Genomic DNA, 53,166 nt, shown 5'->3' with positions numbered 1-53,166 from the left:
CCCCCCCCCCCCCCCCCCCAGAAAAAAAAGGTTAAGACGCGAATCAAACAGTGGTACCCACGTTTTAAGTCCACAAAAAAGGAGAGAAAATCGGGTAATAACAGATAGGAAGACCTAAAACGGGACTAGGCTACATTTTCAGAATTCATTAACAAATAACATGTGAAAAGCAAGGTCTCAAGACGGGTGTAAAGTTACAGCGGTCGTGAGCCCGTAAAAGCAAGGTCTCAAAACAGGTGTTTGGCCCAAAAATTATGTTCATTTGGAAATGCGTTGAGGTTAAAGTGAATTGTAAATATAATAATTATGATTATCAAAATTACCGTAAAGGAAGTTTTTTTGGGCGTGTTTGAAAATTCACAAATTTCAAGGCAATAATAAGTTATGTGAATTATTTGATAGTGATAGCCAAAATGTGTGTTGGTATTTATAGATATGGTCCCCCTCTGGATATTGTATGCATTTTTGAGAGGGAACTGCTACAGAGAAAAGTTGTTTAAAATACATTTAGAAATAGTATTGTTAATGATATAGGTATATTTAAAGTAGAAACATTAATATAAAAAGCAGGAAAAAAGAAAAACAAATCAATGAAGAAGGATGCTCCCCGCCAAAAAAAAAGAAAAGAAAAAAAGAGGCAAAAAAGAAAGGGTTGAAGCTGCCTGCATGCAACCAAGATTAAAAAAATAAAATAAAATAAAATTAAAAAAAGTTCAACATAATCATTTATTCTTCTCCCAAACATTCAGGCCAACAAAGTCATTGTCATAGGCAGTCATTCGATTCCAAGACAATCATCACAGGTTTAAACCGACCCTTTCGTTTAACCATTCAAAAAACAACAGCAATAACGCTGTTAGTACTACAGCACGCTCAACGTTCGCCTTTTTGAACTCGCGATGAGATTTGTTTCTTCTGGTCGCCAAGCTTACCGTTAACAAACGCATGCGTACTGGTTGCGATTCCCCCAATTTTCGCGACCTTGACCGAATACTTTCGAAGTCACCACTCCGGCGTTCATGCATAGTGAACAGTTGGAAAGTTAACGTCGAGAGTTCCCACTTCCAAAAGAGGCCTCTACTTCCAGTGTTTCTGACTTCCTCCTCATGCATACTGACCCTGATCTTGTCTTGATGAAAAAAGAATTCTTTTATGATTTAAGAATGTTTGTGTAACAAGCTGTCAATTTATTATTTAGATTTTAAAAGTTAGGTCTAGCTCCAAAACGCACCACGGTCCGATTGTCTCTGACACAATCCGCAAAATTAATTCTTTGAAAATTGCTCGGTCTTTACGTATGGCACCTAGGATGTTCCCGTTTGGTGAGCGTTCAAATGGAAAGGTGTTTGTATTGTGTGTAAAAGCCTGACAGTATCTGTGATGGTTTACGGGAGGCGCACTGTGCCTTTAACAGGGGGAGTGGGCTTTTAATGTGATGGCCTCTCTTTTCGTTACAGACTGCCAAGAGGTCGTGTATCACGTGCAACCTCCGCAGGACACTGTCACCACCGAAACACCTGCCATCGTCTACTGCTACGAGACATTTGACCACAATGGTCGCTTGTACGTCGCTCGGCGCTACTCGCCCGATCTGCTCTTCAATCGAACTTAGCAGGAAGGGATTTTTGTCACTTTCAATTTCATTACTCTATTTATTCCATTGCCAAGGGTGCATCTGCTTCCGTCTTTAGGTGATCGGCAGAAACGAAAATACCATGTTTTAAACATTTCGAGGAAAGGAAAAAAAAAAACCACTTAATTTCCAGCAAGTGTAAATACATTCCATTTCTACCATATTTCACCTTGAACCAGTTTCCAATAACAGTAGGAAGTGGGTGTTTCAAACTTGCAGTATATATTTAAAATTTGTCATGTGAGTAGCATATCTTGCCATTTATGATTTCATTTTAATGGTTGATTCCCAAACTGTAGGCTTTTACAGAAAGCATTCCATTGCTTCCATTTAATTTCAATTTCAATCCATGAATTGTCGTCGGCATCTGGGGGAAAGGGGGTGGGGGGGGGGGGGGGGGGCGTTGCCCCTTAGAACCCCGAACAGACCGTTGCCCCTGTACCCCAATTTTCAGTTGTTGGAAATTTTCTCAGATGCACTTATGCATTGCTAGAATTATTCCCGGGTGGCTTCCTCCCAGTGGAAAGCTAGGAGCAACGAGAGTCGCGCTAAAAAAAAATGTTTGCGTGTTAAAACAGACCCCCAGATACATAGACAGACAAAGATAGACACAGACACAGACACAGAGACACAGACACACACACACACAAAGACACACACACAGACACACATACAAATACACACACACACACACTTACACACAAACACACTCACACTCACACACGCAGACACACAGACACACACGTACATACACACTCGCACACATACGCACGCGCGCACACACACACACACACACACACACACACACACACACACACCCACGTACGCAGGTACGCAGGTACGCACGCACGTTTGCACGCACTTAAACACACGCACACAAACACGCACGCACCCCCCCACACACACACACCACACACGCACCCCCCCCACACACACACACACACACACTCACACATACACGCGAGAGTTGTCGGCACGAGCAGCTTTCGTTTCAACCAATTATCTTATCTTATATTATTCACAACACAACACGAAATGGAAACACCAGTTTTTGAAAGTACAGCCTTTTTGAAAACACCAGTCAAAATGAACCTTTTCTTGTCATGGCAGGAACAAGTCAGCTAGGCCAGCCTCAATCTTCAGAAAACATGAGTTTGTCGAAATGAAACATTTCTGTCGGTGGTTTGTCGGAAAGGTTAAACCTGCTCTCAATATCACACTCGTAACCGAACAACTTGCAGTCATCAGCCACGTAAGCCTCAAGCTTTTTGAGAAGAGGTCGCGGCAAACTGTAATAGGCTTCCAGGAAGGCTTGACGACGCTGTTTCTTGGTTGCTGCATGGTCTGGTGTGTCCCTGTACGCTTTGGTTGCTATGGCTTTGAAGGCGGCCACGGATGTGCTCCTTGCTTCGACCATGGACAAGGGGAAGGTCAAGTTCAAGGACACGTAGCCTCGTACCTTGTAGAAGAAAAACGAGTCCAAAAAAGGTTCTAGCATCTGTATTACCAAATACTACAACTACAAAGATCTGTAGCAAAAATGTATAACAACAACAACAACAACAACAACAACAACGGCAACGACAATGATTCAAATTCTTATCTGTCAGTTCACACCCCACGCACCAATGAGCTCAAGTCTTTTCTTAATGTTGTTTCATTGGTTTGTTTATGTCATTTCCCTACAACAAGACATGAAGGTCGACTTAGGAATCAATTTCTAATTTTTAGTCTTTGATTAAATATTCCAATCACTAACCTTTCTTGTTCTGTATTTTTTCTTGACTTTCAAGCTACAACTCCTCCAAAGCCTTCCTCCAAGGCGGGTGTGTGTGTGTTCGTGTGTGTGTGTGTGTGTGTCGGTGTGTGTGTGTGTGCGTGTGTACCTGGGTGTGTGAGTGTGTGTGTGTGAGTGTGTGTGAGTATCTGTGTGTGTGTGTGAGTGTGTGTGAGTGTGTGTGTGAGTGTGTGTGTGAGTGTGTGTGAGTATATGTGTGTGAGTATCTGTGTGTGTGTGTGTGTGTGGTGTGTGTGTATGTGTGTGTGTGTGTGTGTATCTGGTGTGTGTGTATCTGGTGTGTGTGTGTGTGTGTGTGTGTGTGTGTGTGTGTGTGTGTGTGTGTGTGTGTGTGTGTGTGTGTGTGTGTGTGTGTGTGTGTGTGTGTGTGTGTGTGTGTGTGTGTGTGTGTGTGTGATCCATTGCGTATGCTAGTACTCACCTTGAAAGCAACCCAGATTCTCCGCATCATGTTGTATAGCGTTGTGGAACAGTTGGCGTGCCATCGCCCGAACGCTCGCTCCACAACACCATTCATGAAGTTCAGCGCGTTTTTCTCCTCAAAGGCTCCATCACCAGATACGTTGTACACGTTATCTACGGAAAGCCGAACGAAGCAAACGTGATTGTTAGAAATATCAAAACATTGACACACACACACACACACACACACACACGCACACACACACACACACACACACACCCACACACACACACACACACACACACACACACACATACACACACCGCGCGCGCGAAAGCACACCCGCATGGAAACAAAAATATCATCAAAGAAAAAAACGATTTTGGTACCAGAGCTTCATGTCTTGTATCCTTGCAACAGGCAACCCTTGGATTTTCTCCTCCACACAAACCTTTGGAATGCGTGAGTCTGTGTTTTTTGTTAACTCTTCGTGCTTCAAAAAACAAAAACAAAACAAAGAAGAACCGTCTAGAGATGAAGACTATCCATGTGAAGGCATAGAGCTGTTCCCGTTCAAAGGATTCTGCTCGCCATCTCAGATCTGTCCAATCGTTGACATGGGACATCCGTCCACTTGAGCACATACACAAAATCACCAGCCTGGCTGCTTCTTGCGCGTCCATTAGTTATAACCTAAGAGTACGTTAAACCCTAATAGTCAGTCAGTCAGTCAGCTTCTTGCGCGGCACAGGAGGAATGTTATTCTGAATTCTATTCGAAAGTACACATATGTGACCCTCCACAACGGAATGAGTCGCATGTCACCTTTGCATGATTTTCAAATTTTTAACTTTTCCTAAAGAGTTGTTTATGCTCTATCCAGTGGTGAAAACCGTTTTAGAAAAGAGCGAAAACTGTTTGAGTTATAAGCCTGTGACTAAGGGGACCTTCACACTGTTACCAGACACTCCCCGGACTTATATTAAGCCTAGCGCAGAACCGCGCGAGGTGACATGCGACTCATTTCGTGGTGGAGGGTCACATATGTGCCAATTTGCGTAATTAATTCAGCACAAAATTTACACTCTGCGCAGAAAGCAGACAGACTGTTGATTTTCAGTATGTGTCCAAGTATAAGGATGCTATTACTCCCAGTGAAAGCCTCCGCAAATCTGTGGCGGTGAAAATGTTCGTGCAAGTTGAACGGAGGGCCCCTATACTGGCGTCTGTAGGATAGTTACTCTTTGCCTTGATTGATAATCATTTTACGTTGTGCTTGCCTTTTGCAATCTTTGACAAATTAAAACATCGTGTTAAGGTATTAGAACACACCTGAAAGTACGCTGGAGTAGCCTCCCTTCCCGGATTTAGAACGCGTTTCGTGTCGTAACAGATTATCCACTTATTAGCCATATCCGTATGCAAAATAATGAAATAAACATTAGGAAATGTCAGAAGTTTACAACTATCGACATTCTCTATCAGTGCAGTAACAAACAATCGTTAGAACTTGCATTTACGACATGTCGTGCGTGAGAACGTGTCACCGACTGTAAACAAGCACTTCTTGCCTGGCTGAAGAACCATACGAGTCAATCTAAAACGGACAAGTAATGGAAAGCAGTCTGCGGATAAACATAACAAACTGCTGATGAAAAAGTGTGTTCGTCCCTGCTCTGGATAAAAGACATTGGACTGATGACAACTTGGCAGCGTTCACGCGAAAAGAATTTTTTCAGATTATCGCTTCTACATTTTATTGCACGTACTTGGGACAGATCAGAATTTCACACTGGAAGATGACAAATTGGTCTTGTGAGTTGAGAACCACATGTTCTTTGCCGACAGAAATCACGATGGGACAAGATGCAGATTGTGTTGAAGAGATGTTTGCAGATTATCGCATCTACATTTTATTGCTCAGATCAATGCACGAAGTTGGGGTAGATCAGGAATCAGGAATCAGGAATCAGGAATTTTACGCCGCTTGGAACCTTTTTAGGTTATTTGCGCGACGGGGGTGAGAGCGCACCGCCTATACGTTAAAAACAAACTAAGGACCTATCAATTTCTGTGTGTCCTCATAAAAACATCTAACATGTTACTTCAAGTAACCCCTAGTTTAGGACACCCCATAACCTATACAATTTCCTATCATTGTTTGGGTGTTTGAGGAGCTGGGGGGTAACGAGGGACGTAAAGCACCCAACATACACGCCGACCCCAGTCCTCTTATTTTAGCTTCCCTAATTTAAAATGTTTAAAAGCTGGTTTAAAAGTGATTCTCTAGATTTTAGAGCAGAGGGCCGCTTGTGGCACCTCTGCTTATTGCTGTTGAGAAAGCAGCAACAGATTTTGCCTGGACCACCTGCTCGTCTAGTGCATTCCACTCAGCAACCGTCTGCACGAAAAAGGAGCGTCGATACTGCTCTGTGCTGGCGTCTGGAATGATGTAGCCACGGGTGTTGTTGTAAGAGTACTTGGTGACGATGTTACTTGCTACGCAATCGGGAAAGGTGTTGGCCCGTATTTTCCTCTTCTCTTTATCTATTGGTTTCAGGAAGTTTTCTGGAGGTATTGCTGGGGTATGTCCCTCAATGATTTTGAAGAGAGTGGTGAGTCGCTGTTGTTTTCTGCGCTCTTGTAGAGATGGTAGATTTAGGTCCCGTAGCATCTTTGTTACACATCCTGGGTCTTGGGAATGGTAGTCGCGCTTTATGAATCTTGCCGCTTGTTTCTGAATCCGCTCAAGTTTTGTTTTGTCATCGACTAGGTGTGGATCCCACACTGTTGCTCCATAGTCGAGGGTGGACCTTATGAGGGAGATGTATGCCATTCGTCGCAGTTCTGGGGGGCAACTTCCCAAGTTTCTTCGCAGAAATCCCAGCTTGGATCCCGCCTTCTTGCATATGGTTGCGATGTGCTTAGACCATTTGAGGTCTGCTGAGATCTCGATCCCTAGATATGGGCTTTGGTCGACGTGCCGTAGGATTTCCTTGTTGAGTTCGTAGATGTACGTTGTGTTTTTCTTAGTGGGGAGGACAAAGCACTTTTTGGCGTTGAATCGCATGCCCCATTGATTGGCCCATACTTCTAGTTTTTCAAGGTCCTCTTGAAGGGTGATGTGGTCCTGGAACGAGTGGATTTCTCGGTATAACAGGCAGTCGTCAGCGAATAATCGTACTGTTGAATTCACTTGCTCAGGAAGGTCATTCACATGGCACAGAAAAAGCAATGGGCCTAGGACAGTGCCCTGTGGTACTCCTGAGTCGACGGTTGCTCCCTCTGAGTGTTCTCCCTCCAGGATGACTTTCATGGTTCTATTGCACAGGAATCTTGTGATCCAATCGTGTATGGGTCCCTTGATGCCGTAGTGTTCCAATTTGTGGAGGAGCTTGGAGTGGGGGACCGTGTCAAACGCCTTGCTGAAGTCGAGGATAATAATGTCGCTCTGCACTCCAGCATTGTTTGTTTTCTGCAAGTCGTTCATGGTCGTCAATAGCTGCGTTTCACAGGAGAAGCCTGATCTAAACCCATGGTTTCTGTCCGTAAGGATTTTGTATTTCTCCAGGTGAAGATGGATGTGGTGGCTGATAATGTGTTCAAGCAGCTTGCATGCAACGGATGTTAGGGACACCGGTCGGTAGTTTTCAGCTCTGTTTTTATCTCCCTTTTTGAAAACGCAGGCTACGTTGGCAGTTAGCCAGTCTGCGGGCAGGTGTCCTGTTTCCATAGAGTGTCTATATATGCAGGTTAGAGGTGCCGCGAGGATGTCGGCACAGTTTTTCAGGACCTTACTGGAAATTTCATCTGGGCCGCAAGCTTTTGAAGGGTTTAGGTTTCTTAATAATTTGGCAACCCCTTCTTCCGTGATGACAAGGTCGGAGATGTGAGGCTGTTGGGGACTATGCATTTGTGGGGGAGGCGATCCGTCTTCTCTTGTGAATACCGAGCGGAACTGTTGTAGGAGGATTTTTGCTTTTGACAGACTGTCGGTGACTAGTCTCGTTCCCTCTTTTAGAGGTGCTACGCCAATATTGTCTTGTTTTCTGGCGCGGACATACCTCCAGAAGGGCTTGCTGTTGTTGTTGTCTCTCATTCCTGTCTCAATGATGTTGTTCACATATTTTTGTTCCGCTTTCCTAATTGTACGTCTGCATTCTTTTTGGCAATATCTGTAGTTTGACCAATTTTTACTTTTCTTTGCCTTCTTGTGGAGTCTTTTTTTCCTTTTGAGGAGTTTCCAGATGTTCTTGTCTATCCAAGGTAGGTCATTTTTCATGCGGTGCTGGACTGACGGTACAAACATCTCAACTGCTGTTTTGATCGTAGACTTAAAGACTTCCCACATTTCATTTACGTGCGAGCCTTGTTCTTTCATGGCGGTCATTTTATCCTTCAGTGGTTTTAAGGCTGTATTTATGTCTTCCCAATTTGCCTTCGAGAACAGCTGACATTTTCTTGGTTTTTCTCTAGTCCTCTGCGGTCGTGTGTCTAGATCAGCTACGGCTGCTTCATGGTCTGAGATTCCAGGAATCGAAGTGCAGAATTTTAGCAGCGACGGGTTTGACAAGAATATGAGGTCTAGGATGTTATCTTGCCTCGTTGGTTTGTCATGGACTTGAGTGATGTGGGCTTCTGTTGCTATATCTATGAGCTTCTGTTGAGTTTCTTTATCTGGTGCACCCGGCTTCACCATACCGTGTTCCCAATTTATGTCAGGACAGTTGAAATCACCTGACAGTACTATCTGCTTCTGCTGCTCTTTTCCATTTATCTTTGTAAGAATCTTCGCAATGCCGGAAGACGACAAATCGGTCTTTTGAGTTGAGAACCACATATTCTTTGGCGGCAGAAATCACTATGGGACAAGATGAGGATTGTGTTGAGGAGGTTAATACTGACTGACTTTAGATGAAGAGTTCCTAGATCTGGTTTTTGTAGACTGAGAGGCATCATGATGATATCCTGTGTTTTTTTAACGTTCTTGGTGACAACGCGCCAGAATCGCACGAAGATCGAACTCTCGAAGAAAACAAGTTTATCGCTGAACATCGGAAATGTGAAAGTATTACTCTTCCTGTCTGATCAGTCTCCACGTTAAATCTACAGGCTACATTATTTATCAGGTAACTTACCAAACCGGAGTGTGTGTGTGTGTGTGTGTGTGTGTGTGTCAGTGTGTGTGTGTGTGTGCCCGGTGTGTGTGTGCCGGATTACCACCATTAACGCACCCTTTTGGACTTTTCTACGTAACCTTACTATGCCTGCTGTGACATTCACGAGGATTATTGTGATTCTTGGACAATCGTGTGCCTGTGCTGGACTTGCAGGAAGACAAACGGCGTCGGAACGTATACGTGCTGCCAAGTGTGCATGCCCAGAGCGCAGTGTGAACCGAGAGTGAATGTGTCATTGTGTGGAAGTTTTGCTTGATTGATTTATTCATGATTTAATTTGCCTTTTGGTTCAATAGAAAAATCTGTGTACGTTATACTTTGTATTTTGTGGTGTGATTCGCCCGAGTGCGAGACCCCCATCCCCGAACGCCTCTGTGGGTAGAATTGTATAATTGTGTGAGTAACGTGAGTGTGTAGATGAGAATGTGTAGATCTATGAGAATGTGAAAGTTGCTTTGGACCCAGACACACACAGCAGACTTCAACGCAACAGCTAAGTTTCAGCCTGACAAAGAAATTCGAGTGACACAGCTAAGGGCTGTACTTGTTATTTCTCTATTAAAACAAATGTTTCAAGATCTTTAGGCCAATAAAAAATAAATTGTCTGTTTCTAATAACATGGGTAAACAAAAGAGGGTAGGTAGGTGTAATGAATGGCGGTTATGGTGTTTATAGTTGAAGGGATATAACTAGTGCTTTTTAATTTTTTTTGCCAGGATAGAATTCTTCAAAATAACTAAATGACATAAAGAGACAAGACTCGCTATAGATAAATTTATATAAAAAAAAGTAAAAAATGTGACAAAGAATATAAAATGATTGTTTTACCTGGTCTGGAATCTTCAGTAGTAATTGCATAAAAAAAAGTCTGATATATATCAATTATCATGTTAACTTTTTCTTAAAATGGGTGCGCTAAATCCTAGTCTGTTTGTTTTTAATGGACTAAGCAATCCTTGGACTGACAGAAAATGGGTAGGGGGCGGGGGTAGTAAAAGGATCACAGTTCAAGATTGTGCGCGACAAGAGGTGTGTTTCTTTTAACTGTGATAAAGAGCGACAACTCAACTTGGTATCTAACACTATTTCTGAACACTGTAACCACTGTAACCACTTTAGCACTTTTAATTTATTTTTTCTGTCTTCCAAACTTCTTCTTCTTCTCCTCCTCTTCTTCTTCGTTCATGGGCTTAGACTCCCACGTTCACTCATGTTTTTAGCACGAGTGGATTTTTACGTGTATGATCGTTTTTATCCTGCCATTTAGGCAGCCATACGCCGCCTTCGGAGGAATTCCAAACTTCTAATTCAGCTTCAAAAAATGAGAAAAAAAAGGTGTTTTTTTAATTCACCGGGCTTCGTGTTTGATACCCCGATTATGGCATCCTGGGTCCCACAGGACCCATATTTTTCAAAGAAGGATAAAACTGTTTATACTGATTCGGATGATGTGGGTACCACAGGACCCATACTTTTTAAAGAAGGTTGCACAGAGTTATTTGTCTTGGCGATGTAATTCGTTTGTTTCCGTGAGTACTGATCATCGTGACACATTGACAAAATGGCATCAGCAAGCAAGGCAAACCTCGAGGAAGCTTTCAGAAATGTTGGGTAAGCCATTTTAAATCCTTTGTTGTCTAAACTTCGTTGGTACTAGAAAATGAACGGCACTGTAATAAAGTACTTTCAACAAGTCAGAACATGATCTCTTTGTGTACTTGGAACTATTTATTCATTTGGGTGTGATAATGAGATTCCCATGTGCTTCAGTTATTTAGCTGAGCTCGAAAAAAAAAATATCAACGTGCTGCGCGTACTGTCTTGTGTTTTATAGACTACTTTGTAGATGTACAGTGATGATCAGTGATGCATGGTGAATACAACGTCCTAGTGAGTTAACACCATTTTCACCCTAATGTTAGTTCTGATTTCACCAATATTTTACATCCTTTGTGTCTGTAGCGCGGACGTGCCAAAGGGGATGGTGCATATCCTGCACCACGTGGGTTCCACCAGGCAGGATGTGTACAGGTCAATGTGGAGCAGCCTCATAGTAAGTTAGTTTTACTGTTTTCATTTATACAAAGTGTACTGTTTGTTGATGGCACAGAAGTGTTTATTTATTCGATATCTGGCCTTCTAATTGGAGACAAAGAATGTGTGCAAAAACGTAGATTATCATGTGGTCATTTTGATATTCACACTGTATACCAAATAAGTTCTCATTGCAATGATACTTGATATGTTGCACACACACACACACACACACACACACACACACACACACACACACACACACACACACACACACACACACCAGAGAGAGAGAGAAAGAGAGAGAGAGAGTGAGTTTTCTGACTCGTAACTGAAATTACTGTGATTTTTTTTATACAGTACGTTGGGAAACTGTCGACGTCTGGAAAGAGGACACTGGTGTATCCCACCCGCGTCGCTGGGGCCGATTCGCCCGGCCCCTCGTCCATGGGTTCTACTGCTTCGTCAAAGGGATTTCCGGCCACAGGATTTCTTTCGAGGGATCGTGGCACTTTCAAATCGTTACCATCGACTTCCGGTTCGCATCCTACGGGAGTTCCGGTCGTAGGTGGTAACGGCAATCCGTTTCCTGCCTACGCTTCCGCTCAGGCGGTTGCGGACGGTGGGGGACAGGATGGGTTAGCTTTCAGAGCTTGCCCTTAAGCAGGGTCAGAAGAAAGGCGGTTCCACGCAGTCTTCGTCTTTTCGTGGCTCTGGGCAAAAGACGCGGTCGCATAGGGGTGGCAGCCGTTCTCGCCCCTATAATAAGAAGCCTTCCTTCGGGAAGAAGGGGTCAGGTGGTAAACCTAACCCCCAATGAAGGCTCCCCGATCCAACCACTCCTCTAGCCCCTACCCCTTTGGTAGCGGGCGGCCTCTCAAGGGCCGTTCCAGCTTGGTTGTCTCTCGCGAGCAGCCCTTGGGTTATGGGAGTGGTTCGATCGGGGTTCCGGTTGCTCTGGTTAGAGGACAAGGCTCCTTTAACCAGAACAACACCCAGTTTCAGGTTTCCCGCCGATCAGGCGGAGGTGCTGCTGCTTTTGCAGAAGCATGCGATAGAGGAGGTCATCGATCGTCGATCCCCGGGGTTTTACGGGAGACTGTTTGTCGTCCCGAAAGCGTCAGGGGGTTGGCGACCGGTGTTGGATCTGTCTCCCTTGAACGGCTTTCTCCGGAAGGTTCCGTTCATGATGGAGACTCCAGCGTCTGTCAGGGAGGCCCTTCGTCCGTTGGACTGGGTCACTTCCATCGACCTGACAGACGCATACTTCCATATTCTGATGCACAGGTCAGATCGAAAGTGGCTGCGGTTCCTGTGGGGCGACAGGGTGTTCCAGTTCAGGGCGCTGCCGTTCGGGCTCTCGTTAGCGCCTTGGATCTTCACCATGATAGTGCGCCAGCTTTGCGCTTTAGTGCGGCAGCAAGGGATTCGTCTCAGAGTTTATCTGGACGACTGGTTGGTCCTGAATCAGCTAGAGTCCCTGTGCGATCAGCACACCCGGATAGTCTTGCAGACTGCGAGAGACTTAGGTTTCTCCGTGAACCAAGGGAAGTCCGACTTGGTTCCCTCTCAGCAGTTTACGTATCTGGGCATGGTGTTCGACACCCGAGCTTGGACTGTTTGTCCCGCCCAGCGGAGGATAGACAAGCTACAGGATCTGGTCAGGTCCCTGTCGAGCCTCCGCCACGCGCCAGTCAGGGTATTGGCTTCACTCCAGGGCCAGATGGAGTCGATGTCTACCCTGATTCCGCTGGGCAGAGTTCACAAACGCCCGTTTCAGGCGTTTCTGAACTCTGCCTGGGATCCAGCCTCTCAAGGTTGGAATTTGTCTCTTCCCCTTCAGGGATGGTTCCTGGAGTCAACGAGGCAGTGGTTGGATTCGGCCTGGCTGACTCAGGGCGTTCCGATTTCACTGCCCCTTCCGGAGTTGCATCTCTTTACCGATGCTTCTCTTCAGGGTTGGGGAGCTCATCTGGAGGAGAACACAGCTTCCGGTCTTTGGGACCAGGCTCAGAAGTTGTTGCACATCAACATTCTGGAATTGGAAGCAGTGCGCCTCGGGCTTCTGGAGTTTGTCGCCTCTCTGCGAGGCAAGCAGGTGTTGATCCACACGGACAACACCACTGTGGCCGTGTACCTGAACAAGCAGGGGGCACGCGCTCGCTAGTTCTGTCCAACAGAGCATGCGAGATTCTCACTTGGGCGTTCCATCAGGGGATAGTGATCTCAGCGAAGTACCTTCCGGGGTGCCTGAACATCTTGGCAGATTCGCTCAGTCGCTCATCGCAGGTACTGCACTCGGAGTGGACTATCGCGCACCAGGCACTGCGGCGTCTTTGGACGCAGGTGGACAAACCCCTCTTGGATCTGTTCGCCACCCGGTTCTCTCGGCGTCTCCCAGTCTTCGTGTCTCCGGTACCGGACCCGGAGGCTTGGGCGGTCAACGTCATGGGAATATCCCTTTATCACTGCTGCGCTTAAAAAGTGTGGGTCCTGTGTTACCCACATCATCCGAATCGGTATAAACACCTCCATCCCTCTTTGAAACGTATGGGTCCTGTAGGACCCAGGAAACCAGAATCGGGTATATCAAACGACGTCATTGCTGATTGTTTTCTAATTTGACCGATTGACTTAAAATTTGGGTCATAGGAAGCCATGCAGGTGGCCGAAGAATACACCAAATTTCATTAACAAATTCGTATTAGCACTGGAGTTATGGTCATTTTTATGTGCCTCTGGGTCCTGTAGTACCCAGGAAGCCCGGTGAAGGTTAAATCACTATGTTGGATATTCTATTTTGCTTCCCTATTATTTTATCTTAAGTTTTTGATCATCTGATTACCTTGCTTTCCTATTTGTAAGATAATATGCTTTCTTTTCTGAAAAATAGGTAGGGGGTGGGGGTAGTAAAAGCATCAAAGTTCAAGATTTTGCGCGACAAGAGGTGTGTTTCTTTTAACTGTGATGAAGAGGGATAACTGAACTTGGTATCTAACACTATTTCTGAACACTGTAACCACTTTAGCACTTTTAATTTATTTTTTTCTGTCATCCAAGTTTTGAATTCAGCTTACAAAATGAGTAAACAAGTGTGTTTTTTCTGAATTCAACAGTTAAATAACTCTGTTGGGTGTTCTTTTTTGCTTCCCTATTTCTGTTCTGAAGTTTTTGATCATCTGATTACCTTGCCTTTCTATTTGGAAGATAATATGCACTCTTTTCTAAAGAATGGGTAGGGGGTGGGGGTAGTAAAAGCATCACAGTTCAAGATTTTGCGCGACAAGAGGTGCGTTTCTTTTAACTGTGATGAAGAGGGATAACTCAACTTGGTATCTAACACTATTTCTGAACACTGTAACCACTTTAGCACTTTTAATTTATTTGTTTCTGTCTTCCAAGCTTTAAATTCAGCTTAAAAAATGAGTACAAAAGGTTTTTTTTTTAATTCACCAGTTAAAACACTCTGTTGGGTGTTCTTTTTTGCTTCCCTATTTCTGTTCTGAAGTTTTTGATCATCTGATTGCCAAACTTCAGTCGTTATCTCAAAATTTTGCGCGACAAGCTCTATTCATTTTGTTTTTTCCTGATAAACACTGAACTAACATAAAAACAAACCTTTAAAACTGCCTAACCACTTTGAAATAATGGCCTCAGGTGTATACTCCAGCCTTAACGTTGATGTTCTCGGGCAATCCGTAATGTCTGCTGTTCATTGTTTTCCTGTCCATCTTTGCTTCTGGCTTTTTTGGGGTGAGTTCGGTGTATTAATAAGTATACACGGTATTTGACTGTGTTTGTCTTTTTCTGCGACACTGTTCGCATCCTATATCCTATTTCATGCAGATTGGAAGTAATTGTGTGTGTACAACTTGATTTTTGTTGACGAATGTTAGAAGTAAAAATTTTATTTTTAATCTACAATTTGATCTACACCAAAGAGAGCCTTAAAACACGAAATTTTGGCCAATAGCCAAAAGGTAATGAGGCAAATGTTTCCAACAAAAAGCAAACTAAGTAGAACACTCGATTTTCACGCGGAGACGAGCAATGTGATTTACTCTTGTTAACAAATACATGCTAAGTGCAATTGTGTGTGCGGTGGGTGTGTTTAAAATCCACCAACATAGGTGGATTTTAAACACACGCACAGCAAACACCATTGCTTTTAGCTAATAGCAAAACTGTTTTGCGCTCCTTCTACGACAAATGCACGATGGAGCATGTTTGTGTGTGTGTGTGTGTGTGTGTGTGTGTGTGTGTGTGTGTGTGTGTGTGTGTGTGTGTGTGTGTGTGTGTGTGTGTGTGTGTGTGTGTGAATGTGGGATTCCTTTTTATATGTGTACGTACGTAATGTATCTGTACATTTGCATCAATGCAAACACACGTGCATGTGCGTACGCGTATGTGTACGCGTGTGTGTACGCTCACTTGGATCAACGTTGACGGAACGCAGGATGAAGGCGACGTCCTGGTCGAAGGTCTCCATCTTGCCGATAAAGTCGTAATGCACGTGACACGGGAAGCACTGGTGGGAGTACGACCTGAAGTGCTCGTTGATGGCGTTAGGATGACTGTCCACCAGAAACCGCACAAGGTCCGTGAAAGAGACGCCTTTGGCCAAGCCGCACCTTTTGACGTAGCGGGCATCCTTTGGAGCTGCTGCGTTCTTCCCGCCTAGTTTCTTGACCACCGCGTCGAGGAACGGAGGAAGGCCGAAAGGCACAAAGAACTTGTCCGCCCAGCCGGAGAAGAGCCTCTCGTAAGGGTCGCGAACGAACATGAAGCGCTTGGACATCAGCAGCCAGTGAGCTCTCCGGATGAAAGGCTGCCCTTGGAACACGGCGAACTTGTTGGTGACGCCCGCGTGGATGTCCTCGCTGGAAAGATTGAAGAAGCCAGGGTGACGCGCGTGGTTCAGCACGTAGAAGATTCGCATCCAGAAGCTACTGGCGATCTTGTTGATCAGGCACACCAGCAGGTTACGACTCTCGTCTACCATGTAGTTGTACTCAACCTGCAATTAGAGAGGGAATGGTTGTCCTATATGCTGTTAGTTGAGAGGGTATAGTTGTACTTAACTTACAATAAGAGAGGGAATGGTTGTCCTATATGCTGTTAGTTGAGAGGGTATAGTTGTACTTAACTTACAATTAGAGAGGGAATGGTTGTCCTATATGCTGTTAGTTGAGAGGGTATAGTTGTACTCAACCTGCAATTAGAGGGGGAACGGTTTTACTGTTAGCTGAGAGGGTATAGTTGTACTCAACCTGCAATTAGAGAGAGAATGGTTGTACTATATGCTGTTAGCTGAGAGGGTATAGTTGTACGCAAACTGCAATTAGAGATATCCAAAAAACAAAGAGACTGACAACGTTCCAAAATTCAACGTTCCTGCACTTAGAGGGGGAACGGTTTTACTTTTAGCTGAGAGGGTATAGTTGTACTCAACCGGCTGCAATTAGAGAGAGAATGGTTGTACTATATGCTGTTAGTTGAGAGGGTACAGTTATACTCAACCTGCAATTAGAGAGAGAATGGTTGTACTTTATGCTGTTAGCTGAGAGGGTATAGTTGTACTCAACCTGCAATTAGAAAGGGGATGGTTGTACTATATGCTGTTAGCTGAGAGGGTATAGTTGTACTCAAACTGCAATTAGAGATATCCAAAAAAACAAAGAGACTGACATCGTTCCAAAATTCAGAAATCAAAACCAAACAAACAAGAAAATAATGTTATTGCAAAGTTTAATTTGTGACAAAACAAAACGTTACATTCACTTAAAGGCACAGTAAGCCTCCCGTAAACCATCACAGAGCTCCCCGAGCGTCTACATACAGTACAAGCATACTTCCATTTGAACGCTCACCGAACGGGAACATCCTGGCTGCTTTCTGTCGAGCGTGAGAAATTTTCAAAGAATTTATTTTCGTGGACTTGGGCTGCTACAACAATGGCGCCTCGTTTTGGTGCTGGACGGCTGTTATGATACCGGAAATCACGCCCGGACAGTATGCCTCCCGTAAACCATCACATATACTGTCAGGCTTTTACACACAGTACAAACACGCTTCCATTTGAACACTCACCGAACGGGAACATCCTAGGTGCCCTACGTAAAGAGCGAGCAATTTTCAAAGAAATAATTTTTCGGATTGTCTCCATCTCAATCGGACCCATCCTGAACTCAGGTCAAAAATGAGTTACTTCCCTTCAACTGGCGATAGCCGTGGAGCGATGATTATCAGAATGATTCGGACCGTGGTGCGTTTTGGCGCTAGACCTAACTTTTAAAATCTAAATAATAAATTCTCAGCTTGTTACACAAACATTCTTAAATCATAAAAGAATTCTTTTTTCATCAAGACAAGATCAGTACAATTCGAAGTTTTGAAAGTTTGAAAAGCCCGAAAGCAGGGTCACGCAAGGTCGTGATTTTCGTAGCAGACGACGGTTTATAGGCAGTCAAAAGCCATCGCTAGAGTTCTTATGAATCACATTCGTTTTTTTCGTGAAAAGTCAGAGGTACATAACGTGCTATTGCAGATAAGCTCACAGCGAGCCCCATTCAAATTACAAACTGACGACTGCATTGTGAAAAAGGGAAACTGGATCACACGGGTTCACGATGGCTCAGGGGTAAGATAAACCACGCAAAAATAAATTCTTTGAAAATTGCTCGCTCTTTACGTAGGGCACCTAGGATGTTCCCGTTTGGTGAGCGTTCAAATGGAAGGGTGTTTGTACTGTGTGTAAAAGCCTGACAGTATCTGTGATGGTTTACGGGAGGCTTACTGTGCCTTTAATCTTCGGCCCAGCGGTCTTTTAAACGGACAGGCAGACAAACACTTATAATACAGAAAATAAACTGATCTGACAAATTGTCCAAATTGACACAAGCGAGGCAATGATTGAATCGTTGTACTATCCTGTTAGCAGAGAGGGAATATTTGTATTCAACCTACTGATTTTTTATTAGATAGAACAGAGTTGTATTAAATCTGCGATTTTAGCGACTCAACCTTTGATCAGAACAAAATCAAGAACAAGAAAATCAATAACAGAAGAACAAGAATTCACTTTGCATTAGAGCATAAAAACGTCAGTAAGTGTCCTGGTGTTGGTAACTTGCTATGGAAAGGGTATGTCACTAGATTAGCCCATCTCATGTTTTGTATGTTTCCACCGTTGGATTATGAAAGTTGAAAACATAAGAACTCAGTGTTATGTTGAACTTTAACGTTGTAAAGTCAGGAACAGTTTTCTACTGCTATCTAAGCCTCTAAATCTGCAGAACCTGCTCTTGTAAGCATAACAAGTCATTTAAGATTCCATTAAAGTTACAGAATTACCTGTAAAGAGCCGTTTAAATTCTAACGTTATTTGACAATGATATGTTTCCAGCTTCGACATACTTATGTTTCTGTCTGACTTGTGTTGACAATCCTGCGTTTTGTATTAAATACAGTACACACACAAAAACACTCACGATATTGACGTCTTTTGCAGTTTTGAAGAAATGGTCCTGATGTTGTGTACACGTGTTTGTAACAAGGTCTCTTCGTGCCTCCATCAAGGTCGCATAGTTAGGCTGGAAAAAACCCTCAGTGTGCAAGTTAAAGGATTCTTCTTCATGTTTACGCAATTCAAAGAACTGTAAGATGTTGAAAGAGTGCGCGTGAAAATATCCCTCCCTGTCCCTGTGAGCCTGCCTGTCTATGCGTCTATATGTCTATGTGGCTGTATGTGTGTGTGTCTGCCGTGTGTGTGTGTCTGTGCGTGTGTGTCTGTCTGCGTATTTGTGTGTGTATATGTCTTTTTGTCTTTCTCTCTCTTACTCTCTCTTTCTTTCTTTCTTACACACTCGCGTGCGCGCACACACACACACACACACACACACACACACACACACACACACACACACACACACACACACACACACACGCACACACATTTACATAGAGAGACAAAAAGAGATAATTAAGGCATGAATGGATACCAAAATACAAAATATTCTTTTTTCTTCTTCTTTTTACCGTCAGTGAACAGAATTCCGAGTTACCTGTTGCAGTTCACGTTGGCTGTTTGAAATAAAAGCCTGCAAACCCTTCACAACTTGGCTTTTTCCTGTCATTAAAGCAACGTTAAGGTACAATCAGTCACACATTCACGCTCTCATGTTTAATGGTGTATGATACCGATACATGCACAACTTGCTGGTGGTCTTACTGACATGACGAAGTAAACGAGACATACTTTGTTTTCAAAGTTATTCATCAGTTCCTCGCCAGACATTTATGCAGAAAAAGTGACGTCTTGTCGAACTCTGTTTCGCTTTTGGCATCAGAGAGATTTCCTTTTGGAAGAGAGGGCTAAGAAGTTGCGTTTTGTTTAGTCGGTGTCCAGGTAAGTTCCAGCTAATAACACGCCACTTTATATAGAACATAAAAAAACAAATCAAGCTAATAGATAAAAGGGAAAACACACATAATCTTACACACATGTTCTTCAAAAAGGGAATAACCTCACAGAATAGTTAGGCACAACATAATTAGAATTCCTCCCTAATGTCTTCGTCTAAATGTACAATTTACTAAATTCAATATTTAATTGTTCTCTTTTGTTATGTTTCAAAGAAACATTACGAATTTACAGCATTCGGGTACATTCAAAAACATGCAGGTACTAACTTCTGGGCAAGCAAGAAACAGTATAATAGTTTAACTAGGACATGTGACAGGCCTGTTTACTCAATTCAAGAGCTCTTGTACTCACCATAGTAACGGCTGGTTGTGTGAAATGATAACAGAAGCAGCAGAGTTGTCGCCAAGAGAAGAACAAATATTATGCCAAAGGTCCTCCTTCCAAAAGCCATGTTTCTAACGTCGGTAATTTCCTTTAGAGCTCGTCCCTTGACGGGTGTCTGCAAATCACAACAATTTTTTTACGGATAAAGACATGCGCTAGACACACGGAGGCAGTGAGGTTTGCGTTTACATGTATATGGTCCAATACGCACACACACAAGCACGCTGGAACACTAGCACTCACAGGCATGCTGGTACTCTTCCTCGCACGCTCTCATGCGCGCTCGCGCGCACACACACACACACACACACACACACACACACACACACTTACGCGTGCGTTCACACACACACACACACACACACACACACACACACACACACACTTACGCGTGCGTACATACACACACTTACGCGTGCGTTCACACACACACACACACACACACACACACACACACACACACACACACACACACACACACACACAGCGCTGTCTCGGTAACATGTGAACAATGAACCTAATTTGCATAAAAGGATATTTTTAGCACAAGATCAATACTTTTTTTAATTCAAAAATCAATAATAAAGTTTTAAATGGAACCACTTTTGTGTACATTTCCAGGAAGGAAAATCTATACTTCAAATCCAGCTAACTGAAAATATTTGCGATCGTTTCAAAGCGGAACACATCGTCTCTGTTTGCTGTTTCTGATTGCTGTTTACCATTTCACCCAGGGCAATATATATTCCTTAAGGAATTATCTTGCAAACAGCAAACTAGTGCAATCTTCGTATTCGAGCTAAATACAAAAATAGGTTCAACAAAAAAAACCGTCTCTTAACAGGCCCAAATATTCAACTTTGTTCAACCTTTTAAGTGCGGTGACATAGCATACGTATACCGTGCCTATGAAGGCCAAAGCAGTGCCGCCCAGTCAGTATTGGAAGATGCATATTTAAATATACCTTCCTTTGCGTGTAAAACATCTTATGAATCATTATAGAACTATTCAGGCTTTTACGTGAAATAGCAGCATCCTTCCACAATGACACATACCTATAGCCTGCAAAGTTGGAATTTATTGCACAGTTAATTTCTTCAAGACTCAAGACTCAAAATGTTTCTGTTCTTATAAAAACAAGGAACATTGCCATGCATGCAGTGTCGGGCGGTTACAGACTTTGAATACATCACCGACACTACCGGTCGCACACTGAGTTGCGTTGACTGAAACTTATGTACAAATCTGCAATAGCAAATCAGCCACAGAAAAGTAATCCAATTTGCCTTTAATTGTATCTCTGTGAGATATTGGCGAACGACACATCCTAAAAAAAAAGGGGGTCAGAGTGTCTCCTCTCCTCCTCCCCGCGTTCGAAGACCTTACAGAGCATTGTCCAACTTAACACTGCCGTGGCCAAACCAACTTCAGGAATACAATTAAGGTCCGATGTACGCGAAAAAGACGGGCGAGCCAAACTTTCCACCGGTGTAAATTTCAGAACAGAAGTGAGTAAAATAGATAAGTGAATAGGCAATCATAATAAAGTAAGACTAATAAATACCATGTGCATAAGGTACAGAATTTAAAATAAATAAATGAATAAATAAATAAACATAGCATAAGCCTATAAAAGTAATTAAACGATACAGTAATAGGGCCTTTTACAGCTGACCGCGCGCTGAGTCATTTCGAGTTACTCCCCTTGGATACGGGCAAACTCGCTGTCGATACTGTTACTGGATACAGACGAGATGGTCTGCTGCAACTTGTGAAAACTGCACAGCAGTTGGAACTACCGATCGATCCGGATTTTACAAGACAGGACGTGCAAGAAAAACTTTCCGAAAAACTTCGACAGATCGGATTTCCACCACGCGATCCTTTTACATCCGAAGAAAAAAGTGACCCATCAAACGCACCCAGGATCGGTGTTGTTGACATCCTGAACTATCTGATTGAGAAAAAGAACGATTTCGACCAGAAGAAGGCGAAAGCTTACAAATCCTTTGAAGATATATCGCCTTTTTTATGGCCATGTGCTCAACTTGAGATACATACATGTGCAGAAGTGGAAAAGTTTTTCGTCTACACCGCGGAGGTAAAACCGACACAGAGGCAGACAACCTACCTGCACACTTCCTCATATAAACTGTGCATAATCGTCAGCGAAGATGGGGACATTCTGCTGGGATTTTGCCAGTGTCCGGGGGGGGGGGGGGGGTGGCAAGTACTTACATTTCACAACATAGGCATGTTATTATTCATATTGTTATTGTTAGTATTGTTACTCCTCACTGAAACCAAGTAAAGCAGGCTGTTCACCCTCAATAATGCTTTTACTGTATTAGTACTGTCACAGTATGTTTGCATGCATACATGCAAATATTAGTTAGCTTCCATGAAATATTGAATAAATCCCCATTTCACAGCACTAGGATGGGATGTATGGCACTTTGAATCACTAACAGTAGCACTGCCTCTTCAATACCCATCTCCTTTTTGAAACTGAAGAGTATACGTATGGACCAGTGGCAGTGAATGGTTAATGATCATATGGGTTGCTCTGATTTCATTCATGATCAGGTACATTTGGTTTTTTTTAACCACACAAACACTTAGACAACAATTATTAGAGTATGAGTTTTTCCGCGTTTTGATTTTCATTTAAATCCAAGTCACAGCTTCTGTTTTATGATGAGTGATGTAGTTTGAAACACTTGGACAACAATTATCAGAGTATGAGTTTTTCCGCGTTTTGATTTTCATTTAAATCCAAGTCACAGCTTCTGTTTTATGATGAGTGATGTAGTTTGAAACACTTGGACAACAATTATCAGAGTATGAGTTTTTCCGCGTTTTGATTTTCATTTAAATCCAAGTCACAGCTTCTGTTCAAGTTATGATGAGTGATGTAGTTTGAAACACTTGGACAACAATTATCAGAGTATGAGTTTTTCCACTTTTTGATTTTCATTTAAATCCACTCTGGAGTCACAGTTTCTGTTTTATGATGAGTGATGTAGTTTGAAGTGTTGGTATTAAATTTTCACTGACAATCATTCTGTGCTGGTATTCCCATTTTCACCTGCAGGGTTATGAAATATATGGGGAGAAACTTGGTCAGTAAAATCATCTTCACGCGTGAACTGAAAATTGTCTCTGTTTAAAATTACAATGTATTTCGTGAACAGAACACACCTGGAGAATGCCCTTGCATGATTTAAAACTGCCTGCTGTGAATACTGTTGTCATACTATGAATTTTCTTTTGAGAAAAACAAAAGAATGAAAAGCTTTTAACTAGCTTGTGAATGAGCCTCTTACTTCTATGTGGGGCTAGGTGCTTTGAACTATTTTTAATGCCTGAAAAGGATAGTGATGGAAATCACTAGTTTAATGTCAGGTGTGACATATACTATTGATTGAACTATTTTTTTTATTAATCTGCAATTTTGTTACAACCTACTTTGTTTATTTGGTGACAAGCTAGTGGGAGGCACTTTTTAGTGCTTGAATAGTACTGTGATGCACATTATTTATCATTTCAGTCTAGTCATACTCATGATTACAACCAATAGTTCTTGTGAGCTTGTACAGTTATGTGATGTCTCTCAAGTCTTTTTCCTTGAGGCAAACCATTTTTCCTTTGAACGACACATAGTTCAGTTTGACCATTTTTTTTCATTTTTGTGTTCTTGTTGTATGCAACTGCAAGCACCGAGCTGTCATGCTTTTTGTCTGATTTCAGACCATATTCTTTGGGCCATTTGTATGCTGAAGTAGTTTTGTTTTTCTGCCACTTCTGTCAGATTGTGTTTTTGCAGTGAGATTCATGTTCAAAATTTTAGACAAGATTAAAAGAATGATCCTGTTTCTTAAATGCCTTCGTGTTCATTGGTTTGTAGACTATGTGTCACTTGCTGTCTAGTTTTTCAATGAAATTGTTTTGCTAACTAGCTGCAGTATCACACTTTGGTTTATGGGGATATGAAAAAGCTACATTAAAACCATTTCTTCCTCTCTCAGCACATAAAGTCAAAGCATGGTACAATCTTTTTTGTTCCATTTATACTTATGAAGAAAAGCAGCATGTCATTTTCAAGTGCCCCCCGACGAAGTGTTTTGTGCAAATGTAGGTGTCTTTGTTGACTTTTTCGATGTTGAACCTCTCGATCGTTCTTCCACATAGTTTAATCCATTTTCGGCACTTTTCTAAATCTCTAGAGGGTTTGGAAAACGGTACCCATCCAACACCGACCATGTGTGATCTCTCACGGTGTCTTAAATCACTTCCACACACGCCATAACAGCAATGTTTGTGCACCATCGTACAGCTCCACAATTCAAACCACGCGCAAAAGTGGCTGACTTTGCCCGAGGCACAGCGGGCCAAGGTCAAGGTCGCCTAGAATAGCCTTGGTGTAAAAGGCCCTATTCAGCCAACAAACACCGGGGTCAGGCTATCTCCAATTAGGTGGCGGGGCGACCATCCCCAACCCGGCGGGTCCCCAGGTGGCGGATAGGGGGTGTCCCTTAGATATAAGGGATTGCAGCGATATAAGTCGGGCTTGCCCGGACGAATAAGCTGTCCTGGACCAACTGGCGGTGTTCCTATCAGAGCGGGGTGGTTAACAGGTGGCACTGTTGACTAGTAAATACCCTATGTGCTCATACGGGTTCATCACGCGGGTAAGAGGCGCGTTAAAACCCCTGCTACCTGTGCTCCCAGGTAAGGTCCCTGACCAGGAGCTAAGGGTGGGGTAACCCCGACAGAAACCTCTAGTGCTGAAGTCGGCGGTACTGAGCGAGACAGCGCACTTTAACGGATCACAGTACCACGCACACCATCGCCATGAATACACGCAGAGAAAAAAGAAAAAAAAAAAGCCAACAAACAAAAAAATGCGCAAGTGACGAGTAAGTAATTCAGCAAGGACACACGTAAATGCACAAGCAAATAAGTAAAATAAGTAAAAGATAGGTTAGTAAGTGAGATCCAATCAACAGCTGCACTCTTCACAACAAAGAATCACACTGGAGCTTCGTGTTACGTGCTCAAGAGTGTTTGTCACGCATGTACATTCGACACTGACACAGACAGATCAATTCACAAACAAACATTAACACAAACACAGAAAAACACAGGCACTGCAAAAGGCAAAGCACATAGGCACAGACAGAAAAACAGACAATAACACACACGCACGCACGCACGCACGCACGCACGCACACACAAACACACACACACACACACACACACACACACACACACACACACACACACACACACACACACACACACACACACTGAGGGCGGTGAAAGCTAACGAAAACGCCGCGCACGTATCAACTGGAGACCAAATCTTTGAACAGTAACATCAATAAATGGCAGGCCACTTAGTAAATAGGTAATATCTCTGGTCAAAAGGTATTGGGGAGTGACGTAGAACTTATTTGTACTCGTCAAAACGTAGTACAAAGGGGGAGCCAGACTAAAATATCCACATTACATGCAGAAAAAAACCTGTATATGCTCGTGAATTCGTTCACCGCACAATTTTGTAGCCGCGCATTCTCCTGGAGTAATGGCATGTTTTGTCATTTATTCGTGAAACCTGATACCATTGATAGGAGATGCAACGTGAAGGGTCCGAAACACACAGATCAGAGATCAAACATGCCAAAGGCAATTATGAAGCCGAGGGCAGGCAATTGACATTTGAATGCACAATGTAAACATTGAAGATTAAAAACAAATATTTGTACTGTGCCGGCACATGTTTTCTGCGAGTAATTTGTATTTCAATGGATACATTTGTTCTGAAATCGTATAAAAAAACCAAGTCGCGTAAGGCGAAATTACTACATTTAGTCAAGCTGTGGAACTCACAGAATGAAACTGAACGCACTGCATTTTTTCACAATGACCGTAGTCCGCCGCTTGTGCATAACGGAGTGAAACTGACGAGCCTGTTCAGCGCGGTAGTGGTTTCGCTGTGCTGCATAGCACGCTTTTCTGTACCTCTCTTCGTTTTAACTTTCTGAGCGTGTTTTTAATCCAAACATATCATATCTATATGTTTTTGGAATCAGAAACCGACAAGGAATAAGATGAAATTGTTTTTAAATCGATTTCGGAAATTTAATTTTGATCATAATTTTTATATTTTTAATTTTCAGAGCTTGTTTTTAATCAAAATATAACATATGTATATGTTTTTGGAATCAGGAAATGATGTAAAATAAGATGAACGTAAATTTGGATCGTTTTATATAAAAAAAATTTATTACAATTTTCAGATTTTTAATGACCAAAGTCATTAATTAATTTTTAAGCCACCAAGCTGAAATGCAATACCGAAGTCCGACCTTTGTCGAAAATTGCTTTACACAAATTTCAATCAATTTGATTGAAAAATGAGGGTGTGACAGTGCCGCCTCAACTTTTACAAAAAGCCGGATATGACGTCATCAAAAGTATTCATCGAAAAAAAAAGAAAAAAACGTATGGGGATATCATTCCCAGGGACTCTCATGTCAAATTTCATAAAGATCGGTCCAGTAGTTTGGTCTCAGTGAATCGCTCTACACACACACACGCACAGACACACACACACACACACACACACACACACACACACACACACACACACACACACACACACACACACACACACACACACACACATACACCACGACCCTCGTCTCGATTCCCCCTCTATGTTAAAACATTTAGTCAAAACTTGACTAAATGTAAAAACTACAAACTACGGGTTTTTGAGCCGTGCATATCACACACAAAATGACGTGAAAACAAGCCTTTTACGGCTTCTGACGAGGCTGACACCAGTCTTCTTCAAAATGGCAAAACATCACTGCTATGCACAACAGCTGAACCACATCAACTTGTGTGGGTAGAAAATGAGTTGTTCTTCCATTTGCGATCAAAAACGGGGTCACTCTTTCTTATTTTGATTTTTTGTGTATTTTAGTGTCTGCAGATTTACTTTTGCGAATTTGATTTTGGGGGGTGTCTCCAGTACACTGCATAAAAACTAATTGATGAAAAATAAAACTCTTTGTTTCAAACGGTAGGGGAATACATTACGTTTCTGGCAATATACTTGGTTTTACTATATCTGGCCGCATCACAAAGTTCTACAGCTAAATGTATGTGTTTAGTTTTTTATATGGCGATTAGTGTAGATTCAGACCAACGGGCCTCGTAAGGGAGCCATTTTCCAAGGGCAGCTAAATTCGCGTATGGAAACAGTACTGTCGTCTGGGATGCCGTTTTAAGTATTTTAAGCGTTGAAGAATGCGTAAAGAGAAGAAACGAAAACAGCAGGAGAAATGACAGTCGTGTTTGCATTTTGGGGCTTCTGGAGGTTCAGAACATGTTGTTTTATGCACCTTACTTCTCTAGTCCTTATGTAGCCTTTTGTCAAAGGCGGTAGGTGTCAACAGTTTCAGAGGCCAAAAAAGGCACGTTTTGCGGCCATTTTTGAGGGGGTCTTTCACTCAAAGAGCCATATATGCTCAAGTTCTCAATGATTTGCTTTGGAAATTTCAGAAGTTATGACCAATAGGCTGACCAAAATCTGTGTTGCTTTTTGCGAATGTATACATACTAAGCGTGTCGTATTACGTAACCTTTCCGAAAGAACTAAACAAATATTCATATGAATTCAGGGTTTTAGGTTAAAACATCGTGACTTTGCATGCTAAGCAAAATATGGTTGAGGCAACAGGTGCCTAAATTTGAGGCAGATTCAAGTGCAGGTTTACATTTGCTGGAGACGGGGACGCGCAAGAAAAATTATCGATTATTTCCCCGAACCCCCCTAGTATCCGGCTTTTGTCTTCTAAATGACGGTTTTGGAATGTGGTTAGGTAATTTATTGGATCAGGTTGCACTAGATCGGCCAATTTCCTTGTTTTGATCCAAATTAGTCTACTTAACTTAACTTTTGGAAGGTGTAAAAGGGGAAGTTTCATGGCTCAGATTGCACCAGATTTCTCCATGTTCCTTGTTTTTATCAACATTTTCTGGGAGGCATATGCCCCCTGACCCCCCAAGGAAGTTCGGGCGCTTTGCAACAATCTGCATCTAAAAGAAATTGTGACCCCCCCCCCCCCCCCCCCCATGTGATCCGCCCCTGACTAAGAAAGGAAAGTTTTCAATAATGGTTTCGTGATAAAGACGAAATATATTTGACAGGTGCTGCAAACTGTCATTGCGAAACACTTGTACAATGCTGAAACATGCATCGGTACGACTTGAAAATGAAGCTGAGCTTTGAAATATAAAATCCATTCGAATGTGTGCCCAAAAACACATGGGCAAATCGAACACTAGAGCAAGTTCTATAGACTGGCAACAATTTGTTATGTATAGATCTTAAAATTTGTTGAACAGTTAAAAGCTGAGTGGTTTCTCAAAAATGCTTCAAAAAGGGATGTGAATCTCCTTCTTTATTCAACAACGTGTAAGAGACGATGCCTTTGTGATACTAGTCCGTGTGGGGCTTTCATTCTTCAATTTATCGAGCTCGGCAATCGTAACAGAAAAAAACACCGAATAATTGATCTTACCCGTTATGTTAGCTAGGGCTGGAAGAGATTACAGTGTCAATTTAGGAGCAATGGCTTGCTATGTGGGCAAGACGAATAAGGAAAGATAAAATGCATTTTCCTGTTTACTCAACTCAACTCAACTCAACTCAAATTTATTAATCCATATGGAAACTACATTGTAACAATACTCTTTTCCAATCAAAAGAATAAGAATGCATAATAAAAAACAAAAACATCATAAGAAAATAAGTGAATATGATTATTATGAGTATGATCACAGTCTCACTAACGCAAACAGTCATCCGTCAAGTCAAGTCTGCCAACACACAACTCACTTACACAACAACAACAGCAACAGCAATACAATTTAACAAAAACCATAATTCCAATAACAAAAAGACGTCCGAGAGTCCACCTCCACATCCACGCACACACAAGGTATACAAAGCACCACATGTCGACTAGAACACCGCACATTTGAACTACGATAATACAGTTACTAAAAATACATACATTACAGATAACCCAGCAACAGAGTACAGTAATAATTATGACAGAGAAACATGATAGAGGCCTCTAACATGTGATTGGTTGAAAGCATGGATAGCTCTGGGAACAAAAGAATTGCGGAAACGTGACGTTCTAGCAACCATAGCCCTCAGTCTACCACTCCTGTCAATGCGTCGAGAGTCAAATTCAGGTTTCAGTGGGTGTGTCTCGTCAGCCAAAATTGAGGTCAGTCGGTCAGTCAGTCGTCTCTGGCAAACTGATTCAATGGTCTCTTGTTTCCTGCCTACAACAGATCCAGCCTTCTTGACTAGCTTTTCTAGCCTGTCACTATCCTGTTTACTAAGGTTACCCCCCCAGCACACACATGCATATGTCAACACGCTACCAACAGTGGACAGATAGAACATCTGCAGGATGTCATTACGAACAGAGAACGATCTAAGCTTCCTTAGACAGTACATGCGCGTGTGCGCTTTCTTCAAGATTTGGTCAGTGTTGGCATGCCAAGACAGCTTGTTGTCGATCACTACACCTAGGTAGCGATAGCTTTCAACCTGTTCGACTTCAACACCAGCTATCACGATAGGCTTGTGTGCTACCTTTTTTCTTCTAGTGTCAAAGATCATTTCTTTAGTTTTTCCTGTGTTCAAGTCCAGGTAATTCTCGTCGCACCAGTCCACAAAGCTGCTAACTTCTTGTCTGTAGTGTGTGTTTAAGGGTAATGGCGTATAGGCATACCACCAACACAAATATCTTCATCGAGCTCTTGCCCGATGAGAGACTACTTCACGACACAATTTTAAATTCCTACACAGGTAAAATCACAAAAGCACGAAAACAGTGATAAACGAGAAAAACAACAACAAAATGCAAAAAGAAAACACGTACACCATAAGATTAACTTATTGACGCTTGAAAATCAACGCAATGTGAAAGAATCTCGCAAACAAATGAGCACAAAGATTGACACGTAAACTCACCTGGGTGAGAAAAGACAACACCAATGGTGACCCTCAAGCAGTGTTCTCTCCGGCAGTGTGTATTTGCCGTGCTGATTTCACGACCTTGTTAAAATACATGCACCACTGGTTTAGTGTTTTATCATCACAGCGACTTCAGTTTTCTATCGTTTGTGTTCCGCATAGATCTCTCTCGTGCATCATCCATCATCAATTATTGACACAACAAGCAGTGAACGAAAGATAATAGCGCGGTCACACTTTTGCACATCAGGTACGTAAATACTTCATGAAACGCTCACTAGAGAGACACGGCTTTGTGCGGTGGCAGCGTCAAAGCTCACTGTCGTCTCGTGGTATCCACAGCACACACTAAACTCGTTTTGAGGGTAGTGTTTTCACTTCGTAATTTGCCAGAGCATTTAAAGGTACTGGCCTTCCCGCGTTTACAATTTGGAGGGCCCCAAAGGGGGGGTATCATCACGATCACGGGAAGGGAAATTTTAGCTTTCACGATCACAGTTACCTTGATTTTTGTTTTCACGATCACGAACACCAGTTGCAAATCACGGTCACGGTAAAAGTTGCAGGTACAGAAAACACGTGTCAAAGTAAACACAACCACACAGTTATTCGCTCCTCTGGATCTATTGTTTATTCAACACAAAGTGACAACTGTTGCACTTTTTTTTTTTAATTCTCTTTCATTCACACATAGAAATACATATCATGATTTGTAATCAGTAACAAGAATGTTGTTTTCATTGTTTTTTCTCTCGCTCTCTCTCTCTCTCATACAGACACTCACAGGAATATACACTCCAGGGGCGGAGCAGTTAAGCCAGAGGGGGGGGGGGGGGATTACAACCTGGGGTCCAGGGGTAGACCGTCCCTTGTGGGGTACATGGGCAAGGCCCCGTTGGGGGGTCTGGGGGGCTTGGCCCCCCCCCCCCCCCCCGAAGCTGAAGAGTTTTAGCTATTTTATGAACAATTTATGGCTTATCCTTGATTTTAAACATGATCAACTGGTGTCAGCAGCCACTCATTATTTCTTTTAAAGTTAGTATTAATTTTTTATTTGTTGACAGCCGGGGGGTGGGGGGGGGGTCCGGAACCCCTGTAACCCCCCCTAATCCACCCCTGCACTCATACACATTCAACTCCCACACCCTCACTCACACACATGAATATATATACTTGCACAATTTCACATTTCCAGAGCTAAATCTTTTAAACTCATTTTCTCAAAAACTATTGGGTGGATTGAAATTAAAGTACATGTATGTGTGATGGTAGAGTCTATAATAACAAAATCCCCAACGAACATGACTTTGATCGATTTTGACATGAGGATCAAGTGACTTAAACTGGCACGTCTCCCCGCCATAGTTCCTTAATTTAACCCATTGTTGATAAGTTTACAGGCGCTAAAATAAATCCAAGATTAATGCAAAGAAGCGACAATTAACGTGTCCACGTTGCTGGGATGAAAAACAAATTTCTAGTTTCGGTTTTGGCTACACGCAGACTCGATCAGACTCGAGCCAGTCGAGGTCACACTGAGCGAGTGACAGCCGGACGTGGCAATGTCGACAATGTCAATGATCTCAATCAGACTCAAAGATCTTGAACAAATTTCAAGATCTTTGCCTACATTCAGAACAGTCATAGGGCAACATAGACAGGGCCGGACTAGGGAGGAGGGTTACAGGGGTTGCACAACCCCCCCCTGGCTTAAGCATGTACCTCCCAAACGCTTTTTTTTGTGGGGGAGGGACGGGGGGTTGCATCTGGATCATCATGAAATCCGAGGAGAAATCGCACCTCTCACCCCCTTTCGAAAGACATTTGTCTTCAACGATTTTTGTGATGAAAAGTATGAGTCCTTACAATCTCAATTCTTCTTCATTGCCTATACAGCTTGCTGTCGAATTTACCTTTTTCGTTCAAGGAGAGGCTTCCTTTCCCTCTAGAAACATCAAAAAACGTTCAGCTTCAAGGGGGCGAAGCCCCTTTGCAACCCTCACCAAGGGGGCTTCGCCCCCTGGACCCCCACCAAGGGGCTTTGCCCCCTGAACCCCCATCTGTAACCCCCCCCCCCCTAGTACTTACCTAGTCCGGCCCTGAATAGATCAACATACCTTGACATTTCGTCTTCGGAAAGACGGACCCGTAGCCGGACCTTTCCATCAAGGAACGCATTCTCGCCGCATGCTTTGGTCTGGCTTGAATCCACAAAATACAGAAGTTCGATGACAGTACCGCTGCACGCCATTTTTGATCTTCGAATTCGAATTTGACTGAATGCACTCAAAACTTTAGCACGAAGCCCTTCCATTGGATGAAGTTTGGCAGACTTTTGCAATTCGCCTTCTGATTGGATCTCTTTTTTTGTGCGATTGGTTCTCTTAAAGGGAAGCAATCGCTGTCAAAATCATATTTCTGAATGTGTTGTTGCTTCCCTTCAATCGGGATTGGCTCCTTGACGAATAGAGGATCATAGAGTGATACAGCTGTGAAAAATGTACGTTGAAAATAAAATGCTTTGCAATAATGCCCATCACGATCACGAAAACAAATGACGATCACGATCACGAGACTTGATTTTTTTGTCATCACGGATCACGAGCAAAATCCCATCACGATCACAGAAATGGAAATTTCGGCAATCACGGTCACAGAAAGGTCAAAAAACGCCAATCACGATCACGATTTTAAACCCTTTGGGGCCCTCAATTTGGGACAAACACCACCACACATCTTTCTAGGTTTTCTGCATATGCATAGGAAGTCGTTTTCATGTTGGATTCGTTTTGTTTTTTTCTCTACATATATAATTATATGCTTTACATGAATGTTCCTGAGTAACGCTGGCAGTCTCTTTGTTTTTGGATGTTCTCTATATATGCGTTATGAGCATCTTTCTATTTGCTCATTATTATACAGTCGAACCTGCCCTGGCAACCACCTCTCGATAACGACCACCTGCCCACTGTGACAACCCCAAAGAATCTCTGATGAGGTTTTTTTTCTTCTATAATTCACATTTCCACAGCGACTAACTGTCCGTAACGACTACATTTGGTCGGTCCGTTTGGTGGTCGTTACAAATAGGTTGGACAGCACATTGAAAAAAACCAAAAAAACATCCAAGCTACCGCAGGTGCTGAGCGGGATTTTGTTGTTGTTGTTGTTGACTTAATTTCGTAACTGGCAGTTGTGTTAACCTGTGAAACGTATTTTGAAAACGAAATTCCTACTATGTGCAGGAAGTGGCCACCCTGTTGATTGCTGGTATGTCTCCAAGGGGAAGAATGCTCTTATACAAAGTAAAAGCACTGACAGAACTGTAGCGTCAGGGCCGGACTAGGCGAGGGAGGGGAAGGGGGGGGGGGGGTTGCCAGTGGTGGTCCAGGGGGATGTTCCCCCTGGCGGGGTCAAGGGGCAGAGCCCCTTGTGGGGGTGATGGGTAGGTCATATTCTGAAATAGGAAAATGGTCGTTCCTTGCATGAAACGGCATAAAATAAACAATAATAAAAAATGTTTTAAATAAGTGAGGTACACGTTTAGGCTGGGGGGGGGGGGGGTGGGTGGGTTGCGCAACCCCCATAACCCCCCCGGTAGTCCGGCCCTGAGCGTCTTACGAGAAAGTTTACAAGGGAAGGAAGACATCTTTGAAGTGATTCCCGTACGCCGCGAGTCTTGCAGAGATTTCTTCGAAGCAATACACGAATTCCGATAATAGCTCTGTTGGGTTTGTATCGGCTTTGAAAGAGTGAATACTCTTACTTTTAGTGAGTCAAAGTGTCCCATGTTACATCATGGGCCAGTCATTAGCGAAGGGCGTGTCTGTCTGAAGCACGTGCACAATGAGCATGTGTCAAAAGCATAACCCACTAAAATCAAGATTATTCAATGTTACTCAACCGAAAAAAAACCAAGTCGCGTAAGGCGAAAATACAACATTTAGTCAAGCTGTCGAACTCACAGAATGAAACTGAACGCAATGCAATTTTTCAGCAAGACCGTATACTCGTAGCATCGTCAGTCCACCGCTCGTGGCAAAGGTAGTGACATTGTCATTGACAAGAAGAGCGGGGTAGTAGTTGCGCTGAGAAGGATAGCACGCTTTTCTGTACCTCTCTTCGTTTTAACTTTCTGAGCGTGTTTTTAATCCAAACATATCATATCTATATGTTTTTGGAATCAGGAACCGACAAGGAATAAGATGAAAGTGTTTTTAAATTGATTTTGAAAATTTAATTTTGATCATAATTTTTATATTTTTAATTTTCAGAGCTTGTTTTTAATCCAAATATAACATATTTATATGTTTTTGGAATCAGAAAATGATGAAGAATAAGATGAACGTAAATTTGTTTTTTTTTTACAATTTTCAGATTTTTCATGACCAAAGTCATTAATTAATTTTTAAGCCACCAAGCTGAAATGCAATACCGAAGTCCGGCCTTTGTCGAAGATCGCTTGGCCAAAATTTCAATCAATTTGATTGAAAAATGAGGGCGTGACAGTTCCGCCTCAACTTTTACAAAAAGCCGGATATGACGTCATCAAAAGTATTTATCTAAAAAAAAGAAAAAAATGTCCGGGGATATCATTCCCAGGAACTCTCATGTAAAATTTCATAAAGATCGGTTCAGTAGTTTGGTCTGAATCGCTCTACACACACACACGCACAGACACACACACACACACACACACACACACAGACACACACACACACACACACACACACACACACACACACACACACACACACACATACACCACGACCCTCGTCTCGATTCCCTCTCTATGTTAAAACATTTAGTCAAAACTTGACTAAATGTAAAAACCAGACGAGTTCTTTCCGTTGGTTGTTTGCTCGACAAATATAAAAGGGCGTTCAAAGCCACCGTCCATTCAGAGCAAGTTTAAATAATGAAATAAAGTATTAAACAATGGCGACTGCCCTTGAGAGGGAACAATAAAGAGACCAAAAAGCAATGTACTCACGTTAAAATGACCGTGCGAACACGGAACGAATAACAGCGACGTTTCGACCTAAGGATCTTCTTCAGGCACAAAAACACAAAAATACACACACAAAAAAGAAGAAGAAAGATGATAGAACAGATAAAGAGGAGAATAACTGACAAAACAACTGCACTGCACAAACCAACAAATAACAAAGACAGAGAAGCAAGGGAAGCTACTCGAGGGGAAGCCAACAATAAGATGCAAATATCAGATTCACTATGTCTGACTCCATGTTAAATTCTATGCTTCTGAATGCAGAAGGACCCGTATCCAGGTGGCGCGCGTTCGGTGAACGACTCTCTCGATCTGTGTAAAATGTTACTTACATTTTGGTCAAAAGTATCTAAATAATCAAGCTTTATGTATCGATCCTTTTTAAATAGAATTCCTTTTATTTTGTACGATTGAACGCACGAAAACATGTAACTAATGCACTCGTTTGTAGTTTTGGCCAGCCGCCTAAATTATCTGTATCTGACGTCAAATGACTCAACGAAGTGAATCCAAAGTTCAATCGATACGTACATTTATCCTAGATTATTTCTGACGCTCTTCTACAAATCCAGCTGGAAAGTGGTACACTACACAGGTGGGTTTTTTTCAGAAAAGGCAAAGGCAGTGATGAAAAAGATATCCAAATGGGACCCTCCCAAACCTAGTTGGCATTATTTACATTGGAGATGTTCCACATTGTACTCTGAACCATAGGCCAATGGGGGCAGTGAAAACACACACCCAGCAAACATTGCACCCTCGGATCGCATGCGTAAAACACTCGGCACGGTCTCGAATCGAGCGCGTCACGCATGCACAAAATCGAACACGGATTTCTGCACTCGAGTCGACTGCGTATCGCATACGTGAATACGCATACGATTTTGCAAATTCGTCTCGCATGCGATACGCATGCTTTTTATGACACGTGACGCGTTCCTTACGAGCTCTATTTGCATTTGACGTCATTCCTGTTGGCGACGATGCCCTGTGCAATATTTTAGCTCACAGTCCCTCTGAATCTTTTTAAATTAAAGAAAACCCAAATTCTCAGTTAAAAAAATGAAAGAAAATCGATGATGATCCCACAGAAAACTCAAACTCATGTTTATATTTTATCAGCGCTAATTTCTTTTCGAAACATTTTGCTCCGACATCTTCACTTCCGGTTTTTCGAAATCTTATCTCACGACTGGTTTTGCCTGAAGATGACTATCTCTAGAATTCACAAGATATAGCTCTGCATTTAAAAGGTAGCATACCTCAGGCAGCTATCCGTAAGAAGAACTACCAAGTTTCATTGACTTGCACCCAAAGAGTCAAGAACTGCGATTTTTTTACGAATTAATTTCGTACTCGGACCCGGCTGGTCTTGACCTATTTTTGGATCTAAATTTAGATCAGGTAGATCACCACATCATGCACAAAAAGACACGTCACTAGCAAACTATGTCAGACGTCATCATGAGTTTGTGTAAAACAAAATGGAGGACGGAATCACTTAGTTGAATCGAACTCCGACCAAACACCACGTAATAACTAGGTTAATGTATGCACTCGCGTGAACAAGAAACTGTCGAGCTTCACAGATGTCGTCGTTGGGTAGTTTTGGGTTTGTTTTACTACCATAGGAGGATTTTTGAACTGTAAATGCACTCAGCTGCAACAAAAACGCAAAACGAAGGCTGTGAGCTGCACTGTGCCTTTAAATCAAATGTGTTTGTGTTGCACAGTGCGTACTGATGTATGCAGAGGCTCCAAGTTTCAGATCTTCCCAACACTTTCAATGGAAGAAGGCTGTCCATGTACTGTACATGTCTCATACTCAAAACTGATGTCATGACTGCTTCCTGCGCAGGAATTTGTTTGTTTTGTTTGTTTGTTTGATTGTCTGTCTGTTCAGTGTTGTCTGTCTGTCTGTCTGTCTGTCTGTCTGTCTGTCTGCCTGCCTGCCTGTCTGTCTGTCTGTCTGTCTGTCCGTCCGTCTGTCTGTCTGTTTAATTATCTGTTTGATTGTTTGTTTGTTTGTTTATTGTCGAATGAGTGTATAGCCTAAGTAGAGGGATGATCGTGTCCCGTGTAAAAGTCGGGCCAGATCGGAGGTGATGAACCGAATCGTGTACACGTGAAGGACTGAACCTTTAATGGGTGTGCCCTGCTTATTCGTCGCGATATAACCTTCGTGGTTGAAAACGACGTTAAACACCAAATAAAGAAAGAAAGAAAGCCCTGCTTATCCTGTTCAATTAGTTCTGCTTTGAAAGCAAAGAAACTGCTTTGCAAATACAGTCTCATGGATTGTTCTTCTTTAACAGCAGGTGAAGAATTGTTGATTAAGACAATACAAACAAATAATTTACCCTCAATCCCCGAAGGTACCTGCACTTTAGTCAACCACCTGGAGTCGACATACTTGAGTGGTTGGTTTGGTCGCGTTCACAGTGCAGTCCGACGAAGGTTGTATATATATCTATATACGGCTTGTGTGTGTGTGTGTGTGTGTCTGTCTGTCACTTCGCGATGCACGGCCAAAGTTCTCGATGGATCTGCTTCAAATTTGGTGGGCATATTCAGGTACACCCCGGACACAATCTGGGCCCGTATGCATGAACTAGAAGTAAGAAACACTGGAAGTAGAGGCCTCTTTTCGAAGTGGGAACTCCCGAAGTCAACTTTCTAACTGTTCACAATGCATGAACTGACTTGAACGCCAAAGTAGTGACAGCGAGAGTATTAAGGTCAAGGTCGGGGAAATTGGGGGAATCCCTACTAATACGCATGCGCACGTTTCTATCAACATAGCAGTCAACGAAAATGGCAAGGCACGTGTGCCGCTCAAAAAGAAAGTAGACACGGAGGGGCGTTCTGCGCCTTTTTCAGATGGTGAAATTGCTGTCCTCTTGACAGAAGTGTTTTACGAAAGAACGGTTATTCTGTCCAAATTTCAGAACAGTCTAACTGTTAAACATAAAGACGTTGTCTGGTCCAAAATTGCCAAAGAAGTGTCGGTCTCTCTCTCTCTCTCTCTCTCTCTCTCTCTCTCTCTCTCTCTCTCTCTCTCTTTTTTTGTTCGTTTAACAATAGTGGAAAAAGTCGACCATCACAAACTGCTGGGTGTTAATATCGATAACAACTTGTCTTGGTCAACCCACATAGAGCAACTTAGTAAAGTGGTGTCTAAGAAAGTGTATCTCTTATCTAGAATTAAACACTTCCTGAACTGCCAAACCAGAAAGTTATTCTTCATTGCTCATATTCAATCTGTTATTGATTACGCATCCACTCTATGGGACTCCGCAAGTGAAAATTCCTTAAAACCACTCAGCAGATTACATAAAAGAGCGCTAAAAGTAGTATTACTAAAGCACACTACCCTCACAGAGTTAGACTACATACATTTAGGGATCTTACCTCTAAAGTCAAGACTGCTTTTTAACAAAGGAATCTTTATGCATAAAATCATATCCGAAACTCTACCCCAAACCATTTGTTCAAAGTTCTCTTTGAAGAATTCACACCACCTTATGAAATTTAACACTCCTCTTCCTAGGATAGACTTATTTAAGTCTAGTCTAGTTTATTCAGGTGGCCGTCTCTGGAACGCTCTTCCGAATGCCTTACGGGAAGCTACCAGCACAGATTCTTTCAAAAACAAATATATATCCCATTTAATGAAAATAGTATATTCTTGATTGTTATGTCCTTTGGGACACAGTCACTCACTTTTGATTTATTGTTTTGTTCACGAAATTATGATGTTCTGCATAATATCCATTGTCTTACAGAGTTGATGTACTATTGCATATAGTATTCTGACTCTAATTGACTTGCAAATTTTTACTTTGCACCTTGTCATGAACATTTATAAACTACAATGTTTCATATAATGCACTTATGTACATAAACTTATACTGTTTTACTAATTATGTAAGTATGTAGTAGTAGTTATTATAGTAGATTTAGTCCCTCTTTAGGGCGAGGGCCAGATGCAAAAAAGTATACCAATGCTTATTCTGTTACCCTCGTAAAATAAAGAATTGTCATTGTCATTGTCATTGTCATTGTCATTGTCATTGTCTCTCTCTCTCTCTTACGACACACGCACACACAGACAAACGTACACTCATGCACATACTGACACTATGACACAAGTGACACTGACGGCACACATAAACACACACACACACACACACACACACACACTGCACACACACACACACGCGCGCGCTCGCGCGCACACATATACACACACACACGCACCAATACACGCACGCACACAGTCACAAACAAATAACAACACACTCACTCTCTCTCACTTTCTCTCATTCTCTCTCAATCTACACTCATACACACACTGAAACTATGATGACACAAGTGACACGTCACACACACACACACACACACACACACACACACCCACACACACACATACACACACACATATACTCACCGTAGTGACACACATATACACACGCGCGTACAGTTGAAAGTCAAGACATGATATGATTTTTTCAAAGCATAGGAAGGTTTCTTTTGCAAATGAATAAAATTAACACAGAGGCAAAACCCGGTTTTTGCAGCCGGAATGCAATTGCGGAGGCTTAAAAAGGAAAAGATTAATAAAAAAAATATATAGCTCCCGGCGGAACTTGAACCCGGAGCGAATGAACGAGAGTCCGGAACCGTTACCACTGCACTATGTTACTCGTGTAGAATAGAGGCATGATGACAAAAGGCATTCTGAGTAGTTCAGTCGTGCTGGTTTGAAAGCTCGCCACCTTCGCCGAATGACTCGAGCACATTTTTTTCGGTCAGTAACTGATCGAACTGTCGCTTTTGAGTCACTCTGTTTTAAGCATTTCACCTAAATTAAACAAGAATGTCACAGTCCGTGTCTATGGTGCAAGGTGGGAGACCGTCTCATTGTAGCCAAGTTACGACAGTTGCTCGATTGACGCATTTCACGTCTTCGATATTGTGTCTGAGATCATTTCCCAATGAGCTGCCTTTAAAAACGGAATGTCCTGCAATTGTAGTATGCGCTGGAGGTTTCTTTTGGATGGGTAAGGACCCTTGAGATGCGATATCGTCGTATGATTATGTGAAGCGAGAGGCCCTTGACATTGGAAGTGGGAACTTCGAAAGCAAAGTTGCCAGCTACTCGGTATGCACGAGCTAAATTGAACGCCGAAGTAGTGGCTTCGAGAGTTCTGAGGTCAAGGTCGAGAAAATTGGGGGAATCCCAATTAGTGCGCATGCGTTTGTAAGCGGTAGGCTTGGTGACCAGAAAAAACGAATCTCATCGCGAGTTCGTAAATGGGCAAACGTTGATCGCGCTGTAGCTTTTACTATAATTGTTGTTTTTAACTGGTTGAACGAAAGCTGTGATAATTGTCCTTAAATAGAATGACTGTCTATAATAATGATTTCGTTGACCAGAATGTTGGGGACAATAAAAAAAAGGTTGTTTATGTGGTAGCGAAGTCGGTTAACTTAAAACTCTTTTTGTAGTGTTTTTTTTTAATGATTGTGTATCGGTAAAACTGCTGGACAAAAATAGTTTGGTCAGAGCGAATGTTTGTGTTACTGGTAAATTTAAAAAGGCAGAACTCCATTTTTTGGAATCAAGATATAAGGTGTAGTGAAAAGAAGATAAGTTCAGCAAATTTCATATTATTTGAGAAAATGTGTGTCCGAATTTTTAAAACAGAAAAATTGTTGTACTTAGGTGTTTGTAAATTACGTTTGTCCTCGTTAATTGTGAAGAGGATGTATGTTTATATAAAGTTCAAAGTCAAGATTGGATTTTTGTAGCCTACGTGCGTGTGTGCATGTGTATTAGACATAATACATAGACATAGAACACTTTATTATCTCAATTACGATAAACTCGGGTGTGGTGAATCACAATAAACAGCATAAAACGTAAGAACATGAATAAAATATCAAGGCGCAAATATAGTCAGCTCATCATAGTGTGGGGAGTGGGTACACACACACACACACACACACACACACACACACACACACACACACACACACACATACACACACACACACACACACCGTCGAACACACACATAACGTCGAACACACACATAACGTCGAACACACACACACACACACACACACACACACACACACACACACACACACACACACACACACACACACACACACCGTCGAACACACACACACCGTCGAACACACACACACCGTCGAACACACACATAACATCGAAAACACACACACACACACACACACACACACACAAACACACACACAAACACACACACACAAACACACACACACAAACACACACACACACACAAACACACACACGGCACGTGCGAACACGCAAACAAACGTATGAAGGAACAGACGCACAATTATACCCGCACGCACGCACACACAGGCAGACAGGCACTCGCACAAATACATACACACACACACACACACACACACACACACACACACACACACACACACACACACACACACACACAGATAAAGCAATGACAAAAAAAAATAGCAGAAACTTACACTTCAACACTCACACACACACGCACACAAACACACGCACGCACGCACACAAACACACACACACAGACACAGATAAAGCAATGACAAAAAAAATAGCAGAAACTTACACTTCAACACTCACACACACACACACACACACACACACACACACACACACACACACACACACACTCACTCACACATGCACACAACGACGCCCATTTTCATAGAAACACAGTAACCCCCTCGTATAAGCGGGAATGAAAGAGTGGTGGCCAATGACTCAGAACAAACAAAAGTCAAAGCTGGCAACTCAGGTTTGTATTCAGGGAAATTTGCACGAAATGCATGCAGAAGATACGACTTTTCCCTCTATTTTCTCTCTTTGGGAGCGTCAGCTCAGTTTGACATGAAAAACTGAAGAAAAGCCCTGCCTTTTTGCACTGAGAAACTGTGGAAGTAGCGTGTTTACTACTGGGTCTGGCTGTAGTACATTTACCCTCATTTACTTCCTCGTTAGCTTCCAAAGTAAACTCTTTTTTCGTCCCATGCATGCGAAAGTGAGGATGTACTTCCGATGTCACTCAAAACTTTAGAAGTAGTCGCAAAATACCCTGAGTTACTTCCTCGCTTTGCTTCGAGGTAAACCCTTTTTCCGGCCCATGCATACGAAAGTGAGGCAAGTACTTCCGATGTCACTCAAAACTTCGGGAGTTGTCGCGAACTTCCCCCATAAGCATACGGGCCCTGGTCGATAAAAATTTTCAACACGCGCTCTCAGCGCGCAGCGCTGAACCAATTTTGGTTTTTCTGTACATCCATTCCCAGTAACTCTTCCTTATCTTCTCCAGTGTTTTGCGCGTTTATCTCCCTTCCTTCGTGTGGCGTCAATCGCCACTCACCCGACTGACGTGAACTCCAACCCCTACGCCAATTGGGTTCGCGCGCGAGTACACACACACACACATACACACACACACACACACACATACGCTCACACACGCAAGCACGCACGCACACACACACACACACACACACACACACACACACACACACACACAGCTTTGATTACTTCATCTCTTATTCAATTTCAAAATCCAGACCTTTAGTAAATGGTGAAACCATACATATCAACAGAGGACAACATCAAAGTATTCAACATTCAGGCTAAGCATTCGCTTTATCGACATGGGGAATGATTTGCACGATGAACGACTTCGCTGCAATGACGCCGAATCGACAGCAGATGGTAAGTGTGTTAATGCACGTGGTTATGTCTAGGTGAATCTACTTTTCCACAATCCACAAAATTTCATCCGAAAGTGACATCAAAATGACAGACTTGAGGTCAATAACCTTTTTGTGGTGAGCACATATTTGTACTGTACACGGCGGTGAGATCTCAATTTTTCTGAATACACTGTGTGTACTTATACTGGTTTAACGCCTAAGTGACTTCTCGCTGAGGCTGATCTTGTGATATTTCAAAGCAAGTGAGTTGAAGCCTCGTTTGGCTATTCATTCTGTACTTAGGTACACTTTTGGTCATTTTACCCTCACACGGGTTAAAGGGGTTGCGGCAGCAGTGATTTTAAAGGCACAGTCCTTCCCGTGAAAAAAGTTCAGCTCCCTGTCTCGGATCTGTTTTCTGTGGACTTATAAATAAATCTATAAAAGGCCACGGGTGAATCTGTGAAATTAATTAATAAACAATAATTTTCCCTCTGCACACGTGCTCGTATGCATGAGAGTAAAGTATGAAACCTTTTAAATTAGGAACTACCGAAGTTTATTTCCCTGCTATTCCTGTGCACGAGCTTAATTTGATTGCCGTAGTAGTGACTTGGAGAGTACTGAGGTCAAGGTGAAAGTAAGTATTGACAGAATGTAAAATTCGGGTGGCTGCTCAAATAAAATCACCCTATGCTTTCCCCCAACTGGTGTACCCTGGGGGTATTTGAGTAACCCAAACTGTTCCCCGGGGAACCATTTAGTGTCACAATCTGCCTCGTTGGGGACAATTTGGAACACTTAAGTGCCCCCCCGAAGTATTGTGTGTTTGCGTGCGTTCGTGTGTGTGTGTGTGTGTGTGTGTGTGTGTGTGTGTGTGTGTGTGTGTGTGTGTGTGTGTGTGCACGAGTTTGTGCTAGGTGAGCTAGTAGTGTGAATTTTTGGTTGTGGTTGTCTGTGTGAATCTTTTTGCCTTGTGTGTGTATGTGTGTGTGTTTGTATGTGTGTGTGCGTGCGTGCGTGTGTGTTTGTGTGTGTGTGTGTGTGCGTGTGTGTGTTTGTGTGTGTTTGTGTTTGTGTGTGAGTGAGAGTACAAGAGAGAGAGAGAGAGAGAGAATGTGTGTGTGTGTGTGTGAGTGTGTGTGTGTGTGTGTGCGTGTGTGCGTGTGTGTGTGTGTGTGTGTGTGTGTGTGTGTGCGTGCGTGCGTGTGTGTGTGTGTGTGTGTGTGTGCGTGTGTGGGTCTGAGTGTGTTTGTGTGTTTGTCTATCTGTGTGTGAAACGATCTCGAAAACTGAATGAAAAGAAATCTCCGTTTTGTACAAACAATCTTCCGCAGTAGTTTGTTTACTCCCGGATCTCACTGTAGTTAATTCAACCCCTAGAAACGTCCATGTTGACTTCTGAAGTAAGCCGTACTTCCGACCCTTGTAAACTACAGCTAGGTGAGTATTTTCAAAGTCGCTGACAACGTATTTGCCTCTCATACACTGATGCGGACCTTGAAGTAGTAACGGTGTTTGTGACCTTCGGTACTCAGTCATGTAAAGCGAGGGCAGACCTTACATCTAGAGCCGTAATGTTCTAATGTGAAGGACTGTGACTTTAAATGCATTGTTCTCGGTGCAACTTTCCAAGAATGCTAATGTTATCAGACAAATGGCGAACATTGTTTCTTTAAAATGGAATCCTCTGAAAGTTGAGTGTTGTCGTGGTTTCAACAAGAAAGACAACCTGTATATGAAATCTGATTATTTGGCTACATAGTTACCTCCCTTTAACTAAAGCAGATGATAGCTACTCTCGCAAGTATCGTCTCCACTTCATCTAAATGAGGTGCTTAGTGTCGTCAGCTTTGGAGGCCATGGTGTGTGGAAAATAGGGCTTAAAGTTACTGAACTTGTCACGTCCAGGTGCGTGGAGCCCCTAGAGCTTTCATTCATGCCTCAGGCCAGGGCTCCCCACGGACGCCCCTCCTAGTGCGTCCCGGGACCCCCACTTTCAATTTTTAGAGGGTCCATGGACCCCCGACGCAGAATTTCAGAGGGTCCTAAGGGTCCAAAAGCCGAAAGGTCGCAGTGTACTTATAAAACATTAATGGTATATCTACGGTACGCACAATAAAGGAAATTTAGTGCGTCCCAGGACCCGCTCTTTTAAAGTCTAGTGCGTCCCGGGACCCCCTCCATAAATTTCTAGTACGTATTTTCGACCTTCTAGTGCGTATAGGACGCAGGGACGCGCACAATGGGGAGCCCTGCCTCAGGCGGATATCCGTTTGAAAGCAATACCAAGATTTATTGACTTTCATGCAAGGAGTCAAAACTGCATTTTGGTCGGTCTCTGATCAGGAAAGCGTGGCCCTCGACAAAGCTAACATCAGGTCCTGCACGGGAACTAATTACGTCAAAAGCCAACATGGAAGTCTTTTAGTCTCAGCCAGAGGGATACTTTTTTTTTTATATTTGCGTACTTTACGTTCAGACATTGTGTTTGATTCCGTAAAAAAAATTGTAAAAGATGGTATGTGGGTCCATTTTGGCATACTGCACACAGCCTTCAGCCCCAGAACATTATCACGGGAAATGTTAATTACATTTTGGCGGGAGATGCGAACTGACAAACCGCACACAGTTTCATTTGGCTGGCAACACTAAAGGTATGTGTATAGTCATCTGTGAGATAGTTGTGTAAAGCTTTTGACTGTTTCTATCGTAATCTGCGACAAAAAGACAAAGCGTTGCTTTAGTAATATTGTGACTACTACACTTAACGTGTCAATATTTACGACCGTGAAACTTGAGCATGGCATATCAGACTTTTCGACAAAAACCAATACTACTGAAAAAAAGTCATCTAGAGGAAGAAATCACACACAAAACCTAGGCACTACTTTGCTTGTTAATTGTGTGTGATGGGGGGGGGGGGGGGGGGGCGGCGGCGGGGGACAACTTTGTACAAAATTAACTAAATTTACTCTCGAGCCTGAAACACAAACGCACATGAAATTTAACAGTTAAAATTGACCAGAAATGTCTTTGTCACAAATAATAAGGTTAGGTATCCCTTTAACTACATTATAATACGAATACCCCCTTTTAAAAGTGCATGCCTGGTAACGTACGTCATTACCACTCAATAATAACGCGTCTTAGGGCACGTAATAATATTATAAGCGTTCGCTTGAGTTCGTGTCCCTATTTTTTCTCGTTTTATCATTGTATCATGTTTAATTGAATAAAATCTTGTTTAAACCAATAACGCGTCTTCACGCTTATCGCACGAGCCACAGTTCAATTGTGTAAGGCGCCATGTCCCTGAGATCGTCCCACCAGAAGGCATTCTCTGCTTTACCCGACCACACGCTATTCTCTTGCTCAAGTCTTCCCAGAGGATTTGCTTTCGTCTCGTTGCACGGCGAGGGGAACCACCACCCGCTTTGATGACGTTCTGCGCAGTTTACCGTGACGTCACCATCGTTGTCTCGGTCAAATGTGCTGAAGGGCGCGCCAAGACCAGGTTTCAGACTGTCACCGAGGACTTTTTGTTTATCGCTGTTAGGAGTTGAAAAGCTGAAGTTCAAGCAGTAGAGGCTCGCTTCGTCGCTGACTCGGAAATTGTAGTAAAATTGCTGGAATGAATGAAGTGAGTGTTTCTTGATCTGAACCTTCAGCGTGACGTCAGAGAAACTGTTGGTCAGCAGGTAGATCTGCTCCAGCCCGAGCCAGTGATCCTCTGATAAGTTGCCAAAGCCGTTCCTGAAGATGAAAAAATGAATTGCTGATATTACCAGAGGTTCGCTCCTAAAATGTTGTCGTCGGTGGTCGTCATCATGACCATGGTCTTCATCATGGTTGTCGTCATCGTCGTCTTCGTCACTGTCGTCGTCGTCACACAAAAAATGCCCGCCGGGAAAAAGATTCATGTGTACACTTTAAATAGAAGTGTTCCACGTTTGAACACCCTTTCTGTAACCAGTTTTGAACTCAGTTTGACATAGTTAATAACTCTTCTAGCAAAATGTAACACAAGGTGAATACAAGTGTTCAAATGAACACTGTAGTGTTTACCTTGCGACACATTTTGCTTCTACTATATCACTGTGTTCAAAACTGGTTACAGAAAGGGTGTCCAAAAGTGGAACATTTCAGTTAAGAGTGTATTAACGATAGTCTCCATGCAGTCAATTTATCGTGGACTTTGAGCTGTCCATTTTTTTTTGGACGGAAATAAACGAATTCCAAAAATAACTCGGGTCGGGTTTGTATGGGTTTGTGAAAGAGTGAATACCATTGCTTCAGGTGAAATACAAAACATTCAAGGGGCCAATCACTGGTGAGGAGTGTGTTTGAAACACGTGGACAAGGAGCACGTGTGTATTAATTGTCTCACTTCTTCTTCTTCTTCTTCTGCGTTCGTGGGCTGAAACTCCCACGTACACTCGTGTTTTGCGCGAGTGGAATTTTACGTGTATGACTGTTTTTACCCCGCCGGCCATTTAGGCAGCCATACGCCGCTTTCGGAGGAAGCATGCTGGATATTTTCGTGTTTCTATAACCTACCGAACTCTGACATGGATTACAGGATCCGTGCGCACTTGGTCTTGTGCGTACACACGAAGGGGGATAAGCCACTAGCAGGTCTGCACATAAGTTGACCTGGGAGATTGGAAAAATCTCCACACTTAACCCACCAGGCGGCCGCGGCCGGGATTCGAACCCTCGACCTTCCGATTAAGAGGCCGACGTCTTACCACAGCGCCCGTCCGATTGTCTCACTAAAAGAAACGGTATTCACTCTTTTACAACCCATCTTTCCTCATCGTTAGTGATTACCGAACATCCTCTATTCCTAGTCTGTATGGGGAGGGAGGGAGGGGGGGGGAGGGCTTGGTTCCTGGGAGGACATCGTTCTTTATTTGGTGTTTAACGTCGTTTTCAACCATTCAAGGTTATATCGCGACGGCTGGGAGGACATCGTTTTTCTTTCCGCCGGACTTTTGGTTTAAACAATTTTATTCAGAAAATTACAAATAACAATGCCGCATACAATCAATTTAATTATAGGAGCACAACAAGCAAAGCCTAAGCACGTGCTCTTAAAAAGCAATATAATATTTGATTTGGCGGAAGATACGGGGATCTGTAGAAGTCCGCCGGACTTTTAACAAAAGCTACTCTTCAAGACTCAAGACTCAACATGTTACTGTCCTTATTAAAACAAGGAAAATTGCCATGCAGTGTCGGGCGGTTAAGGGCCGACCCCATTTGGACGCCGTTTTACGCTCTATGCGCCGCAGGCCGTTTTGTGCGTCGCGCGGGAATTGCCGAGTGGCCACACATCGACGATTTTTTTCACAACGCGGTATCAGTGGGGAGCGGGTCTCCTCAGTTGCATTCGACTGCCGCGCCGCGAGCAGCTGACGTCATCGCTCTGGTTTGCTCTGATTGGTCAAATTTCCGTCGTTCTTTGTCTGTGTCATAGAAATTAGAACACGCGCTATTCTTCTGCAAATAACGCTTCGCGATCATGGCACGCTGCGGCGCTCCCACGTGGGCCGTTTTGAGCATAAGTCAAATGTGGACAGGGTCGGCCGGGAGTGTGTGGTCGGCCCTTAACAGACATAAAATAAATCACATTTACTAAGAATTAAGAATTGCACTAAAAAAACATCAACACTAAAACATATCACATTTGCTGAGAATCCACAGTGGTACTAAAATACATCCGAAATTCCGAAGCAGTCACTCATGGGACACACACACACACTCTTCATCCTGTCACCCAAATGTACAAAACACCTAGCGCAATCACTGATGAACTTGTTACCTGTACTCGTCCCAGGTGCGATTGAAGAGAAGGTAGGGTTTCTTGCGCATGAGGATGTGCGTCCGACCTCCGTACCACATCTTGCACATTACAGAGAAAGGCGACGTGGCCAGCAACGGTTGGATGTCATAAACCCCTGTCGGGTAGTTCAGCCAGAAACCTTCACTGCAGTCTGAAGAAGCAAGCACAATTGGCATGATTTTGGGCTACCAGTGTACACATGGTACACTAGCTGGATGTCAAAAATACCATTATGGTAGATCAGCCTGAAACCGCACTCTATCAGTTATGGTACAATTACTGGATGTCATAATTATCATTAGGGTTTATTAGCCTGACACCTTCACTGCAGTATGAAGAAGCAAGCGTAGTTGACATGATTTTGGGCTACCCGTGTATACATGGTAAATTGGTTGGGTGTCATAAATATCATTAGGGTTTAATAGCCTGAAACCGTCACTGCAGTTTGAAGAAGCAAGCGTAGTTGACATGATTTTGGGCTACCAGTGTATACATGGTAAATTGGTTGGGTGTCATAGATCCCAGCGGCAGGGAAGTTCAGTTTCAAACCGCGCTCAGGTCTGAAGAAGCAAGCGTATTTGACATGATTTAGGGCCGGCTATCAGTTTATACATTGTACAATGGTAGGATGATACAAGTCTCATGAGGATTGTTTGATTTAGGGCCGGCTATCTGTTTATACATTGTACAATGGTAGGATGACACAAGTCCCATGAGGATAGTTTGATTTAGGGCCGACTATCTGTTTATACATTGTACAATGGTAGGATGACACAAGTCCCATGAGGATAGTTTGATTTAGGGCCGACTATCTGTTTATACATTGTACAATGGTAGGATGACACAAGTCCCATGAGGATTGTTTGATTTAGGGCCGACTATCTGTTTATACATTGTACAATGGTAGGATGACACAAGTCCCACGAGGATTGTTTGATTTAGGGCCGACTATCTGTTTATACATTGTACAATGGTAGGATGACACAAGTCCCATGAGGATAGTTCAGCATGAAACTCTCGGCGAAATCTGATCAAATAAGCATATTTGACAGGATTTGGGGCTATCAGTCGATGAAAATTACAATGGTTGGATGCCATAATCACATAGAGGGTAGCTCAGCCTGAAACCCTAATTGCAATCTGAGCGAGAGAAAACTATGACGTGGGTAAGGTGAAGTCATTTATATAGAAAAGCACCCAAAACAGATAGACCGCCAACGTGTCTAAAGTCCAGAACAAAAAGCCAGACACGTCAAGGCTAAATAAATGGAACGTTTCATAAAATCAAATCTGAATAAATCGTAATTCCTTCCCGTTTAAACGATCGTGTACACTTCCATAGATCTAGGTTTTTACAGAGAATAAAAAACATCCTTTTACTTGGATACCATCTATCTACCGCCTGGTTCCTTTCGGTGAAAACTTGGATTTTGTTGTTGAATTGAATGCATAAATGGCACCTGTGTCAATCACACACACACACACACACACACACTGCACACACACACACACACACACACAAACACACACACTCACACACTCACACACTCACACACAAACACACACACTCTCACACACACTCACAAACACACACACACACACACACACACACACACACACACACACACACTCACACACAAACACACACACTCTCACACACACTCACAAACACACACACACACACACAAACACACACACACACACAGACACACAAACACACACACACATACACACACACTCACACACAAACACACACTCACACACACACACACTCACACACACACTCACACACACACACACAAACACACACATACACACACACAGACACACACACACACACACACACACACACACACACACACACACAGCTGGATACCCTTACCATAGATTAATCGCTGACACAGTTTTCCAGCAAAGCCAGCGACACAGGCGCAGCTCCAACGTTTCATGTCCATTTCCCCGCCATTTTGACAGTTCTGAGTCATGAGAAGTAGGTACAAAATGTGCAACAAGAGAAATGCAAAGGGGAAGAAAATTCCAAAACGGGGTTGAGGGCAAATACTATATAAATAGGGGAAAGGCTCCTAATATGGACCGGCTCCTAATATGGACCACCTCCTGTTTTGACAAACTAACGGTGCTAGAGCGCTCAAAACATTTTCATTCGCTGTATTCACCCTCTCTGGATCACATGCACATGTCAAAACAGTTGCAGAAACACAAACCTCAAAACCGTTAGACGTTTTCTCTCTTTTTCACTTTTGGCAGTGTTCACTCTAAATTTGCCGCTTAAAACGGACTCGTTTCTGTCCAAAGCCAAAGCTTTTATCACACAAAAATTGCTATTTACATGACAGCTAAGACCGTATTTGTTACATTTTAGCAGTGTTGACCCCGAGTTTCTACTGCATTAAAAATAATAGCAAAATCTCAAAGTATGTGTGAGTCCCCTAATATGGACCACCTTCAACAAATCGAAGAAAATAAAAGCTAAAGGCAATTTTCATTAATTCATTAAGAAGCTTGTTGAAAATAACCTATAACTAGCCCTCGAGATTTCAAAAAAATATAACAAATAGTCTTCTTTTCGTGGAAGTTGATAATTTCACTTATTTTCACTCTGTTTTTGATAAGCTTTTTCAGTTTCCTGGTGTGCTTCAAATAATGCTCTCATCAACCCGAAACAGATAAATCTTAAGCATATTTGAATTAGTCTGACTTGCACACTAAGTTGTATCATGTTATTTTGAAGTATAGGGGTCTTTTTACAGTGATTCGTGAAGGCCGCTTCCCTGGTCCATATTGGGCGCCCAGGCTCCTAATATGGACCATTTGTGATTTTTTTCTGTATTTAATTTTTGCTGAATGTCTATCAACGCTATTTCACTCTAATTAGGCCTAACGGTTAACCTAAGAGAGAAGGACTACCACACACAAAATGAAACTTCTTCGCAACAAAACAAGCTAGTTATCAGCATGAAACAAAAAGTGGTCCATATTAGGAGCCCTTCCCCTACTTTGCTTTATATTTACGTCAAGACTCTAGTCCTCCATCGATTTCGCATTGTTTCGAATTAAGCAGAAGTACAGGGATGCAATCATGGGTCGGAAAGCCGTTATTCTGGTATTTATCCTTGCAAATAAGTTAATTTCTAGGCTTTTCTACACATGCCAAAATAACAGTCCAGGAATGGGATCTTTGATAGTTGGTTAGTTGTTAGTTTTTAACGTCGCTTCAACCTATATGTCTAAGTGCAACGTTCGTTGACAGACGACATTACAACAACATTAATACGATTCTCATTTGAAATTTCTCGGACATCTTTGGGGAATTGACGCCCACTCAGAGCCAAATGGAAGCCCTGCGACGCAGCGCTCCCTCGGGCTTGAAATATTGCCTTTAGTTGGACGTCCTTTTACCAATGATTGCCACGAAGTTACAAATGGAAGCTTGAATATTAATTGTATACACCGTAAGGTTGTGTGCGTGTGTGTGTGTGTGTGTGTGTGTGTGTGTGTGTGTGTGTGTGTGTGTGTGTGTGTCTGTCTGTGTGTGCGTGTGTGTGTGTGTGTGCGTGTGTGATTTTTTGATAGTGTACGAGTATGGGTCTGTGTGTCTGCGTTCGTGTGTGCGTGCTTTTACGTGTAAATGCGTGCGTGCGTGAGTCTGTCTGTCTGTCAGTCTGTCTGTCAGTCTGCCTGCCTGCCTGTCTGTCACTCTGCCTGTCAGTCTGTCTCTGTCTCTCTGTCAGTCTATCATTCTATCAGTCTGCCTGTCAATCTGTCTTTCAGTCGGTCTGTCAGTCTGTTTGTCAGTCTGTCTGTCAGTCTGTCTGACTGTTTGTCAGACTGTCAGTCTGTCATTCCGTCATTCTGTCTGTCTGTCTGTCTGTCTGTCTGTCTTAGTCTATCAGTCGGTCTGTCAGTCTGTCTGACTGTTTGTCAGTCTGTCATTCCGTCATTCTGTCTGTCTGTCTGTCTGTCTGTCTGTCTGTCTGTCTGTCTGTCTGTCTGTCTGTCTGTCTGTCTGTCTGTCTGTCTGAGTCTATCAGTCGGTCTGTCAGTCTGTCTGTCTTTCTGTCCGTACGAAGCTGAAAGTTTTTTCTGTCTGTATGTGTACTTACCATTTTTGTAAACCCTGTCAAACCAAAAAGCTCAGGAGAAGTACTATTTTTCTTCTCATACGTCTCACAAAGTTTGCAAAGTCCAAGGTTTGAATCCCACACCGAAAACACACACTTTGGCTCAGAGGTGCACCTCAGTGCACAATGCAGAGAACTGTGACCTTTTACCCTCACATGACATTGATCTGCACATGTCTTGTCCAGGCTTAAAAAGGTTTCGTTTATACTTTGCGTTGTACAATGAATAGTTAGAAAAACATAAACTAAACCGAACAAAACCTGTATAGCCGCCATGGGTGGGTTTTTTCACTGGCTGTTGTTGTTTTTAAAGAATAAATGATGAAAACCGTTGATATCTTAAAGAATGTTTGACAGCTAACACGATTGATGAAAGAGCATTACAGTCAGTGCCTACTCTTGTCAGCAAGACAGGTCTCCCTACACTAACTGTTTAGAATAATCTATTTGGTACCCTTGCCCACTATCCAAACCAATGTAAT

General features: G+C 42.8%; 3 protein-coding genes across 4 annotated transcripts; 1 reads left to right on the top strand and 2 right to left on the bottom strand.

Annotated features, from left to right (window-relative positions):
• Positions 1-2,629: 2,629 nt before the first annotated feature.
• Positions 2,630-30,280, bottom strand: LOC138953193 (carbohydrate sulfotransferase 11-like). Of its 2 annotated transcripts, XM_070324988.1 has the most exons (7): positions 29,929-30,280; positions 19,826-19,973; positions 19,113-19,177; positions 18,540-18,641; positions 15,481-16,066; positions 3,853-4,007; positions 2,630-3,092 (listed from the first exon to the last, which is right to left on the bottom strand). In XM_070324988.1, the coding sequence occupies exons 2-7, from the start codon at positions 19,923-19,925 to the stop codon at positions 2,766-2,768; spliced, it is 1,335 nt and encodes a 444-aa protein (XP_070181089.1). In that variant the 5' UTR covers positions 19,926-19,973; positions 29,929-30,280; the 3' UTR covers positions 2,630-2,765. The 2 variants fall into 2 exon arrangements, with proteins under 2 accessions (XP_070181089.1, XP_070181090.1); XM_070324989.1 differs by lacking the exons at positions 19,113-19,177; positions 29,929-30,280 and having other exon boundaries at positions 19,826-19,963.
• Positions 10,370-11,868, top strand: LOC138953191 (uncharacterized). Its single transcript, XM_070324986.1, has 3 exons — positions 10,370-10,626; positions 10,978-11,068; positions 11,410-11,868. Exons 1-3 carry the CDS (start codon positions 10,577-10,579, stop codon positions 11,710-11,712), a joined length of 444 nt encoding a protein of 147 aa, XP_070181087.1. The 5' UTR covers positions 10,370-10,576; the 3' UTR covers positions 11,713-11,868.
• A 15,385-nt stretch (positions 30,281-45,665) lies between the features above and the next one.
• Positions 45,666-48,718, bottom strand: LOC138953295 (techylectin-5B-like). The gene is made up of 3 exons (XM_070325094.1): positions 48,522-48,718; positions 46,156-46,450; positions 45,666-45,677 (listed from the first exon to the last, which is right to left on the bottom strand). Exons 1-3 carry the CDS (start codon positions 48,716-48,718, stop codon positions 45,666-45,668), a joined length of 504 nt encoding a protein of 167 aa, XP_070181195.1.
• Positions 48,719-53,166: the final 4,448 nt, after the last annotated feature.

Source organism: Littorina saxatilis, linkage group LG17 (assembly GCF_037325665.1).
Source record: "Littorina saxatilis isolate snail1 linkage group LG17, US_GU_Lsax_2.0, whole genome shotgun sequence".
Taxonomy (NCBI): domain Eukaryota; kingdom Metazoa; phylum Mollusca; class Gastropoda; order Littorinimorpha; family Littorinidae; genus Littorina; species Littorina saxatilis.
This window is presented reverse-complemented; position numbering and strand designations above follow the sequence as displayed.

What these genes read in the sequence shown, in the direction of transcription:
- LOC138953191 (XM_070324986.1), top strand. Translation starts at nt 10,577, where the DNA reads ATGGCATCAGCAAGCAAGGCAAACCTCGAGGAAGCTTTCAGAAATGTT. An exon ending in GAAGCTTTCAGAAATGTTGG is followed by an intron (nt 10,627 to 10,977) that starts GTAAGCCATTTT and finishes TTGTGTCTGTAG; the next exon opens with CGCGGACGTGCCAAAGGGGA. An exon ending in CAATGTGGAGCAGCCTCATA is followed by an intron (nt 11,069 to 11,409) that starts GTAAGTTAGTTT and finishes TTTTTTATACAG; the next exon opens with TACGTTGGGAAACTGTCGAC.
- LOC138953295 (XM_070325094.1), bottom strand. Translation starts at nt 48,718, where the DNA reads ATGCCAATTGTGCTTGCTTCTTCAGACTGCAGTGAAGGTTTCTGGCTG. An exon ending in CGCACCTGGGACGAGTACAG is followed by an intron (nt 46,451 to 48,521) that starts GTAACAAGTTCA and finishes TTTCATCTTCAG; the next exon opens with GAACGGCTTTGGCAACTTAT.
- LOC138953193 (XM_070324988.1), bottom strand. Translation starts at nt 19,925, where the DNA reads ATGGCTTTTGGAAGGAGGACCTTTGGCATAATATTTGTTCTTCTCTTG. An exon ending in GCCAACGTGAACTGCAACAG is followed by an intron (nt 18,642 to 19,112) that starts GTAACTCGGAAT and finishes GGTTTTTTCCAG; the next exon opens with CCTAACTATGCGACCTTGAT. An exon ending in CTGCAAAAGACGTCAATATC is followed by an intron (nt 16,067 to 18,539) that starts GTGAGTGTTTTT and finishes CTCTAATTGCAG; the next exon opens with GTTGAGTACAACTACATGGT.